The following is a 63,819-nucleotide window of genomic DNA, read 5'->3' as shown; positions in this document are numbered from 1 at the left end:
CTGGCATGCTTCATTGATATCATCCTATAAGAAAACCCGAATATCACTTCACTATGGATCAATAATAGAGACAGTTATATACTAAGCATCAATGCAAAACATGCCATAAGGCAGACTTACTCAAGTCTATGTGACATACAGTGGTAAAGCTGCTACAAAATACAGAAACAAAATTGGATAAAAATTCCAATGGGCCTCATTCTTCAGGAAATAGAAGTAAGAAAAAACCAATACCCAGAAACAAAATTCATCTCCGTTCAAAATAACATGCAGTGAAGATACACAATGCATTCATTACTTGCAGCAAAAAGTAAAAAAAATTCAGTGATTGTGAATGTTACCAGTCTATCAAATTCCGCAACATTTTGATTCAGTAAAGCATCGCCATTTTTTATATACATAATCGATAATCTACAAGAGGTAACAAATTCCAAGCACTGCTGAGTTACAATCATCACCTGAGTTACAATCCTGATGGAAGAAGACTCTACTTCAGCATACCGATCACAAGCAGTCAGTGAGGAACCATACAGCTCTCTCCTCAGCTCCTCTGATATTTTGGAGCACTTTTGCAACGCCTTCCCTACCACATCGTCGTCTTCTTCTTCCTCCACCTCCTCCTCTTCACTCGTATCTAACTCAAACAGCTCAGTAAAAGCCGGTTTACCCTCCGTTCCCCCAACCACCTCCTCATTCTCTTCCTCGTCATCATCCACTATAAACCTCCGCGTCGTGCGACTAGGCCTCATCTCTTCCACCTCATCCTCAATTTCGTCTTCTAAATTGTGATTACTTCCATTTCCTTGCAAAGAATTAGTGAATTTCCCTGGTGTGATTTCGACACAGTCAACTTCTTCTTCTTCTTCTTCTTCTTCTTCTTCTTCTTCTTCTTCTTCTTCTTCTTCTTCGTAATTAGTAGTGTGGGGTTTCTTTGAGTTGAAAGAGAATGACTCAATTGCTGGTGGTGGTGGTGGCGGGTTAGGGTTCTGCTTGAATACTCGTGAAGGCTTGAAGTCCTGATGTTCCTCCCACTCCTCGTCGGAGATTTCATCGAACACTCGCTTCATTATTTACTTGATTGAAGCAAAAAACCCTTAGAGAGAAACAACGAAGACTAGTTTGATTTTAAGGGACTGAAGAGGGAAAGGACGACCGATGGAGAAGAAGGCGCCATTTAGAACTCCAATGGACGTCGATCGAGAGAGAAAAAGGCGCTACGATGAAAATATGTGTCTTACTCCCAATATTTTCAAAAGTACAATTTAAGTCCCTGATATTTTAGAACACTCTTACAACAGCTCCTCCAGTTACAGCTTAGGCTAATGATTTTGAGTTTGCTTTTGCTTAGAATTTGGTAAAGTTTAATTTGTTGTGATTTTTTTGGCATCAATGATATTAATTTATGAATGCATAGATTTTTAGCTATAATAAAAATACCAATTAAGACGGTGATCTGATGGTTAGCCATTTACTTTTCGGTAGAGGAAGTTGGAAGTTTGATTCTTACATAATTATTATTATGAGTAAGATTGTATTATGAATATCGAAGAAAGAATTATAGAATTATTTAAAGAGAAAAGAGGAAAAAAAAAACCTTACAATATGTTTGTTTGGGCTTGTTATCCCAATTTTGAGCTATGTTATACATTGACCATATGTTACGGGAAATTGGAATGGGACCCGGGCCGGGCTTTTCCCACTCGATTTCATTTGTTTGATTGTTTTGAGTTCAATTTTGCTATATAGAGCTCGTATAGGCGACATAAATACTGTTTGATTTGATTGCCATGCATTAGTTAGGTTTCATGCTCTTTATTTTTTATGCGTTTATGAGGATTCAATCTCGTTTTGTATATGAAGATCGCATGGTTTGACACAGGCAGCATTTCTCTGCTGCTTTGTTTTATTTTTCTTTTTTGATAATGGCACGATTACAAAGATTATAAGTATAAATGATTATATCAATCCAAGACAAATGGTTTAAAAAAATATATACTTCCTCCGTCCCAAAATAGATGCAAATTTTTACATATAATATGAAAATTTGTATGGAATCTAAGAATAATACATAGAGATCACAGAAAAAAAAAATCGAGGTCGGGAAGCATGTTTTTTTTTCTGAATTCCAGAATTTCGAAAATTCCGAAAAAATCGTAGGGTGGTCGGAACGATCCGAAACTAGGTTCTGAAATTCCAATGGCCCTCTATTCCGGTTGGGCGCGCCCGTCGCCTTGTTCGTGGTGCTTATGGACCCTCTTGCGTCGCACCGTCGACGCTCTCTTCGCGACCCCAAGTCAGGCGGGACTACCCGCTGAGTTTAAGCATATCAATAAGCGGAGGAAAAGAAACTTACCAGGATTCCCCTAGTAACGGCGAGCGAATCGAGAATAGTCCAGTTTGAAAATCGGCCGTCGAAGACAGCCGAATTGTAGTCTGGAGAAACGTCCTCAACTGCGGACCGAGCCCAAGTCCCCTGGAAGGGGGCGCCAGAGAGGGTGAGAGCCCCCTCGTGCCCGGACCCTGTCGCACCACGAGGCGCTATCGGCGAGTCGGGTTGTTTGAGAATGCAGCCCAAATTGGGCGGTAAATTCCGTCCAAGACTAAATATTACATGTAAAAATTTGTATCTATTTTAGAACGGAAGTTGTATATTCTTTCCTTGCCCTTTTTGTCTTTTTGAAGTTTTCCCTTTTGCTGCTTTGTTATTACTAGTAGTGTACCATGTTATCAAAATGTATTGACAATAATAATCTCAATTGTGAGTATAACACCCTTAAAGTAAAGCAAATTAATTAGTCCTTAATCGTTATAATATGTCTTGTCATTTTATACAAGATATACTTTTTATTTTTATTTTGTAATAATACATTAATGTAAGACATGTCGAGTTTCTGATACAAGTATATATTCAATTCAACTACATATATAGGAGCAAAATACTTTTCATTTGTACAAACAGCCGCTGAAAGTGGGTGACCAATAATCCGATCCATTGTTCTCTCGATAAGCTCGAGGAGTAGATGAAATTGAAACTAAACAAAGTCCTCTGCTTCTTAGATCAAAACTTATGTGATCTCCCCTATTATCTTTTCTCTCCAAGCTTCCCCATGCTGATCATGATCAATTTTAATTCATTTCTTAAATCATTATTTTCGAGGAAACTAATTTGATTCATAATTAATACGTCCTCTGTCCAAAATAGATGCTAATATAAACATAATTTTTTTTTTCAAATTAGATGAACATTTTGACAAGTTTAAGAAACATTAATTATGTTTACCAATTATATCCTCACCAACTTCACCATCTTCACGGTCATGTCTCCATGCACCCTCACCAACTTCACCATCTTCACCATCATGTCCTCATACACTCTTCTCATGCATTTGGTTATTAGTTGCAATTTTAAGGATTTTTTAGACTATACAATCATAATTATGTTGAAAATTGAGCTTAGAAACATGTTTTTTTTATTTGTGTGAAATCTCCTAAATTAGCATCTAATTTGGGACGAAAAGAATAGTTACTTATTAATTTCTGAAGCAAGATCGGCACAGAAACCTGCTGCAAGCCTAGCAGCACATGTTGAATGCTGATTTGCGTAATTGCCAGCAGTGGAGTAATTGCCACCAAGAGACAAAAATGCAGTAATATACTTAATATGAAGTCGGCATCCCTCTACTACGTGACACTCGCATGGCAATGTAAAAGAAAAGGAAAATAGAGAGATGACATACAATTTTCCTAATATCACCAAGTTTCTTGATGTGAACCTAACAAGTACATCCGGAACAAATAAATCATTACAAATGGCTTAAAATTTTTGTACAAAATCAATTAATTTTTCTCTTTTGATAGAGTATAAGGTGCCAACACGACATTTTACAATTGAAAGTCTAATATGCCAAATATTCTCTGTTGTGTATTCTTGCTCAAAGTTATAATGATAACCACAAAGTTTGTGGACAGAGTGTGCATTTAAACATGATGCAATCCAGTACGCATCGAAGATAATGAGTATTGAATGGCTCCTTACCTTGAAAAGTTCTTCTTTTGATATTTCCATGGCGGGGATTGGGTAGCATCATCCAGGATATATGTCTGAGGAGATCGGTCATTTTCATTTACTTATCAATTTACTGATAAAGCAGTGAAGATAAAGTTCCAATGAATTCGAATCCATGAATGAAAGAAAAGTTGCCAGCTGTAAAAAGGCTAGTAGTAATAGCTACAAGTCGATGTAGTCTTTATGAGTGCGATACGACTCCATTTGAACATGTACTAGCATAAAAATCCACAAAACATATAAACAAGAGTAAAGGACTTTCCAACATGCTATGTTGACATCTCAAAAAGAGTGGATGCCGACATCACAAAAGAATGGATCAGCAGACCATACTTCTGAGTGTAGTTCATCAAATCCCATGGCAGTTCATCAAACAATGAATGTGAATTGCGCAAATAGTAATATGATGAAGGATGATTTTTTTATCATTTCATCTACGATTTAAATACATTTAACCAAATTGATAAAAAGAAATTAAGCATATTTTATTATTATTGTCGTATATGATATCAGAGTCATGCACGTTCTCGATGTGTGGATGTTTGTAAACTGAATCATACATACCTGACAAAGTTATCATGATTAAATCCAAATGAACTGATTATTAGTTAAAATCTCTAGTGAAGAGTTTTATTTGAATTGAAGGAAGAAAAACTGAAAATAACCTTCGTTGTGGGGGAGGTGGGACTGAGATGGAGCTGGATCACTAGTTTCGTTGATCTTCAAGTTCATTTTTAGGCAATTGATTTCAATTTAAACATATAGCTAGCAAATCCTTAGGTCAACTGAATCAGTGTCTGTAAATGAATGAATAGAGAAATCAAACCATATAATCAACTAATTTTTAAAATCTACATTAGTTAGATACTCTCGATCGATGGATAAACTAAGAGTAAGAGAAACTAGATGATCCCGCTTGAGGGAGAGACGGCTCACAATGCCGCCATGTCAAGAATTTATTTGCTGCTGATTTCACCTTTCGAATTCTCTACAAAATACAATGTACAAAGAAACAACAAAAAAAATGCAAATGCAAGACAAATTCATGGACTGAAAATAACCCGGTTGAAAAAGAAAAATTAAGCTCGATTCAAATTCGAAATTCAGTTGCGTATCTTTCAATCTTTTATCTCAGTGTCTAACGGAAAAAGATTAATCGAAAATGATTTTTTTGGGCGCCAAATGTTTTTTCCTCTTTCTGGAAAGTTGTGCCAAAATGTTAGTATAGTTGTTGGTGGGCTGGGCTACATTGTAACGAACTAGAACGAATTTGAAGTCCATAAACCCTACAAAAATTTGGTGACCATAATGGTCCCTAATATTTCAAATGTGAAGTGAGGTAACTCCCGAACTGTTCAATTTCTCCACTGTTAATAAGTTTCATGGTCACAGTTGGCTTTCAATCTTCATCACCCACGTTTTCAATAGCTCATCTCCTTGAACAAGTATCCCAAAATACTACACATTTCCTGCAAATATTGCAAAAGCAACCAAGGGAAAATGGGGTGGTGAGCCGCGGCATAGAGGGTGATGACGAAGTGGACGATGATAAAGTGGAAGATGGTGAGTGGCGGGTTTATTTGGTTATGAGGGAAAATAGCTTAATTATATGTAATGATTATTATGTGTATAAATGAAGTTAATAAAGTATATGATAAAATGAGAATCTTGAGAGTTTATGCTAACTCACAACTACAACAAGAATTAATCAATTAAAGAAGAGATTTTTGCTCACAAAGGAAACATTTCATATTAATCATCAAAGTCTGATTATTTTATTACGTAACATAGCTACATATAATCCATCAAAAAAAACATAGCGATACATAGATAGAGGATAGGCCTCTGATAAAACAAATAATAAAAGTTCAAGGACTAAAATAGAACAAGTTATAAACTGTGGGAAGTAAATGAAAACTATAAACAGAGGAAACTTCCAGCGTTTTTAATATTCAGTCCTCGCACTTGACAATTAAATGGCTGACGCCTGACGACCTAGCCGTGAACAAGTAGCAGCATTCTTACGTTTTGGTCCTCCAGATTCTGTTCCATCTTTATTGACGTCCACGTCTTATTTTTTATGCGTTAATGAGGATTTGATCTCGTTATGTATATGAAGATCGCACAGGCAGCATTGTTCTGCTGCTTTGTTTTTCTCTTTTTTGATAATTACACGATTATGAAGATTATAAGTATCGATGATTATATCAATCCAAAACAAACGGTGTCAATAATATTTTTTTCAACCTCAAATTTTTTTTTCCTTTCCTTGCCTTTTTTTTTTTTTTTTGAAGTTTTTCGTTGCCTTTTGGCTTTTGCTGCTTTGTTATTAGTAGTGTACCATCTTATCAAAATGTATTGACAATAATAATCTCAATTGATAACACTCTTAAAGTTAAAAGCAAACTAATTAGTCCTTAATCGTTATAATATGTCTCGTCATTTTATACAAGATATGTTTTTTTTTTTCTTTTTTGGTAATGATACATTATTGTAAGACGTATCGAGTTTCTAATATGAGTATATATTCTAATGAAAGACATTCAATTCAGCTACATATATAGGAGCAAAGTACTTTTCATCTGTACAAACAGCCGCTGAAAGTAGGTGACCAATAATCCGATCCATTATTCTCTCGATAATCTTGAGGAGTAGATGAAATTGGAACTAAACAAAGCCCTCTGCTTCTTAGATCAAGTCTTATGTGATCTCCCCTATTATCCTTTCTCTCCAAGCTTCCCCATGGATCCTGATCATCAATTTTAATTTCTTAAATTTTATTTTTGAGGAAACTAATTTGATTCATAGTGACTTATTTATAAGATAAAAATTATTGACAAGATTGATGAATGAGCTTTCTTCGTACCTTGTGAGAGTTGGTCTTCAAATAAGGGTTACTCAACAACTGTTCGTAAATCAAAATGAAAGGAATTAGTAGTAATAAATAAGGTTTTTTTTTCTAACATGAAATTAGATTAACAATAATTTGAAAATGATTAATCACAACCTACAATTAGATTCTCAGGAATCATAACATTTGTCGCTTATATGTCGAGTACTTAATATTTTATCGATTTTTCTTATAATGTACACTTATTTTTTGGTGGAATATATAGAGCTTTTTCAACCACCACATTTGTCTTCTTCCATTTCCCATTTGCAAAAAAAGTGAAGTCATATATATATTGATAAGTCAAATTTCCATCACTACTGTAGTCATTATCATTTTCTTTCGATTTCTGTATCATTCTATCATTGAACATAATATATTTTATTTTCTTAAGATACTTGAGTACAAAAAAAAAGTCAAATAATTTATTAATGTAATCATTTTATCTATTCCATATATTCTTGTTCTTAATCCTTCTCTCTAAGTGTAAATTCATATAATTACCTGGACTTGTTCTTGTAGAAACTTTATGTACCGAATTGCTTCATAAAGAACAGAGGCTGTATCAGTCTGCAAAATTTTAAAGGAAAAAAAAATTCGATGTTATAGAATGAGTCTTGAATATATTCAACGAAAAGTATTTTGTGTGTTTTATACCTTTCCAAATGGCGACACAATTTGCTGGAGAGTTGTGATCCTATCTGTAAGCTTGACTTTTGGTGCCTGCATATTTCATTAAATATACTTAATGTGATTCTAATTTTTTATTTAATTAATAATCTAAGGAAAGGCGTATTAATTAGCTTTTCAATCTTAAGTTTTTCTTAACTACCTTCACAGATGATGCAGTAGAGTTCTCCTGCTTAGCTTTCTTTGTGGCGGTTGTCTCTGATGCTTCTTCAGATCGTTTCTTCTTTCCTTCATTCGAACTTCCTTGTCCTCTCCCATTGATTCTCGTCTGCAAAAATCAAAATAATAATTGATCAATAATTTTCTAGATGTTTTGTTTTTTTACATTCATTCATATGGACATCTAATCTTCATTAGATACATATCTATTTAATGAATCTAAAAAAATAAATTATTACCGATCGATATTTAAATAATCAACTCTCTTAACTAAAATTTGAGCTTAATTCTGCTTACAGATGAAGCTTGCTTCTTGCAATCCGATAAACTCAAAGGCTTGAGGCAAGGCTTTGAGACATTGATATCAAGTAACGGCTTAGTAAATCGACTAGTAAAATTCAAAACATCGTTAAATTTCCTTGTGCATGGAGAATATGGCATGCCATGCAAAAGCTTGGTGTTGTCTCCAACCATAGGACTATTAAGTCCAACTTGATACTCATCCAAAGCATCAAATGACCTTTGAATCAAGTTCCTAGACCTTTCAATTTCCTGATGATGATCAGATTCCATTTTCAGATCATGAAACAATCCAGCTGAATTTCGACCCATTAGCGGATCTAAAATTTGTTTCTGTTGCATTTGACAAAGAGTAGAAGCACCAGGCTGTGACAAGTACTGATCATGGCGACCTACGGAGCAATCCAAGGATATATTGAATGGTTTAGGATCAAATAATTGATTGATTTCTTGATCGGGTGGCGCGATCGACCAATTATTTACTAACTTACTTAATCTATCGATTCCGTTAGGGATTAATAAGTTTTGTTGATGATGATGATCATGATCTGTGTTGAATCCGTTGAGATTATGTTTCTCAAAGTTGTTGAATGATGATGTAAATTCCCAATTGCTATTGTCCATTTTCTTCAAGTAGTCACAAGCAGGTTGATCAAAGATGCCACTCTTAGATGACAAAGCATCTAGTAAATTATTATGTCCACTATCATGACTGTTATTGAGCTCTACACTATTTCCGACGGTACTCCTGCGAACGCGTTAATTGATTAGAAAATAAAAATAAATCAAATTAAACACTTGTTATCTGTATTCCTAAATAAAAAAAAAAAACTATGGAAAAACTACTCTTTGCCATTCGGTGATTCTTATATCTTTAATTTGTTCCTATGGTAGAAACGTAAACTTAGGTAAAAAATTCTCATGAATTGATCGAAATCTATATTTAAGCCAAGGGATTTAAATATTGAATTTGATTGATGAATAAATCTTTTAACACTGGCACGCGTTTGTGCTTTTTCTTTTTGTGAAATTAAATATTCCAAGTCCACCACCTACTTACCTAAATCATACTGAAGATATATGCTTAGATATGAGCAACATACTCAAAAATAATTATATTACTTACAACAAAACTTGTCGCCAGAGATGACTATCCGAGGCATGCTCCCCGATCAACTCATTGGATGCAGCAGCCGTTTCATGAATAAGCTGACGACCTGATGACTCCTCCCATTGTGAGTCCGGAATGATTAGAGGCATTAGTAAACGACGCCGTAGAGATCGAAACATCCTCCTCGCAAGACGAGTTATTCGAATTAGGGTTTTGCTTGTGGTGGTGGTGCCAAGAAGAGAAATTATTCGAACTTGCATGATGAAGATCCCACCAGTTTATCGGTGTAGAAGTAGCCACAGAGCTCTGATCAGTACATTCCTCAGCCATTTTCATTGTAAATCGAAAACCCTAATGAAGAAATTAAACAATTTCTTTCTTTCTCTTATTACTATGAGTAATTTTCTTTCCTTTCTTGGTTAAGGTGAGGATGATGGGGAATTTATGGAGGAAATTGTAGGATGAGTAGGATGTGACGTTTATATTTGTTTATGAGACAATAAATTATGCAAACCTGAGTGGAAAAACTTTTCCACTAGGCACTAAGCTTAGATGGGAAATTAAATATTGTCTATTGTAAGGAAAGTGTTTCGCTTAGAGTTAAGCAATCGACGTTGCTGGGTTATTAGTCGTCATTTTTTAGGTGCATAATCACAGATATATATATATCCCAAGCATCATTAATTAGTCGTCATTATTATTCAGTTCTGGCTAGGAGTAGTGCTGTTGTTGTTGGAGAAGTACTGTTTGTATAATTCTCCCTCTCTCTACAATAAGACATACATATATCATGATAGAGTTAGCTAGGTTTGAATTTTTTTGTCTTTTATTGATTTATAGACTGAAACATTTATACAGATTACAAGACATGAAATTGACAAGAGATCCTACACTTAATTGTCTCTCAATCAAGTTGATACACACAATCAGAATATGGTACAGAAGCTGGTAATATGCTGCTAATACAAACGGGCCCCACTTGATGTGTTTGGGTCGAGCTGTACACAAGGGCCCATTACACTCATCTGGCAGCTACTCCATCACACTCCCTCAAGTGGGAGGTCGCCGGCGAACTCCAAGCTTGAACTTTAGAGCGAGAAATTGGCGTCGGAGCAGTGGTTTGGTGAGTGTGTCAGCTGTCTGATCGACAGAGGAGACGTGAGCAACCCGAAGAACACCCGATTGAACCTGATCTCGGACAAAGTGATAGTCAAGAGCGACATGCTTCATGCGAGAATGAAAGATAGGATTTGAAATCAGCTGGGTAGCCCCAACATTATCACAGTAAATGACAGGACAACGAGGAAGATGAACGCCCAATTCGGAGAGAAGACTCGCTACCCAGTTCAATTCAGCAACTGTATTTGCTACAGCTTTGTACTCGGCTTCAGTCGACGAACGGGCCACACTACGTTGCTTCTTAGAACTCCAAGAAATCGGATTGCGGCCAAGAAAAAGGATGAAGGCGCCGGTGGAATGGAAGTCGTCGCAGTCACCTCCCCAATCGGCGTCAGAATAAGCCTCAAGTGGCAAGAGAAGTTGTTGATCAGTAAAGGCATGAAGACTGGTGGAGGAGTCACGATACAATTGGATGCCTTCATCAATTGTGCCGGCTAGATAGCGTAGAAGATGCTTCACAGCAGCCCAGTGCTCGTCGGTCGGTTTGTGAGTAAGCTGAGAGAGTTTATTCACTGCAAAGGCAATGTCTGGCCTCGTCAAGAGTAAGTACTGCAAACTCCCCAACACTTGTCGATAAACAGTAGCATCAGGTGTAGTAGAACTTGAATTAATGCTTAGAGTAGGGTGACTAGCCATGGGAGTAGAGAAGGGTTTTGAGTGTAGCATGTTAGTGTCCTGGAGAATGTCAGTAATGTACTTGCGTTGCGAGAGAAAGAGTCCAACATTAGTGTGAATGACCTCAATGCCAAGAAAAAAGGAGAGACGTCCTAAGTCCTTTATTGAGAATTTGCGTGCTAGGGCCTGTACATAGGAATCGACCACCCTAGTGTTGTTTCTTGTAATTATAATGTTGTTTCCTGTAATTATAATGTCGTCGACATAAACAATTAGTATTGTTATCACATTGGTAGAGGTCTGAATGAATAGAGATGTGTCTGAGTATGAGTTCTTGAAGCTAGTGTCCAGTAAGAACTACCGGAGAGCTTGGTACCACGCTCTCGGCGCCTGCTTAAGCCCATAGATAGCCTTCTTTAGATGACACACTTGATCAGGTTTATCAGGATCCTCGAACCCATGAGGCTGTGTCGTATACACATTATCCGTGAGTGGCCCCTGGAGAAATGCATTATTTACATCAAGCTGTTTAAGATCCCAACCACGAGTGATTGAGAGACTAAGAATGATGCGAATAGTAGTAGATTTAACCACGGGGCTGAAGGTTTCGGAAAAATCAACACCAGGGCGTTGATGGAAATCCTTAGCCACAAGTCATGCTTTGTAACGACTAATTGTACCATCTGAATGTTGTTTTATTCGAAAAATCAACTTACAGCCTACTAAGTTCTGATGTGGTGCAGGGGGAACAAGATTCCAGGTGCCATTACTTACGAGAGCATCAAATTCATCGGACATCTGATTTTCTTTTTGATAGGTAACTCAAAGAAGTTTTTGACAATAGCTTTGAACCTAATGAATACATCCTTGACATCTGATTTTCTTTTTAAAATGTAGAGCTATGTGTATTTGGTAAAGTGATCAATGAAAATGACGTAGTATTTAAAGCCATCATGTGAATGAATTGGTGACGTCCACACATCGGAAAAGATGATTTGTAAAGGCTTGGTAGAACGTAAAGTAGAAACGGAAAACGGCAGTTTGTGACTTTTATTAATTGAACAAGCACTACAATATAAGCTAGAGTGAACAGAGTTGAGAGGAGAGTTATCTTTATTGTTGGACAATATGGCTTGCAGGATAGGTTTTGCCAGATGACCTAAACGTGCGTGCCAGTCTATAAAAGATAAATCATTATAAATATAAATGTATGACACCACTCAATCGTAAGTATCTATAAATATAGACCTAATTAATTTCAAATAATATTAATAGCATCCCAAATAATAACATAAAGTAGAATAAAAACGAGGCGGCGACATTAGTTTAATTACATGTCAATTTGCTCAGGAAGGTCGTTCAAGTGATCAGGTCAGTTTTGGCGTTAAAATAATGATGAGGCGGCGTCATTTCGTCTTAAGATACCTTAATAACGTCGATGCATGTTCTTTCATGCTCATTATGTTTGGGATGGTTACTTGGACTTTATGGATGCAGAACGGAATGCCATGATTTTGAGCTTGCCGAGCTTAAGGGATATTCTCTTTCTTGTCATTCACCGTGCCACAGCCAGGTTAAAGCTTCCGATGGGAAACTTTGTTATTTGGGTTTGAATTGGAGCTTCAGATCTCATCGTATGGAATTCGTAACTGGGGTTTGGAGATTGAAATCTCATCGTATGGAATTCGTAACTGAGCAACAAATGCAAGAGAGTCATCCTGACTGTTTAGTTATTTTTATTCTTGTATGAGCCTCTAGCTTTTATTTTAATTATCATTGTACAGCCTATGGATGTCTGTATCTATAGTTGTATGAGCTTATACGCTTGTGACTGGATTCTAGCTTTGTAATCATTAGTTGACTGAGTGTGGACGATGCTCTCCTCCTCATCAACTATATGATTCTTTACAGTATAGAGGGCCAAAAGTTCAATCCGAGAATCAAGGACAGTTGACACATTTGACCTCGACCACATTAATAAAACTAATAAGCCTTCGTAATAACAATAACGATGGATGTTTGTTCTACTACCATAGTGATAGATCTAATTAGTTGGCATATTTCTGGCTCATAACACGCAGCAGAAAATGCGTTTTGACGCCATTTTTTCGCTAGTGATTGTTTCATTGATTCGTTTTGAGATTGTTATGTTATGGTAGTGGCTTCATACCGTTTTAAAATCCAAGGTATTTACAAAACTAGTCACGAGTTTAATGGATCTGGAAGGGAAAAATATTTCTAGTCTTGTGCAAATATAAAGTTTCTTAAAACATGATTAGGACGAATTTTACATATTATCCCTTTTACTAAATTGTTAACCTTTGACACATGTTAAACAAGTCGGTCCTATTTGAACTTTAGGTCTGCTTTTCAATACAAATTAGGTCGGCACTTGCCAATTTGGCAACTTACGGTGCGCGAAGAGAACATAAATTCCTAATGAGAGGAACGATCATAATTAATTTGACATGTGGAATTTGTGGTACTGTTTTATTTTTAATTTTTTTCGAAAGGGCAAATTAGTGGTACTTTTAGTTGGAGTTGACCATGCTATTATCTTCAACGCACGCGTGCGTGCAAGTCTTTGTCTCTTCTTTCTAGAACAAGCAGCCATAGTAAGCCAATACTAAACTTCTAAGACTGTTTTAATTGATATTGAGAATTTTATGAGTATCTCAATTTCAATTCAAACATTGGTTTGATTCATCTAGAATATTCTTTTGAGGGAGTCTTTCACCTAAATCGATCAGTATCCATATCAAATTCCTTAACTTTAATTTATTTCCTTGTAATTTTCTCATCAATGAAAAATATTACTTAAAAAAAAGTACATGCACAGTTTCGCAAGGGTAATCAATTGAGTCATGAGGTAATTGGGCTATAATAGGTTTGACAATCTAAGGGTTTTTTTTTCCTAACACAAACTAAATAACTAACTATTGAAAATCCATTTCCCGCCTAAAGTCGAATCCATATTCCAACGGTGGAGAAAGTATCTAACCATCGGATCACGTCTCTGGTCGGCCACAATCAAGTTGTTAAAACCGGCTACACACAACAATTACTAATATATGTCCATGCCGTATCATATAGTGAAAATAGGAGATTGAAACCATATATACTTTCATTCATTCATTTATTTATTATACATTTATTTAAGAAGGACAAAAAGGGGCCAAAGAGCGATGAATCATCAGTTAATTCCCGTCGCCAAAGAATATGGAAATAGTATCCTCCTATATGTTAAAGGATGCACGCCTACAAATCACCATTTCGACCTTTCTTTTCTACCTTAAAACGCATAAAACATTAAGAATTCCTTGAAAATTAATTCCAGCCTCTTAATATATAAATCGACTCTTCTTCTTTTTTTAAAGCTATTGGTTCTTGTCATTTATGTAGATATAAATAGATAAAATATTTTAATTATGGGGAAAAAAGTTGGCAGTGACCCATGGTCTAGTTGGTGGGTGTTAATTAAAGGCGGCCACTGTCTCCATCACTCCCTAATTCATAGTTCCACTTTCGAATTTTTATTTTCCAATTAATTTCCTTTCACCTTTAGTTTGCTCTTTCCTCCCCTACTTTGGGTACCAACTGCTTTAATTGCATCATATTTTGTAGCTAATGAGTGATTTGTACTTTGGAAATCCTAATTAGTCTCTCTTTTAAAAAGTTTTTTTTTAATGTTAAATATGAATTGGTTTCGCTCTCTTTGGAAATCCTTATTGACAAAAACTCATCTCTTGCAAGTTATCCCACGACCAACATTCATATAAAATTTGACATGTCATGATCGTTATTTTATTTTTAAAAAATATAATTAAAGATACATTTAGTTTTATATTCTTTTTTATATTGTTTGTCAAGAGTTTACCGATCTATAAGATGTAAAATAATATAAAAAATATATTATAATAAAATTATTATTAACCATATCATAAAATAAAATTACACGTAAACACAACCTTAACTCCAAATTTTTTTTAGAAAAACAATTACCGCCGTCGGTTGTAGAGCGTTAGCCAATCTTTCTCATCCTAAATACTATTAGGAGGCTGCCTCATAGTATTCATTTTGATTTGTTATGTGTATGCAAGGATGTTAGTTCGCTGAGATCATAGCATGGATGCTAGGAGCTCCTTGATTCACTGTCAAGTTTGAACTGTTGTGTGTGCAGTACGTTTTAATATCGAGATGTGTGTTGAAGAAAATTATCTCATATTGTCTGTCTTCTTATTATGATTGTTCTATCTTCATTCAACGCTCATGTAAGCCGTTGAGAAGGTGTTTGTTATCTTGCTTGCGTCTGGAGATGATAGTGTATTATTATTATGCTTTTGAATCGTCGATTCGTTTGTGGATAGGATTCTTTCCCCCCAGGAAATTACATATGTATTTTTTAAAAAAATTAGGTAAACATTTTGTTGAGAAAGGAGGGATACGTGAACATTTGTAGTTGGACCGGAAACGGCGTTTCCGGTCCAAAAATTAATTATGCGTAATTAAGTTTTAGTAAAATCGGGTTTGGGATTCCCGGTCAAAGTTAAGACCGGGAATGCCAATACCGGTCAAAGGACTATAACCAGGATCTTCAAATCCGGTCAAAGACAAAAACCGGGACTCTCAATTCCGGTCAACGACTAAAACCGGGACTCTCAATGCCAAACCCAGTCAAAGCTTCGGAAAATGTAAAATATGAAACCTTACTATAGTCGTTTCAATTCGTTTTTAAACGTAGAAACACTTATTACAACCAATAGAACAACATGTTAAGAGTAATTGGTTTAATTCGAACGTTTTCAAAATTTTAACCGAAACTTTGAATCAAAAATTAAGACAAACGAAAGCGAGATAGAAAAATTAAATTATACCGTCGTGTTTGTGTTGAAGAGACGAATCTTTTGATACCGGAACCAAGGCCGGAGATGGCCGGAATCGCCGGAACCAGTTGACGACAGAGAGAGAGAATCGGGGAGAGAGAGTCTCGCCGGAGAAGAAGAAGAAGAAAAGAAAAGAAATGTTTAATTAATTAAAAAATGTTAAATTACTATTCTGTCCCTATAACCGGTATCCTCAAATCCGGTTTTAAACAAAACCGGTATTCCCGTTTCCGGTTTTAACTAATTAATCATCTCCCTAATCACAATTAGTTGGACCGGAAACGCCGTTTCCGGTCCGACTATTGCATGTTCATGTCCGGCCGAAAAAGTACACAAAAGTAACGGACCCCCTTTCCCCCCATATAGTTCTCCATAATTTCGTGGTTGTAATATTTTAAGCGACATTTCTTGTTATTTGTTCAAAATTTTGTGTAATTCGTTTCGATAATCAAATTTGTAGATGATATTATCTACAATACTCATAATTTTTATATGTAGTCTCTAGGAGAATAAGGTTTTCATCTAAAAATTGTCACTAGTTGATACAATTTGATTCGGCTACAAAAATAATTTAACTAAGAATAATACAGTTAAAATTCTATAAATTAATAATGTCAGGATCAGAGAAATTTATTAATTTAGAGAGTTATTAATTTATCGAAAAATTAATAATTATTAATTTAAAGAGTTTTTAACTGATTCAACGTAATTTATATTTCCGTATAAACTAAGTAATTATACTATACATACCAAACAAAAAGGTAAATTAGTCTATGCCTCTTAGAATTACGTTACAGCGAACATTGAGACTCATATTGAATCATATTTCAATAGAGTGTAATATTTTTTTTTCAGTTTCTATAAATTATTAATTTATGATTTTCTTTTGATCGAAAATTATAAAGGGATCTCCCGAAAAATTATTATCTTATTATTTTATCAAATTTTTCAATTTTTTATATTGGCCCAAATCGAGACCGAACAAATTTATTATTTTAAAGAGTTTATTAATTTACCGAATATTAATTTAAAGAGTTTCCACTGTACTTATAAAAAAAATTAGGTTGGAGCGATGATAATCTGATTGGTTCGACGGTTTTATTATTTAAACATGATTTGGTCTATCATTAAGCACATAGTTTAAATCAATCACGACACACTAGTAATACAACTTTAAATGGCCCTTCTTTTGGTATTTAATTAACAAAAAATAATGTAAAAGGTAGCAAACCCTTTATTATTAGGGAGATAAACCATAAATAGCAACAGAAAAATTAAGACGTGTAAGATCATTCCTCATCCAAAAATAAGTCAACATGAATTGCTAATTTGATAGTGTAGATTGCTGGATTTATTTAAACAAGCAAACCCCACTAATTAACTTTTATTAAAGAAACATTTTCCTTTTAATCCATTTTCATATCTAAAATTTAAAATGAAGGTAGCGTGCAATTAAAAAATCATATATTTATCTTCCTATATATTAAGAGGCTCGTGCAATATTGCCTTTAACACGTGTCAAATAACCCTAGTGTATGATGGAGCTTTCGATTAGGGAAAGTCGAGAAGCAATATGGAAATCGGACGATAAATATAGCTAAGTGCCACTTTATTGGGTGGCTTTTTTTCCTGGCAGAAATGTTGTTCTTCTCCAATTCAAGTTCCACCTAATTTTTGTTTTCTGCTTCCATTCTGAATTTTGTACAATATTTGTACTTTCTTGCTAAACAAAACAAAAAAAATTGAATGTCAAATTTTGATGAATATGTGAAATGAACAACTTCCTAAATACATATAAAATCTAGCAAGCAAGTTGCACCTTCAAAATGATTCGTCAATTTAAAACTTTTGAAATATATTTAGGAGATCATCTTAAGAATAAAATGACTGATTAGAGTAAGTTTCATGAAATACCCTAAATCCTAATGAATTAAGAGTCCATTTAATAGTAGTATTGGACTGAACTGGAGTGAGCTGGATTAGACTAGATTTGATAAAATTTTATCCAGTCATGTTGATATACAAGAGATCGGACAGAATTGGATAACATATAAATTACTACAATACCCATATATTTATATTTAAAGTCTCTATGGCCCTTACTATTTAAAACCCAGCAAAAAAAAACTTATCCAACAATAGATAACGGAATCATCCTTAATATTTTTTCAAATGTTCATTTTCAAGCCCAGCCCATGAATAGAATTATTATTTAATTAAGAAGACTAATTTTTACTTTTAACTTGTGAACACTAATTTCAAGGCAAAAGTAATCGTTTGGTTCCTGTTTCAAACGTTTTTGAACTGTTTTGTCCCTTCAAACATAGAGTGCACTCTTTGGTCCTTCCGTTTACGTTTTTTAAACTCTTTGGTCATTTTGCGCTAACGGACGTTAAAAATTGCTTAGTTGGCTACACTAATCAATCGAAGTTTGACACGTGTATAATACATGTCTACAAAATCTACGTCAGACCGAAAATCGACCACAAGAAACCAAGCCGATTTAAAAACCAAACCAAACAAATTAAATCATCATCTCTTTCTTCTACCTCCTCACATCGTTCACTTCTCTATATTCAATACAGAGATCTTCATTCAACAAAGTGATAAGCTCTGTTGAATTCAACAAGAGAGGCGATACAAAGTAAACGGTTACTATCAGGGAATATGCATGCTTAATTGGTTAATTAAGTTAACCAATGCTACCCTTAAGAATTTAAAATCCAGGAAATACCAAAACTGAAATGCTACCTCCGGGCCTCTCCGCCGCAAAATCGAGATATGTCGAGGCGAGCAAACGCGAATCCAATCAAAAGGGAGCCAGCCGAGAGAAGCCATCGTCGCCGAAAGCTCCACCGACCGAAACTAGGGTATGATTTTTAACCCTTAAAAAATCTGTTGAAATTCATTAGAAATTACATTAATAGACTCCCATGATCTCTATTCTAACATATATTAAAAGTAGACTAAGATTTAAAGAAATAGAAATCGACCCAAAACTTTGACCGATCGGTAGGACCTCCAAAACCCATTGTTTCAAATCGAAAATCATATAGAAATGATGAAAAAGATGTCTAGAATAACATATATGAAAACGAAGACCGGATCTGAAGGTTTTTAAAATTCAAACCGAAATTTTGACCGGATTTCTAGGCAAAATGAAACAAAATATGGAAAAATTAACCTTGAAATCGTGATCCTTGCATCAAAACAAGTCGAACGGTGTAAAGATCTCCGAAATCCGACGACAGACCACCGACGGTCGCCGCAGCGAACGGGGACCGGACCGTCATGGAGGTCGCCGAATTCTGGGATTTTTTCAGCATAGTTGAGAGAGTTATGAGGTTAGAGAGACGAAGAAATTGTAGACAGATGAGGAAGTAATTGGTTAAATGATGATTTAATTGGTTTGGTTCGATTTTTAAATCGGTTTGGTTTTTTGTGGTCGGTTTAATTCGGCTCGATTTTCGGTCTGACGTGGAATTTGTAGACACGTATTATACACGTGTCAAGCTTCGATTGGTTAGTGTTGTCAACTAAGCAATTTTTAACGTCCGTTAACGCAAAAGGACCAAAGAATTTAAAAAAACATAAACGGAAACCAAAAAGTATATTTTATGTTTGAAGGGACGAAACAATTTAAAAACGTTTGAAATATGGACCAAACGGTTACTTTTGCCCTAATTTCGATAACGGTGCTCGTTGAGAGTCTTCTTCCTCCGATCTCCGGTCGGTTCATTATCAATACCACCGGCACCATCTCAAGCTACTTCTTTTCTTCCTTACAATATTACAACCAATCACCTCATCGGAACCACCAACTAAACCGGACGAGGACTTGAATGATTCCGTCGGTTCGAGAACCGAGTCGGATGTAATGAATCCGTCCTCTGAGCCTGATTCAGATAAAGGCAAGAACTTGTAGTCGAAGTTTAATTTTATCAAATTTGATTTACCTTGTAGTAGAATGAGCAGAGTTGAAAGGAGTCTTGAAGGTTTCGTTCGTAGGTATAGCAAACGTTGCCGGAGACTTTGCAATTAATCTTTGAATATTGGATCTGAGATGTTGATTGGTAGGAGAGGGAATGGAGTGGCAGATCTGGTGGGGCATCGAGGTGGTGTCGAACGGAATAGAGGAGGAGAGGTGGCGGTGTGAGGCGACGGCGAATAGATCGGAACTCGAAACGAAGGCGACAGCGTATGGGGGAAAAAGGAGGCGGTTGCAACGTCGACTGTGGTTGCGACGTCGATGGCAGTCGGAGCGATCAGAGTGGACGGGAGCGGAGATGGAGAACGTGATTTCAAGGAAGAGGGGAAAATGTTACGTGAAATTGGGTGAGATAAATGTGTAATTACTTTTAAAGTGGAAGGATATGCTAGTCATTTCCGATTTTCGTGGATATCAATCCATCCAAATTCCATATTGAAATGTAAAGCAAATTCATCTTCTATTATTTCTATCAAATAATGGACTGTTTCAACTAGTCCAATCCAATCCTTTGACCTTATCAAACGGATCCTAAGAAATCAATTATGCAGAAGATTAGATATTAGGAATTTATTTTTTCCTGTTTAGATCATCGTACATGAGCAGAGTCCGACGGAAAATCAATAAAATCATTTTCAAAGAAATCTCTACTTCACATATATAATCGAAACGTATAAAACCCTTGTATGTTGTGTTTTGTGTTTTTTTTTTCATGCTACTGTTTTGTTATGTCTTATACTCTTATATAAACATTGTTATATTGAAAATGAATTTCGCGTTATAGTTCCTACTTTTACACTTGCTAGGTTTGTGAAGTAGTTTTGAAGCTCACCCAGAAATTATTTGTTGATCCAAAAAGGCTCCCTTTATTATATGTGGCTCTTAAGCAACAATGTGAGCCCTAAAAGATAATTAATTTTTATATTAACGCTTTTAAACCAACAAATTTTGATGTAGATTTTTTATTAATTAACAAATATGTGAAGGGTAGTCAAGGGCATCCAATTGTTATCAGTTATCACCAATAATAATTGATATAAAGACATATATGATGTTATTAATATTACTACTAATTATTATTTACAGTTACCAAAAGCAATTTTGCTCTTTGGATTTTTTTTTTTTTTTAAATAGCTCGTGGTGGTAATCGATATGTTTGGTCGGCCCCTCGATTAGTTTTGTTTTTTTGACGGCCAAAATATTAGATGAATTAGTTTAATTCGTACTCCACTTGACTTTTGAGCAAAAGTTATACTACTTTGCTTTGCACCTAATAAGAAAATTTTAATAAAAGTTTGGTCGAAAACTACTAGATGTGTGTTTTTGTTATTCAAGGATGTATACGAAAATTGTTTATCTATCTATAATATCATATTCCGATGAATAAACTTATATCCAAATCCGAACACCCATAACTTACTGTAACCCAGCGTTTAACTCTTAAATATTTAACATACATATTAGACATAAAAAAAAAATCTATAATTCAAGAATTTAACATATGGGATATAGTCGATCAACACATTGTCTAATATTGCATTACTCCAAAAATATCATATTTCTGTATCAAGATAAATGATATTTTTTCACAAAAATATATGTCTTCATGCGTGAATCTCACAATACAAAACATCATCCATTTTGATACGGAAGGAGTACATATTTGCTCCAAAATTTAAATGCTCTGCTGATCTACCGCAGAAAAACTCGAATGCAATTTCAAAGTAGAAAACTCGATAATAAAATTCAATTTTGTAGATGTCCAATAGAAGGGCAAAAGTGGTGTAGCCCACTAGCCCCAACTTTATTAGGCCTATAGTCATTTACTACTTGGGCTTAATATTTATCAGGCCAGCCCAGTTGTTTTTTAAGTAAGCCTTTTGTAATAATAACATGAATCTATATAGATAGGAATTGATTAATTTCCCACGTTAATTAGTATCTTTCCTTAAAACTTTATTTATTTATTCATTTATCATCGTAAGTCCATCCAACCGGCTTCTTGTCTTTTGGGTTTCCGCTGAACACAGAAGAACTATAGTCTAGTGTGTACAACACTTCAATCTTCGTTACAAGCTCCTCTTCTTAAACGTGCTTCGATCTCTCTATCTATCTCTAATAATCAACTCCTTTTGGGGATTCGATCAAGTGAAGTTTAAGTTTTGGTTTGGTTTGGGAAGCCATTGATTGATTGATTTATAATAATGGATGGAGTTTTATCTGCTAATGAGCAGCAGCTAATGGTCTCTTCCTTCCTTGAGATCGCCGCCGGCCAAACCGCCGACACTGCGCGCCAGTTCTTGGAGGTCTGAGGGTTTTTTATTTTTATTATTATTATTATTATTATTATTATTATTAAAGGGTTGTTTGAATTTTAATGAAAATTTTGATCGACTGTTATTCGAGGTCGATTTAGAGCTAAAGTTTGGATTTTTTCATACTGGGTAGTGAGAAATTTATGTGATTTCTTTATAATGATTATTAATCGATGCTTGGTTTGTGCATGAATGAACGAATTCTAAGTTTTTTGGTGAGTGATGCTGCTTTGGATTGATTGTGGCTTTTTTGTTGTATTTAAGAAATGCATCGATACACTGTTTGTGTTTGTATCGGAAACTTATGATAAATGTTTTCATAAACAGGCTACAAGTTGGAAGCTTGAAGAGGCGATTCAGCTGTTTTTTGTGGGTGATGGCATTGGTGCGATTACATCAGCTCCACGCTCGTTTCCAGATGGTGATGGCAATGCCTTGGCCGATCATAATCAACGGTTAGTCCAATATTTGCCTCCAAGTTTATTCTTTTTCAAAAGCTTGTGGTTTTCGAGATTTGACTTTTTTGAACAACTGGTCCTGTTTGATGTCTCAGGGATTTGACTAATGTTATTGATGAAAATGCTCAAATTGCACAAGATGCTGGTGATGGTGTGCGCGCTCCTTTACCTGTTGTGAGGGAGACACTTTACGATGATGCATTGATGGCTAGGTATTGTGTTTAGTCTTTATTTCTGCTTCCAGAATGAAACACAATAGTGCTATTCGATTATAATGAAATACGGTGGTTGATAAATTTATGATTCTCCTTTCTTAGGCTAGATCGTTCATTTTCAATCCTTTTCTCCTTTCGCTTCTTCCTCATCAATTGGGGGCGCTTGCTTTTGAATACATAGTTTCTCTATATAATTTTGAAAGCTGCACCAATCTAAGATTTAATGAATGCTTATATGTTAAATGGATTCATTACTTTGCTTTAGTTTTCTTCTGCCAACATTTTTCCTGTGGTCTTTAAATAATTAAGCTTATTTCTGTACTGGCCACTGGGTCCGTCGTTTATATGTTTGCATTCTCTGTTATGTTGGTAAAAACAAAAATGCTATACATGGTTTAATATCAACTGAAAGATTGTTCTGTAATACATATTTCTTCCATTCATCATCAGATTGGCAAGAATTGGTTATCCACTGCATGAGCCTAGTCCAGTGGTTGCTTTCCGTAATTTTGATGAGGAAGTGAGTCGCCCTGGGGCTGGTGTTTGGGGATCAGACCAGAGTGGTGGTGGTCCATCTACAACGGAGCATTCTCGGGATAATCTTGCTTCTCTTTACCGCCCGCCTTTCCATTTGATGTTCCAAGGGCCATTTGAAAAGGTAACTTTGTAATTTTATTTTTCTGCTGTCGTATGGTGTGATTATCACAAGTTAGAGAATGGCACAAGAAAGAATTAGTTAAAAGGTTTCTATGTATATTGTAACAGGCTAAAGACGCTGCTTCTGTCAAGGACAAATGGCTCCTGGTGAATTTGCAATCCACCAAGGAATTCAGCTCCCATATGGTGTTCTATTAAACTCTTCTTTGATTCTTAATCATGGCTAATGTTCGACCATATCTCGCTCCGTAGCTTATAATCTGATTTCTTTCTACAGCTTAATCGGGACACTTGGAGAAATGAGGCTGTCAGTGAACTGGTCGGTACTAATTTTATATTCTGGCAGGTTAGTAACATGATATCAGAAGGTTATCTTTCTTTGTGCTGAATTGTTTCTGTGAAATGTTCTTCTGGTTATCTTTTCAAGCCTATACTACTGGGAAATTGCCGCCCTTCTTTTAATAGGAAATAAGATTTCCTTTTCTCCTGTCAAAAAGAAAAATAATTTTTTTCTCTCCAATTATCTTTTTTACTATAATCACGGTTATTGGATTTTTATGTAACATGGTGTTGAAATTTCTTCATCTTTCTGATCTTGCTTTGTGGGGTGTAGGTGTATGATGACACAACCGAGGGCCAGAAAGTCTGCACCTATTACAAGTTAGATTCTATACCAGTTGTTCTGGTCATCGATCCAATTACAGGGCAAAAAATGCGGGCATGGACAGGAATGATTCAGCCAGAGTGCTTGCTGGAGGTACGCCATTCTTGTCAATGTGCTCGAAAGTAAGCTCTGTAAATGCTTCCTTATAAGTCTTTGTCTTTTGATTGTAGGATCTTCTACCATTCTTGGATGGTGGCCCAAAGGATCATCATGTAACTCTATCTCACAAACGCAGCCGTAAAGAAACCTCTATGCCCCCTCCTGCTCAGAAAATCAAAGGTGATTGTTGGTTCTCTTAAAACTGATATTTTTGGTCAGTTTTGTAGCATTAAATTATGATGATTTGCAGTTTTTGGACTTTAAGCTTGAACACTTGGACTTTTATGTATGTCACTTAGTATCCGCAGATAAAACTGATGAAGAAGAGGAAATGATTCGAGCATTGGCGGCTTCTATGCGAAGCCTGAAAGATTCAACCGATAAAGAAGAAGATGCAAAAGACAGCAAGGAAAAGGAGGAAGAAGAAGAAATGGGCCCCACTACTAAGAACCCGATTGTGTATCAACCTCTTCCTGAAGAGCCTAAGGGTGATAGGAGCCTCCTCTGCCGGGTCGGAGTTCGTCTTCCTGATGGACGCAGGGTCCAAAGAAATTTCCTACGAACTGATCCAATACAGGTATAAAATTCAGACTTTTGAAAAGAAACGTACATGTTTGTATTTTTTACTTAAGTACAAGGACCATACCATATTATCCTTTTGTTCATTAAAGACCCTAAACTTTTTTAATTTTCTGCAGCTGCTGTGGTCATTTTGCGCTTCTCAGCTAGAGGAAGCAGAGAAAAAGCCATTCCGATTGGCAGAGACGATCCCAGGAGCTACCAAATCCCTAGATTACAATAGTAATGTTACCTTCGGTGAGTCGGGATTGGCCAATTCCATGATCTCGGTTACTTGGGAGTAAAGTACTGAAGAGTGGGTAACTTATTTCGTCTGTTTTTTCGGTTTTCCAACAGCAGCCACCCAGCTTTACAGTATAGGAGCAGTGAGGGCGTTTGACCTCGCTGCTTTTTGAGGTTTCTAAAACTAGTGTTGGTGATGTTATTTTTAGTAAATCTATGAGCTCGCTCGCCTCTAGATGTTTTGTTCATGATTAAGATTTGGTGAATGAATGAATGACAAGTTATTAATCTGATTATATTGATTTTTCTTAATTTTCACTCTTACATGGTGGTGGTGGCAATGTTGCCTTGAACTTAGTAGGATATGCACAGTGAGACTGTGAGAGAAATCAAAACTCAAATAGCAGCTAAGGTAGAACTCCTGAAAGCGAGATACTATTATATAATACATAAATTATTAATTTTTTAATTTATTCAAACGTAGTTTCTTTTTTTGACGTCATAAATGTAATTTGCTTTTTATATATATCAGTGGCTAAACTGGAATTATTTTATACATATTTCAATGTATAAATTCGCTAACTAATAACAATTGTCAGAAAAGAAAAAAGTTCGGTAAATACCACAACGTAAATGAATATTGATTACGTTTTGAATTATTTAAGAGAAATGATACGAATTTCGCATAGATTATCGACGATTAAATAATTGGAAAGAAATGATACGAATTTCGCATAGATTATCGACGATTAAATAATTGGAAAAAAATATGAAGAAGATGAAGTCAAAGATGATAGTGTTAAGCTAAAGATGGTTTCTCATAAAGCTATCCTCAAAACAACAATCATCTCAAAATTTTCTTTTATAATATGAGTGTAGGCAACGAAATTTTGACAATATTTGGTCAATTTTCGTCATCAAAATTTGACCGAAATTAGAAGTTCGATACAGGCCAAAACGGCCTCGAGATTTTTTATCGAAGTTGTAGGCTCGTGTCTCAGCTTTTCACCGCTTCAAACGGCGGCCATTTGGACATCTACAGTTCAAGATATTATTGTTTTAGTAAATCTGGTCGCAGAAAAAAATAAGCTACGAATTTTGACTATAACACAATCTTATCAAAGATGTAAAATAAGAATCAATCTCTTATAAATTGATTCCTATTCAAATAGTAGTTTTATTCTTGTCCATCAAGTATATTTTTACTATAATAGAGTGTCATAGGTTCAAATCTAAAGGCCAGAAAATTAGAGTTCAAAGATGTAACAAGCTTAAACCGTCAATCATGTCGTGAAGCCAATTGCACCGTCTCGTCACAAATCAAACAAACAAAGAGGCCACAAATCAAACAAACAAAGAGGCAATGCAAGGAAGGGTTATACCGGTAAAAAAGACAAAATCGAGCTAGCGTTAATCAAGGGACGTCGATTAGAGGTTGTAACCTACATTAAATTAAATTTCTTCGAAATTAATGAAAGTCAGTTGATTTCGATTAATTATTTGTGACCCGAATTATATGTAAATCCTATCATGTTTGTTTTATTCTTCGTGTTTACAATGAAAAACTACACCAAAATTATTAAGAGCAGTAAGAAAAATAAAGATGAAATCTAATAATATATTGATTTCAAGAAGAAACAACTTACTTTGAAATCATATTTTCCATTTTTTGTTTAATTTAGCTATGTTTTATGTATAAAATATTTTTATTTATGTGAATTATTAATTTATATGTTAAATGAGATATTTATGAATCTAATTCTTTTTTTATTTTATAAATTTTACGAATTATTAATTTACTATCTGCATCACGACTCAATACTGAAAAAGATTATTAGATACGTGAAGTTATTAATTTATCGAATATTATTTAGTTCAGGACCGATAATATATCTTTTAGAAACATGTTTGGCATGTGTAGAGGAACAAGAAATTGAATTCCACTTGAAACAAATTTGTTGCATTTGCGACTTCTACTGAAATGTATATATCTCAAACGAATTTGTCCAAAAAAAATCAAGATATTGTGAGGTTGCAAATATTATATTATAGTAGTGACAAATTCTTCATCTTCTTCCTCTCTTCTTCTTCTCCCAATCTGTCATACACATTCAACATGTGAAGCCATGAAACAATACTATTATGATATGTGAAGCCATGAAACAATACTAATTAAGAATAAAGAGAATATTATGATATGTGAAGCATGAAGAAAACAAAAGGATATATAGGAACACAAAATGAAAGCACTAACAACGTTAAGAAATGAGGCATGTGACCCCAAACGTTACAATTGAATCAATATGTTGTGATACCATCTTGATTGAAGGTCCACATATTTATCCAAAAATTCAAACTTATTGATTGATATATAAATCAATTCACAAAACATATAAACAACCATTTATTGATTGATATTTGATGGCATATTACATATTTTATCTCTCCAATCATTTGGCAGTATGATGTTTTTACTAAAAGCACCAAGACTGTTCCTATAATTGTCGGCAAATTTATTCGATTTATTAAGCAGAAGATGGTGGCAAACCATAATAAATTGGTACTTATCTTCGGTTGTCTAGTAGAGCGGAAGGTCGGCGTTGTAATGAGAAGAAGAACCCACTACAAAATCGGACAGGTCTTCAGGACCAGGAAGTGCTTGTGTGCTCGCCAATTGTAAAATAGCCGACATCATATTGCGAAGAGCATTTAAGTCTGTCGTATAGCTGCCAGGTTTTGAACTATTTGGAAGCATCCTATATAATATGGGGACTTTGTTTTCAGCAATGCAAATTCCGTATTCTAAATTGCCATGCCCCGGAAATATTTTCAACATTGGGCTTTTGTGGACGCTTGCATCGACGTTGACATGGTATGCCTCTTTAGGACCGTGTCCAACTTGTCTTAAGCCTTTTAGGTATTTTTGGGTCGGGTCCAGTAACTGTTGCTGGGCTCTGAGAGGATTGAGATTGAGTTACGTGCTGTGACAATGATCTTAGGTACTTCATTTTTTCTATCTCTATGATATTTTCTATCTTAGATACTTTTAAGGTCATGTAGAAGAGTTGATTTAGGTACATGGTCGTTCTCAACATTCATGTTCTACTGGCGACGCTTGCTTTTGTTTAAGAAATACTTATATCAAGTTTGTTTCTATTCATGATCTTGATTATTTAGAGCCTTACTATATTCATGTTCAAATGGGGACATTTGTATTTGTTTAAGGAAGACTTATTTCGAGTTTTTGTCAATTCATGATATTGGTTTCTTGGATTCTTACTAAATTCGTGTTCAATAGGGGACACTTTCTTTGTTTAAGGAAGACTTATATCGAGTTTCTATCTGTTAATGATCTTGGTTATTTTTTGTCGAAAAAAAGTATAATTAATGAAAAGAGTATAGTTAATGCACGAGATGTAGGATTGCCAACCAGTAATTAAGATGTTGCAGTCTTATTAAATTCGTGTTTAATTGGGGATGATTGTTTTTCTTTAAGGAAGAATTTAGGGGTGTTTGTTTTGCACTTAATTTAAGTCTTAATCTGTTTGGTTTATATTTTTTTCAATTAAGAACATTTATTTTTTGTATATAAACATCACTTATTACCACTCAATAGACGGATCAAATATTTAAATAAAATCTTAATACCATCCAGATGTTCGAGACACGCATGGAGCGTTGTTGGCTACGTGCTCAAGCTGTCAACTTTTCTTTTTTGGACAAAACTTATCTGTTGGACCTTATATGCTTGTTATATGTTTGTCATTTCAATAATAACTAGGTTTTTAGGATCCCGTATATTTCATGGGCTATTTTCATAGTCCAAATTTGCATCAATATTGTATAGGTGTTGTGTTTATATACAGTTCCAATTTTATATTGAGTATTATTATATTAATATAGATACATGTGTAAATTAAAATCCAGTCAGCAATCAAATTTTCCCAATTTTCGTTCTTCTTCTGTCCGAAAAAATGATTCATCGAAATAATGAATCACCATTAATATCGACACATCTCAGATCGCGTAATATTTTTATTCTTACTCATTAATTTCAAATTATATTAAACAAAATTAATATTTCAAATATTTCAAATAAATTATAATATTATTCAAATGTAAATTTATTATTATTATTCGTATCATTAAATAATCATCTACTTTTCCAAATAAATCATGCATATTCATATATATATATATATATATTCAGCTTCTTTTTTTGCCGTTTCCTTTTTTCTTCTACTTTTTACTTTTACTCAACTATCACTATTAACTTAATATTCTTCTTTTTACTCTTTTATATTAAGCTCTATTTAACAAAATTAACATAAAAGTATTAAATTAATTACAATATTTTCTTTAAATTTAAAATTAATTTTTATCATTAATTTTTATATCATTAACTAATCAATTACTTTTCCAAATAAATTATACATATTCACATATATTCCTCTCTTTTTTTCCTGACATTTCCTATTTCATTTTTGTTTTCCATTTCAAATTATTTTTATTGAACATCACTCTTACCTTAATATTTTTCTTTCTTTTTACTCTTCTATTTTGAATTTTATAAAACAAAATTAATATTTGTAATATGAAAATTAATTATAATATTTTATTAAATATAAAATTAATTTTTATTTTTAATATCATTAAATAATCCACTACTTTTCTTAAAAAATACACATATTCATATATTTTCTGAGAGCGAGCATTGGCACAACCGGTTAAAGTTGCTCCTTTGTGGCCTGGAAGTCACGGATTCGAGTCACGGAAACAGCCTCTTTACAAATGCAAAGAGAAGGCTGCGTACTACGACATCCTCCCCCATACCCTGCAAAGCGAAGAGCTTTAGCGCATCTCTTTTTTATATTCATATATTTTTTGATGTAAGACCGTTTTCATGATTTTAGAAACTTTTTTTTTCTTTTTAACTATGAACTTGGTTACTTGTAAAGTAAAGACTGTTAATTTCATTCGTCTGTTTAGGGGTTTTTGGTTTCCAACAGTCAGCATATATGGAAGTGCATGTGGATTTTGGTTTACCGTTTTTTTTATACTTGTAGTAATATTTTTTTTAATGACATTTATGTCTTTCGTCTTCCATACAAAGAACAATTTCAACAAAATCTCCGCAGTACCACCAAAATCTGCCATTTAAGTTAACCATAACAAATTAATCCAGCACAAGAATGAAAAATTTTTAGGTGTATCTTAAGTAATAATACGTCATCCTAACACACTACAATGTTGATATCGTATTATTTATGTATTTTACTTACCGTATTATGAATCTTTATCAAATGAAAGTCTACCCAAGCAATGCTCTAATTTTGTGGGCCAATGGATCTCAATCTGGATCGTTAATAACCAATAAGACAAGAAAGAGATATTAATTGACATATTTTGATGACTTCGATTGTGACGATTCAATTTGAAATTAAACGAGAAATTGCTTCTCCAATTGTTATTTGTTTCGATTTTCTTTTTCCCCTTGAGTTTATTAAAAGGGTAAATTTCCATTTTATAAAACTTTAAATATTTGAATGAATAAAATATGGATTGAAGTAGAGGATAGATGAGATATTGGCACGTGATATTAGCTGATTCTATACTTATTATAACCACACACCTTCCCTTTTCTTCTTGTTGTAATTTCATGGCATGCACAAAATGATTTATGATTCATTCACGCACCTAACCTAAGGAATAGGATTTATTGATGTCAAGTTTATTTGTTCGAAATTTCCTATGTTAATCTTCGATGATAATTAGTACTATCTCCATCCTAATATCATATTTTTTATTTATTTAAAAAAAAATAAAAAATTTGACGATTAATTAAGAAGTAATAAATATTTGAAATATACTACTAAAAAATTGGTACATATATATATTAAGCTAAAATTCAATAGATGTGTAAAAATGTTATCATTTGTTCTTATTCTGGAGAAAAATTAATTAATGTAGATATTCGATTACTTAGGGTCTAAATATTAATTTAATGTGTCAATGAAGTATGATGTAATTATTATTATTATTTTTACTTTCAAAAAAAGTATGATGTAATTTTTCTTATAAAAACGTATTTATCCTTCTTGATACTTAATTACCCCGTGGCAGGGATTTATCTAATAAAATTATATATATAGATAAACAAATTAAGTTAATTTCTAAAATTACAATATATATATATATATTCATTGCGAATTATGATGCACTACTACTACCTAGCATTTATCAGTCATTAAATCCTTGAATTTAATATCCCACGCTGAACAAAACAACAAAATCTACTGACTATAATACATTTGGCTCTCTTCCATTACTATCCTCTCTTACCATTCTATTCTAGACTACCACATGCGTTAACAACCATGTCCAACCCGCCAACAAGCACCACACCGCCACCTCCGGCAGCCTTACCCTCTCCATACCACCACCTCCAACCACCATACAATCTCCCCTCCACCACCCCAACCGCCACTCCTATGAACCGTGAATACCGAAAAGGCAACTGGACAATCCAAGAAACCCTAACACTCATCACCGCCAAGAAAATCGACGACGAACGCCGAAGCCGCGGCAGTTCCTCCTCCTCCGCCTCCTCCTCAAGGTCTCCGTCGTCAAAACCAGTTGAACTGAAATGGAAATGGGTAGAGAACTATTGTTGGTCCCATGGTTGCTTCCGTAGCCAAAACCAATGCAACGATAAATGGGATAACCTGCTTCGCGACTACAAGAAGGTCCGTGAGTACCAGTCAAGATCCAACGGCTCTGATCAATCCCAATTTCCTTCTTATTTCTCTTTGGAGAGAACACAACGTAAAGAAAGGAACTTGCCTTCTAATATGGCACAAGAGATTTACCACGCACTCTATGAAGTTGTTCAAAGGAGATTTACCAAAGAGCCCTCATCGAGTCGACCGGTAATGTCAATTGCTCCGTTACCTACTCAGACGGTTATCCCTCCACCTCCGATACCTCCTCCGGCCGACGTTTCAGGTATTATATCACGTTTTTCTCTGTAGTCATGTTTGATTTAGTACTTTTACCACGTGACAAATATTGAGAACTTAATTTGTTTGTTTGAATGTTTTTCTCATCCCCTAAATTCGTTTCTACCGGAGATATAGTAGAAATACTACTAAATAGAATGCATAGTTATATATGTAGATAGTTTCTACGTCTAGTTAATTAAATCGAACGCATTAATCTAATTTCTCGTAGAATTTTGTAGCAATTACCATGATCGCCCGTCTTATTTACAATTTTTAGTGTTATATTTAAGATGGAAACTTGTATAGTAGAAAGTATCTAATCTAAACTATAATGTATCTCAATTATGTAGTGTCTTTTTTTTTTTTCGAATAACAAATATGTAGTGTCTTACTTGAATTAACCGAACCCGGCCCGACTAATAGCCGATGCGGCCAATAGTTATGGATTCGAATTTTATTTTATTTTTAGGTTTTTTGGGAAAGAATTTTATTTTTAGTTGACCCTACCATCTACTAGTAATGACATGATATCATAACTAGATTTTATTTTTATTTTTTTCGTTTTTGTTTTCTAGTGTGTTAGAATTAGAACCTATGCATGAAATTATTTTCTAGTCAAAGTTGCAGGTTTGAATTATGAAGTCTCTCTGATCTATCTCTCTCTCTGAGCAGACATTTAAGATTTTAAAATTGAATAGATTGGAATCATCGCGGAAGACATATGGTACATGTATATGTAAATTAATGAAATATTTATATATAGATTTTTTTTTAATATTATTTATATATAGATTTAATGCACCTTTCCTTTAAGTACTTGCACTTCCACCGTAGGATCTTAATCAATAGCAACCTTTCTCTTTAACTTATTGACTTTCCATATATAGAAGATTTAGAGTAATTGCAGTAAAAGTACTCATCAGAGTACTGTATTAATTTCTGACCTTATAAGGATTATGAGCTCACGAGTTTGAGTTCTAGACGGTCAAAATTCATCAGAATACTGTATTAATTTCTCTTGTTATTCGAAAAAAATGTGTTCTTATTTTCTTGAAGTAAAAATAAGACATATGATAATTTTTAATATATATAATTTTTATGATTAATGATATTTTTGACTCTTAATTTTTTTTTTTAACTAAGAGTTCACCATTCCATCTTAAGATGTAAAATAATAAAAAAATATTTTATTTAATAATATTATATTATATTAAAATTATTATTAAATATATAAACAAAAACTACAAAACCAAATAAATTCTTAACAACAAAAACAATCATCGATACATATCATTTTACTATTAGTTATTGGTTATAGAGTTTTTCTCTTTTTTAGATTATATATATTCTGTAATATTTGTCCGTCATTTTCTTTTATGATAAAAATCATTTTTTCTTAAATTTTTATTTTATACATTCTCGCCTAGTAGTTTTCATAGACTATCGACCATTGAGCTTATTGGACAACTCATAGAATGGACCGAACCAGTAGCTAGTAGTACTGTCAAGCAGCCTTTGACCAATTAGTAGTTGTACTCCAATATATGCATATATGTGCAATCTTGTAAATGTGTTGATAGATTCTACATACGCCTCGAAATATATATATTTCGATATTTTTCAATATTAAATTTATCATAGTTGATATGTATCTAATCGATATTTATTTATTTAAATTAATATAAAATTTAAAAATATTATGTATTTTGATATTTGTCTATTTAAATTAATATAAAATTTAAAAATATTATGTATTTTGAGATGGAAAGGATATATATTAATAAATAATATTTGTCAAATGATTTTTATTTTCCTTAAAGTTGAACGGGTGATTTTATTTTTTGATTTTCCTTAAAGTTGAACGGGTGATTTTATTAAATTTCTTCCTTGTATAGATTTCTTATATTATCTTATAATTAAGATTAATCACTTGGAATTCTGGTTATATATTATCTTATATAGATGAATCAGATTCATCAGGGACAGAATCAAGCGAGAAGCTTCAAGAGACTAGCGATATTCAAACGAAGAGCAAAAAGTTAAGAAAGATTGGTTCAAGCATGGTGAAAGGTGCTTCAGTCTTAGCTCAAACCCTAAATTCTGGTGAAGAGAAGAAGGAAAAGCGTCACCAAGAAATTATGCAACTCGAGAATCGTAGGCTGGAGATCGAAGAAGCTCGTAATGAAGTTAACCAGCTAGGAATTTCCAATCTTGTTGGCGCCATGACCAACCTCTCCGGTGCTATTCAATCTTTCATGACCAGTTATTATGACCAAACATAATTAATATACTTTATGTTTATTACTAACTGTGCATGCGTATATTGATTTATTCAAGTAAATTGATTATTTATCTATTTGTCAGCCATTCTTTCTTTTAGCACCAAGAAAAAAACCAGCCATTTTAATTTAAAGATATGATCATAATCGTTAATTAAGAAATGAATGTAGCCGCTCTTTCGATTTCTCTTCTTATTTTTGTTCAATTCCATTCCTAAAAACTTGAATGATTCCTAAATCTGATTCTCTTGCACATAACCTATCTAGAGAATGATCCTAATACGTATTCACGGATGAATATGTGTACAAGCGAAGGGAAGCGTAGTCGGGGCTAAGTTTAAGTTTGTCTTTTTTTTTTTTATCTTTACATAAATACCAGTGAAAATATACAAATATATTTAGCAGCATGGGCTAAGAAAATACTATATACACCTCACCGGCTATATATTTTATGGGTAGATCCATCGCTTCATATGTTTTTCCAGCAACTGATCATAAGATACATGTGGATCAAATCATGGAATTTACAGACACTTTGAACCTTTTTCGTTAATTTTGTGGCATTCAAGCTAGAGTAGTACGTATATATTTTATGCACATTATATATTTAGATGACATTATATTATTATATTAGTAGTAATTAGGACGATCATTAACTAATAAGTTTTTCTATTCGGACTAATGCTATTTCTATCTAATTTTGTATACATAATCCGATGTGGCGGTTTAGGTGGGAGATTACATGGTGTGTGACATGTCATCAAAAACTTAAATAACAGTCCAGTCACCAATATAATTAAATGAAAGAAAGAAAAAAACTGTAAAATATGAAAATAATCCCAAACGTCGTTGAGATAGTCTTTCTCCTTATCTAGGTTTCTTCTCCTCCCATATCCAGAAAAAAAAACTGTAAAATATGAAAAGAATCCTTCGCTCCTTTTTTTCTCCGGCGGCACGCTTTCAACGGCGTCGTCGAGGAGCTTGAGAAATTGACCACTCGAGTAGCTCACGTTCTTCCCGTCTCGGACGACGGAGTAACTGAGTAAGCACCGTCGAGATCATTCATGTTCTTCATAATTGAAATCTGGAAAAAATTAAAATTTTTTGCATCTGGGGCTTGTGATATCATGCTATTTATATGGAGACAGATCGAAAGTAGAAACTTTTGAAACAAAGATTTATTTTTTCCCTTAATCCTCAATGATTCATACGAACCCGGTATGCGAAATAGATCTGGGTTTGTTGTTATATGCCCTGGAAGGTTTTGCTTTCAAAGATACCCACAATTTTGAGCAAACACATCGGAAAAACGGTTCATTTTCGACGATCGCCAATGGTGGTTCTGTCTTTCAAGGAGATCTCTTTAAAAAACTCATGTTGGAAACGATGACAGTCATTGACGATGAGTTAACGAAGGACATAAGCTTGGATTGGGTTTAATTGGTTCGGATCGGGTTTAGTTGGTTCCGGTCGTTTGGCATTCTTTTCATATTTTATTGTCTTTTTCTTTATTTTTAATTTTTTGCAAATGATGGCTGAATTATAATTTAAGTTTTGGTGACATGTCACATATCACGTCATCTCCACCTAAACAGCCACGCTGGTTTTTTTATACAAAATTATATAGACATAGCATTACTCTTCTATTCGAGTATATTCAAAAGTACTGTTCTATCAGTGTGAGCCATTATTTTCACCTGTGGCCGTGATCTGTTACCAATCATTATCTTAGCTAGAAAATGTAAAACTTTTCCACGTGAAATTTTCGCTTTCAGATATTAATAAAATGAGATATTCAAAAAAAAGATATTAATACAAATAGTTGACACTTTTACTTTTTAAATTCATTCAAAAGTTTATGTATCTAAACAGTAATCATGACTAGATACATCAATTCTTGAATGAATCTAAAAAGCCAAAACCTCATCTATTTAAATACGGAGAGAGTACTAGCTAGTATATACTTGTTTTAAGTGGTTAATTAATTAAACATATTCCCCGTCTACTAGTGCATTCCTTTTTAACTTTTCTTATATATTTAAAAAAATACGTATTTAGTTAATATTAATTAATATATATACTTCACCTTTGTCCTCATGTATGGATCTCATGATATACAAGAAATGTACGTAGCTCATAACAATATCAATTTTTGAGGTAGCTAATTAATTTGGTTCACAACAAGAAGATCAAATTTTAAAGGCTGGGATAAATTCGACATACACAATATAAAGGGTTTGTTGAATTTTAAAAAAGGTCGAGTACCACGGCACGGACTACTGAAGAAAAACGCTAGCTGACACACAAAAAACAAATTAATGATGGGGTCCTTTTCAACAGTTCAAAAAAGTGGAGGGGCCAATTGAAAAGTCTAGGTCAATACTTTACTTCCACCGTAGTCGAATCTTTTTTGACCAGAAATCCTAACCCCACCATTTGACAGTTGATAAAAGCCAAAATGTGCATATATATACCATGAGTTAAGTTATATACCATGAGTTAAGTTAATAACACATATCGTCAAATTAAGGGTTTAGAATTAAGTCTTGATTACTTACATTATATCATCACTATTGTTAGATATTTATAAATCCCTAATGAATGAATATTGTAAAAATTTAATTATATTTCTGGTACAAATTATATATGTCTGTCTGTCTGGTTTTTTTGTTTTGAGTGAGTGTTAGTGAAGTGCATATGAGTGCAATTGGCAGAATGACAGTTTGGCAGCAGAATGACAGTTTGGCACGTCCACTCGGTCTCCATTCACCACCGACACCCATCGCTACGTCTTTTTCTCCCCCACATTTTCCATTACTTCATTTCTCGACTTCCCTTAATTTGACGATATAATATAGTTTCGCCTTCCTTTGCTTGACGTTTGAAGTACCAAAAAATCGAGTCTCTCATGATATTAGATTGTATTACCACTAAAACTATATATATATCAAACCATCTTATTGATTTTTAACTAATAATCCAAAATCCTTATTCGGTGGACGGAAAGTTTATAATTATAGCAATTTAATTTTATTCGTATTATTTGTAAGATAAGATTTTACTGCTTAAAATTAACGTTGTCAAATTAGAATGAAAATACGGATGGATCTAAGATTCGAATGTTGGGTGGCGGCTTCAAAATTTTAACGACCCTTTTATTCAAAATAATTTAGCGTTAAAATTTTTTACAAGCTAATCTAGAAAAAATAATATCTTTTCCATTGCTAAATACCGAAAATCTTGCCAAATGAGGTTTAACTATATAACTAGATTCTTTTATAGTTATTCTTAATTTGGCGCAAATATCATCCCATAACCAAGTTATGAAATAATAATTAAAAAAATAAAGTTATGTCAATAGTAGGATTCAAACCCAAATAAAAATAATAACCATTGAATGCCTTTACAAACTATGCTATGCATATTTATTTGCCATTGTAAGTATATACCTTAACTACAAAAGTTTTAATTAAAATGCAAAAGGGAATTTTTTTTCCGTCGGTGGCGGAGTTGGGGCGGCGTAAGTCCGTCCCTAAATTTACAAAAAATAATCTTATTAATTCAAATATTTTAGGCAAAAGTAACCGTTTGGTCCATGTTTCAAACGTTTTTGAACTGTTTTGTCTCTTCAAATATAAAGTTCACTCTTTGGTTCTAATGTTTACGTTTTTTTTTAACTTTTTGGTCCCTCAATCCTAACGGACGTTAATTTTGGCCGAGTTGGCACTTACAGCCAATCCTAGCATGACACGTGTTGGTTACGTGTGAAAAAAAGCCATCTAGAATTTGTTATTCCGATTTAAGATATCATTATTCGTTATCTATCATATCATAAAACGGACCGAAAACCGAACTGAAATCGAACCAAACTTGAAAAAATCAATTTATCTTCTTCTTCCTATCGTCTCCTTTGTTTTCCTTCTCTATCATATCGTCGACGATGACAATGACGACTCTCACTTCTCACTCTGCTTCCCACCACCGCAATAGACGACCATCTACGCCGCTACTTTCTCGATTTCAAGAGCTAAATGGAGTTGTGATAAATTAATTTAGGGTTTCGACTGGTCACTACTCACTAGCGTTGTTTTGTTGTGATAATTTTGGGGCTTTTTGTTCCAAGTCGAATTACTTCTAATTAATGGTATGGGTAGTGTCGGTTTGATGCGTTGAAGATAGTAAAAGCACTAATTTTAATCAAATCAAGCTATTGAAATTATCAATTTAACGATAAAGTAGCCGAGGCCGATGTTGGTGAGGTAGTTTGTGAGTGGCGGCGGCTGGAGAGCGGAAGCATCAATGGTTGGTGGCAGAGGAAGGAGGGAGATGGTGGTGTTGGACATCATATATTGGAAGGTTTGCTGAATATAATGAGGCCGAAGGTTTGGTGTTGGACATCATATCTTTCAGCATTTTCTTCTTCTTCAACGGCGGATCATGCATAAACATAGAAAAATTGGACTTTTAAATAATTGTTTTTTTATGGATAGTTGAATTTAAAAGATAAAAATTAAAATTGAGAAGTGGATTGTGATCGTGGAGAGGATTGAAGGCCAAATTAAAAGGATCTTATTTTGATAAAAAATAATAAATATATGTTTTGATGAAGAAGAAGAAAAGAGAAGAAAGAAAACAAAGGAGATGATAAGAAGAAGATAAATTTATTTTTTCAAGTTCGGTTCGATTTCGATTTTCGATCCGATTCATGATATGATAGATAATGAATAAGGATATCTTAAATCGGAATAATAAAGTCTAGGTGTCCTTTTTTTTATATACATAATCGACACGTGTCATGCTAAGATTGGCTGTAAGTGCCAACTCGGCCAAAATTAACGTTTTTTAGGATCGAGAGACCAAAAAATTTAAAAATAAATAAATATTAGGACCAAAAAATAAACTTTATATTTGAAAAGACGAAACAGTTCAGAAACATTTGAAACATGGACCAAACGATTATTTTTTTGTTAACTGAATATTTATCTATTTATATCTATATATTAATGTTCAATACAGAACATAAACTGCACATATAATTGAAACGTGGACAGGACACATTTCTTATTCGACATTCCTCATTCCTACTGATCTTGAACACGCTATCTGGGCAATATACAAATTGACATATATACTCAAACTTAATTTTTCACTTCATCTCAAAATATATAATATTTCACTATATACATGCTCAATAAAAATAAAATTTACTATGTTCATATAAATAAATCTAAAAATTTACTATGTTCATATAAATAAATCTAAAAATTAAAACATCATGTATTTAAAGATAATATCAATTTTAAATGAAAAAAAAATACTACTACTAAATATAGCATTAAAAAACAAATGCTAAATATCCTCTTCATAAAACTAAGAACTGTATAATACGTTATACCATGGACGTTCTGGCAAATAGAAAGAAAAGAGTGCGTTGCTCATGTAAATTGAGCTTTATTATTGTACAATAACACCCTGGGCCGAGTCAAAGCCCATAGTTTAATGTCAAAGCCCATTCTAGCTACATTTTAATGATCAGATGGAATCATTGTGAAGTCAAGCCCAAGCCCATTAAAGCTACAGTCTCTTTGTGTTTGTTTCTCTTCCGCCTGGGAAAAAAGAAAAGAAAACAGAGATCGAGTGTGTATTGTATAGGGTTTTGATACAACAAAGGTTTTTCCTGGAAATTTAATTCAATGGGAGAAAATGAAGAGAAAGTGGAAGCGAATGATAATGATGAAATGAAGCCATGGGAGCAACACTCGAGTGTAATACTAATGCCTCGCTATGATTACAATGCTCCTCAAAATCTTCTTCAACGCTCACACTCTGGATTCCTCATCACTTGTACTATCAGTCAGTCAATCTCTATTATACACGGTTTAATTTGAATTGTGTAAATCAATTTTGCTGATTAGTATTCATGATTTCATTGATCATCATCAGAGCGCGAAAAGAGTGCAACGAAAGAAGCTATGGCTATACTTGACAAGGTATTCTTCTTTACATTACTTATTAATTTGATCTGAGTGTGTAATAATGTTTCTAATAAGCTTAAAGTGCCTCAAAGTTTGATTTTGAAGGAAAAAAAAATGAGGCAAATTGAAAATGTGTTTTGCTGCTAATGTTTTCACATAAGGTTCCTGTTTGTGAGTTATTTGTGCTATGTGGGATTTATTCCAAACACTTATGATTGAGAGTATTTGGTTTCTTCTAGTATGCTGATGCCTTCAAGAGTGGAATATCCAATCCGGATCCAGGCACTAAGAAAAGGAAGATATGCGGTGATGATACAGATGACAACTCTGCTAATGCTTCAGAAAAGTTAATAACGAGTGAAGATGATGGTAATAAATTTTTTCTTTGACAAAATTGAGTAAAATTCAAGGAAATATTGATTCTATATGTTGGCATGCTAAACAGATATGTGGTATTTCTTACTGCTAGATGGAAATAGAAAAGATGATGGCTCATCCTCTGAACTGAGCGAGAAAAACTATGTTCTTTCTCTTGTTAAGCTTACAAGGAGTGGTTTACTTCTGCTTACTTTCGCAAAAGAAAATACAGTCGAGGCTGCTGATATTGTGTGTGATATTTTTAAATCTCTGGAATCTGGGAGTCTAAAATCACCAGAGTGAGTCATTTTGTGTCGATATCGTTAATATCACTAATGTCTGCTTCCTCTCATGATGTTACTTTAAATTTGGACTGAATTTCGTTGCAGGTGGTGTCATCGTATTTTTCCGATCCAGGCAACTTGTAGGTTGAATGAGCAAGAACTCCGACAAGTTGTGTCAAAGCTTGTTCGTCAGTTTGTGAATGCTCCTCAAGACAAACTTTCACAACCTATAACGGTACAATTTCCTATCAACATAAGAAATTTTTCAATATGATCGTCATTGGTCAATCTATTTATCTATTTGTGCAAACTTGTAGTTTGCAGTTGGCTATAATAGGAGAGGAATTGAATCGACAGAGATGAAGAATCCAAAAGATGGTGACCAATTCCCTTTGCTAGATCGTGACAAATGCTTTGGCGTTGTAGCTATTGCTGTCAAAGACATTGTGACAAATGCAGTAGTGGACCTCAAATCGCCCCAGGTGTGGAAAATAAACAGCCCCTGCATTTTAGCAAAAATCCCAAATCGATCCTTTTATTTCAAAATTTAAACTTAAAACCCCTAAAATTTTATTCTTACAGATGTCCGTCCTTGTGGAGTTGTTACCGCTTTCCGGAGTACCAAAAGGGTCTTTAGTGGTGGCTGTTTCTGTTCTTCCATTCAACTTGGTTAGTACAAAGCCACGACTATGCATTAAGCCTTTGGTTTGTGAAGTCAATACGAAGAAACCAAAGTGTTAACGGAGACCAGAATGAATCATAAATTTCTGACACGACAATGAACATCTTTAAGTCCATATGCTTCATCCTGTCTTTCTGGTCCAATCCTATTTATCAATGATGGCTTCGGAGATATTTATTGATTCAGGGAATGGGTTGGGCGGTATTTGTCAGACCAATGTATTTATGTATTATGTATACTATGTCTCGTGTAAAAGATAGGTTACGTTTATGCATTTCTTGTTGGAGTAATTTTAACTCGAATAGTTTCAGCTAAACTAACTCGAACTAGTTCATTTTCAGTCTTAATGTAAGCTACTAATATGTATCTATCATGCACGATGCCCTACCACATAGGCACATACAAATAATAGACATGGGGATATTGGAAAATCTCATTGTTGATTTGTAGGTACGATTGGTTTCAGGTAGTAATGGGCAAACAGCTCGGTTTTGCTCATTTAATGAGATTTCATTTATAAACGAGTCGAGTGGAGCTATGTTACAAGCGCTGTCAGTTTAATAGTATTGATATAAAACACCAAAATATCCTAAAACTCGCGATTTGTTTGGTTTGGCTCGGATCGGTTTGTTAATAGTTCGCTGCTCGTTAACTAAAAATCTTGTTCAAGTTCGATTTGTTTATTAACTAGTCAAACTGTCTGTTAGCTTTGAGGTCGTATGCTCAATACTAGTTTCATGTGATTTTGAGAAGCAACGACTTCGACACTGTTCATCTTGTCTTAATTTTGTGGTTACTGGTGAACTGCAAATGATTTTCTGGGATGACATTGTTTTACTCTGGACGAGTTTAGTCGAATTAGATTCTCCTCACGTTTTCGAGCTAAGTCTACAAGAGTAGAATATTCTCGAGACTATCGAGCCCAGTCTGGTACTCTAAATACAAATGACATCTCATAAATATGTAATATATGAAGTGTAGTCAAAAGCTAGTTGATCCTAGACAAAAATGGTAATAGTAGATATTAACGCAGGAAAAAAAAATCAATTCAAATAAATAACTGCTACAGAAGAAATAAAGAAAAAAAAATTTACAGACAAGGAGTGCCACCACAGAGAGCAATGGACAAATCCAAGTTAACATTGCATTTTCCTGAGGAAGAAGAAGAGCCCGAACATTTTCTAGTTCTACATCCACCACCATTGTACAACGACGAGATGGCTTCACTGGTTTCGCTATTAGTACTCTTCTGTGATGAAGGATGATGTAACGATAATGACAACGATAACTCGAAATCCCCACCATCTTCTCCGTCGTCACCGTTAACATCAAATCCTCTAGTTTTTGCTGGTTTACTGATGAATGCTCGATCCTCGCACTGAAATTGAAGCAACACGTAATTTTAATATATATTATAAAATTCAAATTAATTAAGATATGATTTTAAGGCAATGTACTCAAGTAAAAGAGAGGTCCCCAATTGAAAACAGAATTATAATGGACCACAAATACAGTACAAGCTTCTACAAATCAGAGACAAACATCAATTATTTTTCTACACATAAATAAATGACTACCAGAAGTAATTTTTGTCAACAGCATGAAAGTAATAGCTCTAAAAAGTAAATATAATTGAGGGAGTTTGGCCCAGCCTTTTAAAACTTTTCTACTCCAAAGTCTAAAAGTTTGACTATACACTATAATTGTATTCAAGATAAGTTGAGGATCACACATTAAGGACTTGTTGGACATTAAAAAAGCTTTAAGACAATTTTCTATGGCTTTGTAATAAAGCTTCTTGGGAAAAAAGCTCATTTAAGTTGATCAAATAGACTTATGTCCAACTTCTAGTACTGAGAATTGACTCTTAGAATTAAAATTTGAATGGATAGTCCTATACCGGTCCTAATAAACTAGATATGGATTGGAATTACATGATGAATATATATTGGTGTGGGGTAAAACACAAAAGAGGGAAAAGCAAAAAATAATATACTGGTCCTAAGGACTCATTACTTGGAAACTAGTAACAAGAAAAGCTTATATTGTAAGTAATCTATACTAAAACATAAGATGAAAACTTGGAAAAAAAGAAAAATTAAACCAAGTAAAACACTCAACCCTATTTAAAAAGGCTGCAGACACAAATATAAATATAAATTATGAATAAATTTAGGGTTTTGTACCTTAAGGAAGTCAGATTCTTCCACAGCATAATATTTGAAAGGGTTGGAAAGATGATTCTGTGGCAGAGAGAATTCTGAATGGGAATGTGACTGCTCACAACTTAAAGCACCAACATTGCACTCCTTTATTCCTTTCCTAGGAGTATTATCCAACACATAATCATCAAAGGGGTACGAATTTGAGATTGTCTCGTGTGATATTATTTCTTCATTGCTGCATTTCACATTCTGATCATCATAAATTGAACTCTTTCTCTCGATTCTAGCTCTGTGTGTGAATTGAAATATCAATACAAAGTATGTTAGCAAAAAGAACTTTATGAAAAATAAAAGCAAAAGATGAGCTTTAGATACAAACCAAAATATCTGCTTAGTTTGACCATTCAGCTAGATATATCAAAAAAGCTAACCTTTTTGGATGGACTAGTGGAAAGTGAAGGAAATGGTGATGAGAATCCACTTTTTCATGATTGGGTTTTGATCTAAGCTTGGAAGATTTATGAATTACTTGGTCATTATCATCAAGGTACTCAAAAATTTGTCTTTTATTTGAGCTTCTATCTGTTAAACACAAATGTACATACAAACATTAAACAAATAACAACAAAGAGAATAAAATTAAAGGGTATAGATATTCTGTAATGCTTTAAATTTTGAACTGAATAATAATGGATTGGAAAGGGAATGTTTTAGTGGGAATTATAAGAAATTGCAATATCAGAAGATTTGATAGAGATGCATATTAGGATCTGTCCTCTTCCATTTTGGTATCAACTAATCTAGTATCATTTAGAGAGATAAATGTAGAGAGAGAAAGAGAGTACATAATAAATGAAACAAAAGTATCTTGCTTTTTCCAAACAAATGTTAAGTTCTAAATCAACAGGTATTTTGATTTATGAAGTTTGATTTAGAACTGATCAGGGAAAGAGTAATAAAAACTATTCCTTTATTAAACACATTCGTAGACCCATCTGAGACATTGAAAGATAACACGGAAAGGGTAATAAACTTGAAACCAAAGAGAAAAAAATCAATGAAAGAGAAACTTTTTGTTAATTAATTAATGTTTTATAATTATACCTCTTCCCAGGTCACTCCTCATGCTTCTATACATCTGTCATGAATCAACAAATCAAATTTTAAAAAAATGTAAAGCTTGAAATCAAATCAAATAATCTAAAAGTAGAAAGCTTTAAGAGATTACAAACCTGAAGATGGCTCTTGACATGAGAAATTGTAAGTCCTTTAATATCCATCATCTGAAGAACAAGTTTGGGTGTAGCTTCTGCAAAAACAAAAAGGGGATGAAATCTGTTCGAGACATTTCATCATACACTTGGCAAACGTTTGAGGAAAAAAAAGGTGTAAATATTAGTATAACTTACTGTCATGGCCACCAAGGCTCTCAATAGCATGAACAAAGCATCGATGAAGCTCAGGAGTCCATCTTAAACGAGGAACTTTTGATCTTACATACTGCCTCACAGCTCCACTCCTTCCACAACTACCCATATTCTTTTCTTTCTTCAATAAATAATCTTTCTTCTTTCAATCCAAAATAGAATTTTTAGTTTTGGAAAAAAGGGTTGTTCAAAGTTTCTTCCTTTACTTGAGAAATCGGTGAAAGGAAACTTCTCAGGTGCTTCAAAAAACCTTAACAAAGAGAGTATTTTTAATTCTAGAAATATTTCGGACTTGTCATCATAGGTATATATATATATAACTATAAGAGTTTGAAAAGAAATTCCTTTGAAGAGAGAGAAGATCACGAGAAAAGGAAGGGACGAGGCAGATGAAGCTGTAAATTCCTTATATGAAGGACTGGACGGACTGATAATACCTGTCTGTCTCTCTGCTAAAATTGTTTCCTTCTTTCTCTCTTTAAACTAAAAAAAAAGAGATTTTTTTCTCTCTAGCTAGAAATTGTTCCTTTCCTTCGACAAAAATCATTACCCCTATACTAGTATAAACCTCCGAAAACCCAACTGCTTTCCTTTGACCTCTATTTCTATTTCTCTCTCTAGACAAAAAGGTCCTTTGTTTGATTTCTCTCTCTCTCTAGAATAGAATAGAAAGAAAGCTTTTTGTTTCTTGTAGTGTTGGTATAGTAGAACAGCTAGCTAGGCCAACGTCGTCATGATGACAAAAATTCCATGAATTGGAGTATTTATTTAATTTAATGGGAGTAGAGTATTCAATTTTGACATTATTATTTTTTATTTATCATATCCCATGCACAGTTTTTGCCTTGTAGGGGACACCCACGCCTGCATTTTGACTGTACTAAATTCACAGACAACACACACTCTAGGCTAGGGGCAACTCCTTTACTTTAACACTTTTAGTCCTTCGACTTTTTAAATCGTCAATTTTACCCTTGTAACCTATATTCCTAACTCAAAATTCAATCCATATAGTACTATTTTGGAGAGTAATATTCCCTTCCATGTTAATTGTTCAAAAAACAGTTTTCACATAAAGTAAAAAAAATGATTGAATATATATTTTAGACTAAATTATTTTCAAGTAAGAATAAAATCTAAAATAATGTAGAAAGTTAAATCTAATTAACCAATAAGAATAAAATCTAAAATAATGTACAAAGTTAAATCTAATTAACTATAGAGTATAAGGATAATATAGTATACGGTTTTCATATTTTATAAAATGGATACTTAATTTAAAATGGAGGGAGTAACACTTTCGATATGATTGTCACGTTCATTATATTTGACAATTAGGATACAATTAGGATACAATTGGGTAGAATTTTGAGCCTAATTGCTATCCAGAAAGAAAAAAAGTCTAGTTCAATTTTGATTAGCAATTATCCACTTGCAAGCTCCTATATATTATGTGTTCCACGGCATGTATATATAACTTGTGAGAAGTGAATAGTTCATTAATAAGTGTAGAAATGATATGAGATAACTTAAAAAATTTCAAGTCGCCGAATTGTTGTTAGACTTGTTGGAGAAACTTGATTAGTCACAATTAATTAAAGATTTGATATGTTTGTAAGTGAAGGTTGGAAGAAAAATAAAGATGAGATATGACTTAAGAAAGAAGAATAACAAGCTATCAAAGTCTGTCTTGCTCGAAAAGGATATGAAATAAAGATGAGATACGATTTGAGATAGATTTGTTGGGTCTTCCCTAACTCTCTCTATATTTGATGAAATTCATCAATTTCAGGGATTATTTAGTTTCAAATTGATGCTATGAAGTTGCTATTGAAGTCAATTTTATCATATAACTATTAGAGAATAAAGTTGCAGTCCGAATTGCTCAAACCTGAAAAACATGAGTTGTGATTTGGGAGAAAATTTTACAGGATATTTTTCTTGTTCATTTTAATTCAAGTTGATCACATTGAGTCTTAAGAAGTTGTAATGGAGGTGTATGCAAGATTTTAGCCATAGAGAATGAGATTTGCTATTGAAAAAGGCAATATCAGTTAACTTTCAAACGAGTCAACTAGTGATTTTTAGTTTCAATTTAAATTGAAGAAAAGTGTTAATGTAGTTTCATTTAGAATAGTATGGTGGATGTTTCTGCAATGGTTTTGAGGAATTTGTGACTTGATCTGCAATTTTTAAGAAGAAAAAGTGTTTCTGCTGTAGTTTTTCACCAGCTACTATTTATCTGAAAGTTAAAAACGGATGAGAAGTAGAGAGCGAGCAAAGGAAAACAATTAGAAATATTTTTCATTTAGTTTGTCTTATAGTAGAAATGTCACTATTTGCTTTTATTTTTTCTTTAATTTTCTTGCATTGGCCATGACCAAATGAATTATGGCAATAATAAGATTTGTTGAGAGCAATATATAAATTCCTTTTGTATTCAGAAATCTTTGAGCCGAAATACAATGAAAATCAAAAGCTCCATTTTTTTTTTTGATTTTTTTTTAATATCAGTAGCACTGTTTTAGGAAAAATCAAAATCTGTCATCGCTTAAATTAGTTTTAGGATAAAAACACTTGAAATTCTTTTATTAAAATAGTTTATTGTATTTAAATGAAATCAAAATATGATTATGACAATCATTAAATCCGTTACAAATTCTTTTAAATTATATTCTTAATTTTATTGATTTTATACTGATTGTTGCTGATATTTTCTGTTTTTTCTCTATTTTCGAATATCAAGTTTATACTTTGTCCTGATTAGGAGTATAGTACTGTAAATAAGACTGTATTAGAGTTTTTTGTTTGGTGTCCCAAATGGATGACTAAAAGATTAGTTCAAAGAATAATGACCTTTTCTGCAGTATTCCATTATCTTTATTATTTTATTTCTCGAATGATTTGTGTGCATGTAAGAGGTGGTAGATGGAATAGAAATGCATTATTCTCTTTTATTCCTGAGTTTTTCACGTGCTCTATATACATATACATATATATATATATATATAGAGTATATATGAATATTTCATTCACTCCAACTTGTTCTATTAAGCCAATTTGGGCAGGTGGGATTTTTCGAGATTTCTTTTAGTTGAGTATATCATACAACCTCCATTTCACAATATTGCTGTTTCGTTTAAAAGACGTAGTATAATTAATCACAGATTGAGGGTATTTTTGTGAATATTTTTTCTCCCTAATATAACATCACGTATCGTTTAATAAATATTTTTGTTGATAAAAATATTATTTCTATATTTAATTAAGGATTTTTTTATAATGTGCAAAATTATACACAATAAAAATTAAATAAATTATTTAAGAAAAGAAAAAAAATTAATTGTCTTAAAATAAATCTAAATTTAACTATAATATAACCACACTAGTTAACTCCTCCAACAAAACTCCTACTCTCTCAGAATAAAATTTTAAAAAAATATTTTCCCTCTGTTTTCTTTAATTTATGTATATAAAGATTATATGCATGTATTCAATTTTTAGGGACAATGACCTCCATAAGTTTGAAATCCTCTCTTTTATCACACGAAACAATTTTGGATTTTAGAACAAACACATACACTAAATATTATTCAGAGACGTATGCTGAAAATACATATAAATATGGAGTTTTAGAGGGAAGAATTTTGAGAAGGGAAATAAATATGGAGGTGGAGACATTGTTTATGTTGGAAAAGATTAATAGAGGAAAAATAAATACATTTTACTCCTTCCGTCCCTAATTATCTATCATATTTTTTATATAAAATATATAAGAAATGTGATATTTAATTAGAGACGGAAATATTAGATTTTTGGAGTGGTTAACTAGTGTGGTTAGATTAGTGTTGAATTTAAATTTGTATTTAAAACAATTGATTTTATTTCCTTTCTAAAATAATTTATTTAATTCTTATTGTGTGTAATTTTACACACTAAAATAACCTCTTAATTAATTACATAATATTATGTTAATCAAAACATTATCCATTACGAAATGGGAGAGTAGGAGATAGGAACATCGTACTTTAAAAAAAAAATATTCGAGAATCAAATCTTGGATCTCTAAAGTCATAAGACGGGGTGGTGTTTTTATAATTGGATTCTGTCTGACGATCAATAATATTTTTTAAAATGTCTATCGACGATAATTCTAGCATAAAACTTTATTAGTTTTGAATAACAATTCAAATTCTCAAGTAATTAGTAATTTCAATTCCGTAGACATTTGGGTGTTTGAATTTTTCATTAAGATATCTTCATTATCCTAAATGTAAACTCCTTTTTCAGTAATTAAAACCATTCCATATCTTGATTGAAATTACACATTTTCTGTAATTCCAATAAAGTTTTAAGACCGAATTCATTTGAATATTGAGACCGAATTCATGTTCAATAATTAATTTAAATGAACATAATTAAAAATCTTATTTATTTATTTATTTATTTTTGGAAGTTAAGAATCTTATTGATTAGATGCATCAAAATTGTTGCCTAATGCGAGAAAGAACCCAAAATAAGTACTAGGAAAAAGAGACTGCCAGCTCAGATATGAATTGGTCAAAACCATTTTTAATTTGTATTTTGAAAGCAGTACGTTATATCATATCAAATCATTCTTTCAATGTCATAATTTTGATTAGTTGAAGAGAAAGAAGAAGTCAACTATATATATGGAGGCGAAATAAAGCCTGGCTTTGAAACAATGCATTGCAACATATACACGACAAATGAAGTTGACATGAAGGAATCCAATCGATCCATTTATAAAACTCAAATTCTATACCTCTAGCTTTCACAAAACGGCGTAGAGATAAAATTAGAATGAATCATAAATATTAATGGATTGAATTTATAATAAGAAAGTAAAAGACAATCGGGACGTGCCCCAATGATTAAGATATTATTTTATGTATGAGATCATGATTTATAAGTTTGATTTCAAAAGTAACGAACTTTAGAATGAATTATTGTATTATGAAAAATCAGTGACCATTAAAATTTCTAACGTATAATATTCATTCTTGCAGTTTTGTACCGTACATTTAAGAGAAACATCCAACTCACTCATTTGAAGACAAACTCTAAAACGAATGCACAAGATAATTATTACTTTCTTTGTAACAATCGACTTGCGCAAATTCTAAAATCAATGAGCTAGATAATTGTTATCCTCTTTGTATCTTGATGCTGAGTGTGGCTAGCTTAATGAAATCTCCGGGTTATCTTAGAAAAATTTAAAAAAAAAAAGGTAATCAAAGCACCATATATAGGAAACTGACTAATTCGAAACTATTTCTACGGAATCGAGTTTTAGACGGCCGAGTCTATTTTAGTTTCACAACCGGTTAGAATGGCTTTGATCTGCATGAGCGAGTTCGATTTGCATTTGGACTTAAAATGATAATAATCGAATCAATGCTAATTCGCCTTAATCATACTCCCTCTATATAATAGTATATTGTGTTTGTATTTTAGATGCATGTAAACATCTATCAAATAATCATTTCTGGTTTATATATATATAGATATATTAAAAAATATAAAATAATATGTATTTTTTATGATAAAAAAGGGTTTTATTGACTTAATCGATCTCAACAAAAAAATGTCCACTCCCATTCATTTTTAGAAAAATAACATGTATTATAATACGAGTACCGTAGTATTTAATGCAGAGAAATCAATATTGTAATATTTATTATATTCAAAAGAAAAATATTTATTTGATTTCAAAGATATTCTAGTGCCTAGCTAGCTCTAGTGGAAGAAATGAATCTCACCAAGTAAATGTTCGTTAGGCATATGTCTTATTACTCGTAGAATAGAATTAAAGCCGGTGCCGACCATTGAAAAGATGCCCTAGCTAATCCCTTAATACACGCTGTTTCATTGGACCCCCAGTGCATACTAATGACAACATAAATACTACCACTTACTGGTCAAGGTGATGATTTACTTAAATAATCATATAATTAAATCAGGAACTTATAAATAATTTAGCTAGCTAAAATAGTTTAAAACTAACGTTAGAACTAATGCACGGTTGATATTAGCTACCTAATATATTTACGTTCGAAACTGATCAAATTGAGGACAAACCGAGAGGAAAAGGATAAATACATTCAACAATTTTTTCTTCTTTTTTTGACAATTGTTAAATTAACCTATATATATATTATCTTTGATCCCGATGAATTCATGTTAATTTTCTTTTGAAATTTATGGTTGAAGGAAAAAACAATTAACCATATATGTATACCATAGTATATATATATACGTACACGTATTCATAACGTATATGTATAAAAGTAGCCAATCTGAGTGGGAGCATCGAAGGACAAAATGCATTTAAGTAAAATAGCAGCTACTACTGGTCGCAGCAGCCTGCTGATGATAGAATATAAAATAAAATACTACTCTATTCTATCCCAGTCTATATTAGTAGAATCCAAGCCATACGTACATTAAGAAAATAAATACACAAAATTAATTTTTCTTTTTTGTCTGCAAAAGGAATTATCATCACACTGTACAATAGGGGAAGGACACTGTTCACTTCCCTCGAACAGTATAATTTTAGTATTTTCTCTCTCGGGATTATTAATGAAATAAATTTTAAGTTTTAATTTTAATTAAATTCAAATAATCAAATATATATAATCAATTCACGCGTCATTGATGTGTCTTGTTGTGAAACTTGCAGTCAGAGCCATCTGCTTCTGAATTCATCATAATCTGGCCTTTATTCAGCTTTTCAATTTATATATATATTACTCTCATTTATCACTTTATTTCAAGTTTAATCCCTCTATTTTACTACTGTTTGTATGGAGAGTAGTTCTTCTCTCCCTCTCGAGTCTCGGCGAACAAACAAGTTTACAAGAGTATATCTAACAATGTAGACGACGACGTATAAGGGATTATCATAATCGATTTTTTTTGAAGGTAACTTTCGATTTCGTTGCATTTCCGAATTGGCTACAAATAGAAGGGATGAGGGTAATTAACCTTGCGCTCACTCGTTAGTGAATTAAAAACTATATAGTATATTTGATTTGATATGGATCATTGTCTATACATATTTTAAAAATGATGGATGATGGATCGTTGTCTAACATCTATGTGGAAAAGGAAAAATTAAACAAACTGACATGGTAGTATGGTGTGGAAGGCGACGATGCTATATATATAAACAGTGAGAGGGGGTCTTGTTATATTTAATGGAATACTATTTACAATAAAAATAGTAATCTAAGAAAAAAAATTAGATGAAGAATTTAAATGTACGCTAGAACTTTGTAATATTAGTACATAGCAAATTAAAGAAACTGCAGAAGAGACAAAAAGTAAATAAAAGAAGATCCATCCACCATCATAGGCCATAGCTCGAATTAAGAGGTCGTCCTGTGAGACTGTGTAGGGTATACAACCCTAGAACAAATTAAATTACTTAAAAAAGATTTTACCTTCCTTAGTACTATTATATTCAATAATAATTTTTTAATTGATTTTATTTAATATAAACAAATGTTTCTTAATATTATTGTAGTATACTAATTTTAATTGTAAATTATTTTAAACATGATCGATTACTATTATTAGGTGGTAGTGTACTACGTATTTAAGATGTGGCAAAGTACGTACGTAGAAATGTGGATTAATGTTAGCCATTCGAAATATGGTCAGAGAATGATGGAAATTCCTGCACCTTTAAAGAGAAAGAATGATTTCAAAAGTTTAATCTATCCTAACACTGATTGGACCAAACTATACTCCAAACCTTCCATTTATTGCATTTCATTGCATTTGCTTGCTTCCACCCAGTGCCTAGAAAATTAAATTAAATTCAAAAATAAAATAAAATCCTGCAACTTTGTAATTGTTCGTCTCCTTTTATAAGAAAAAAAAAAAAACTACTCCTACTACACGATAATATTCTCTTTTCCTCGGTTTCTCTCATTCGTCATGTTTGAAGTAGATTTAATAGCAACAACAATACAAGTTAATATGTAATACTCCTATTTATCATTTTTATTTTCGCCATATTGACAATATTTAACTGAAAAGAAATAAAAATAATATATTCATAAAATAGTATGTCAAATCTTTCCAATGCATGAAGAAATAACATACTCATAAAATGAATAAATTAATTAAAGTTAGAGAGAAAAATTTTGAAGAAAAAAAAAAGAGTGAAAAAATTATCTCTAAAATAAATAAAAAATAAGTTAAAGCTGGATATATTATTTAATATATCCACTTGAAAATAATTTTCTCATAAAATTCCATTTAATACATATTTAATAGATAAATCATTTCATAAACGCATTGAATTTAAAAAATTTAAATGAAATAACAAAATTACACTCATATGTTATCTGGTAATTAAATTCGATGAGTATTATTACTGATCCGGGATATACTCATAAGAAAAGGTTGGGAGTAAAATTTTTTTATTTGAAGATTCAACTTGTGATTTGATATTTAGCCAAAAATTCATTTTAATTGATTTTATGATAAGTCCTATCAATCGGTGATCGGCGGCTATATATGAGAAAGCAAAACAGCAATGACGTAGACTACGTGTCGTGTATCTTTGTGCCTCTCTGTTGACTTTTTTTTTTTTTGAAGAATTAACATCACTAATCACTATGTACGTATTATTTTAAGGAAAAAAAATAAACCGGCGGATATTGGAATACGGCGGGAGTAATGTATTTCTCCACCACTTACATATATACACACATATCTTGATCTTCCTAATATTTATATGACCCAATTCCAAGGCCAAGTTTGACATTCGTTTATCAAATTCTTCTTCTCTCTGAATCAAGATTAATTTTGTTGGCCATGAATATAATTGTTGACCTAAACACTTATATTAAAAAGAGAAAAAACATAATTTCAAAAAAAAAAAGTGACATATTTGGCATCCAATGTACACACATGCATGAAAAAACTTTATGTATTAATTAAAAAGGAAAAGCAAACCGATTTAGGAGGAAGAAAAAAACAGGTCAAATAGAATATTACTATATATTATATTTCATTATCCCACGATGATATAGGGAAGGAATAAAAACGATACGGGAAAGTAGTAGAAGTTAAAAAAAAAGTGCTATGGTTTTCCGATTTCCACTATGTATCTTGACTTTTTCATACCTTGATTAGGTCAAAAAGTTTGAATAATTGTGTTATCACTTTATGATTCATTAATTTATAAGCTTTTTGTTGGTCATGCATGCAAGTCAAGTATATTTTTTTAATATAATGTAGTAATAAATTAATCAAATAGAAAAATTAAGATATTAATATTTAAATTCTTGGCGGCATTTTGAAGCCAACCTCAATGTCGTCCACAGGTCGCATCTATCATGTAAGCGAGATTCGAGATAGTGTCGCCCATAGTTGGGAGATCGAATTTGATAACGATACTAAATATTGGTATGCTAGGAGCAAAAGAAAGTTGTGAACGATGAAAGGCCGATATTTTCGATCTTTATTTGCTTGTAAACTTTCATTTACTCATGGTATATTATGAACTTAATTATATTTTTGTGATGATCCATGATTGATATAGTAGGGCCCTTATTCATCGACTTTTTTTAGCCTAGAAGATTGGAATTAGGGTGTTGTTGAAATTGCACTTTCTGAAGAAGAAGATTGTGTTGTGATACCTTTTTATCATGTAATTAACATCATTTAAATGTAGTATCACAGGCCAGTTCATTCCCGATATATGGTGGTGTATTCAATCAATCATTATAAGGTCAAGTTACTAAATACCCCATCGTCGATCCTAAATCTTTTTCTCTACATCGCTTTCTTTTGTTCTGTTCCTCCCTCAATGAGACGAAACCCTAACCTGATCGATAGCAACTCGCCTTGTTCATTATTTGCAGCATTGCCCAGATACCCCCATCGTCAATCCTAAAGCATCGCCTTTGTGATCTCGGAGCACTGCCACCCCAAAATAGTCCTGGGGTGTCAAGCCTTCAATGCCTCTCGCATCAACATTTACGCAATAGGCGTCAATCATAGGACGTGTCCAACTGCTCCCCTTAGGTATAGCAAGTTATATGTTGTTTCATCCTACTTATGAGAAATCAATATTTGCCTAATTTCTATAGAAAATTGGATCAAACATTCTCATTTGCACTTGGTGACGTTTTTGTTTTGTATTTATAATAATATATATATATATATAAAGACGAAAGTAAACAATTTACACTGCAATGCAACTGAGCAGCTACATAACCTTCATCATATGATCAGATGTTGAAATTAATCTAGTCTTGACGGATGAGTACATGATTTTCTCCGTGGCTTATCGCAATAAAGTTTACTTTTTTAGTAATGGTTGTCAGGAATATGATTTTAAAATGATGCTTAATTATCTGCTAGCCATTCTTTTAATTTTTTATGGCAAACCAAACCCATTAATATATTTGAGCAGCTACTTTTATTTATTTCGATAACGAAGGTGTATATATATTCATTATATTCTTAATTAATTGTCATATTTTTATGTCGAATACATAAAAAGTATGATGATTACGGATATAAGTATATAAATATAATTCTAATAAGAACAAATAAGATGAGATTTTCTTTTTTTTTTTCCTTAAAAAAAATGAGTGGGGATAAAGAAGAAGAAATCCCGTGAAAATGAAAAGACGAAAGCATTTTCATGAAATGAAGCTGCAAATTCCTGTTGGATAACTCATTATTCTTCTTTTGTCTGCCTCCAGAGTCTCTCTCTCTCATTATAAAAAAAAAAGGTTTGACTATATATAGGATTAGCTGTAGCACTCACACTCTCTTACTATGTACATCCTTTCTCATATGCCAATTTCAGTCCTCATAGTATTTGTTGCAAGACAACTCAGACCTTACAATATACCAGATATAATTTTATTTTATTTATAATTCTTCCTCCATCCTATTTTATTTGTCTAAATATATCATTTCATACAAATCAAGATAGTAGATAAATATATATTTTTTGATTAATTTAACTCTAATCATTAATCTAATAATTTCTAAATCCTATTCACCATATATATAGAATAAGAGATATAATGATAAAATTTCACATTGATTTTATAAATAGACAAACATATTGAAATTTTACCATTCTATTCATTATCTTTATATATGGTGACTTGAGATTTAGAAATTATTCCATCCATCCCATTTTATTTGTCTAAAAATAACTTTTCAAAAATTTCAATATATTTATCCATTTACAAAATCAATATGAATTTTTATCATTTTACCCTTATCTTTATAATGAATTTTTACAAAATAAAATGAAGGGAGCATAAAATTAATGATTATGGATAATTAGTAAAAAAATATATATTTATCTATTATCTTAATTTGTGTAAAATAATATTTTTGGACAAACAAAATTGGACGGAAGGAGTACGAGCTATAATCATCTGTACCGTCTCCGATTCTTTTATTTGCTTAAAAAAGAAACGTATTAAAAAAATCATAATTAAGTTGGCAGAGGGCAATAAATGGAAATTTTGGTTTATATTTTGGATTTATTCGTAAATTTGAAAAACCATTAGCTTTCCTTTCCTTTCGCTCAGGAATTTCCATCATTCCTCTGGAAAAGGTTCATAGCACTTTTATTTCTTTCTGCAGATTCGTATTGGATCCTTGTCTTATTATTCTTCTACTTTTTGTAATGTAGCATGCTCGTACATATATATTTGATCCACTTTTCCGATCAGCTCGAATTAAAATATTTTGATCATGATTCGACTTAGATCCGTATATATAATTATTTATAGTATGGGTATACGTAATTAAAAGTTTAATTTAGATTGTCATAATTAAAAAAAATTATCATAAAAAAAATTATCAAAAAAGAATTAAAAAGAAAATTACAATTTTTTATCACATTAAATATTTCTTTTATTGACTGGTTTAATTATTTAAAAAAAAAAACGAGAGATGGGGTTGTGCAAAAGTACTGTAGTACTCGATAAAATAAATGTTTTGACTGTAGGGTTTTGGTCAACTCTTTGATTGATTTGATCTATACTATTTAAAAAGAAATTAAATCTCATACACCAATCAACTGAACTGAAGTGCAGAATGCAGAACCATACAGAAGGATCGGTGTGTAAAGTAGAATTTACTGAACGAACAAGACCTCATTTTGGACTCATTTTATTTTGAATTTGGTAAAATATGAGTTCAGTGTATCTAAAACAAAAATGAGTCAATTTAACGTTTCTAGTATAGAACGTTTAATTTAATCCTTCGTGACCATATTTTTCTTTTAAAAAGATAACTCGTATTTTCATTCATAAATTATGAAATAATACACGATTACAAATAAAAAAAATGTCAAGTATATAAAATATCTAACCACTAAATTAATATTAATATATAAAGTATAAAATTTCTAAAATTTCTTCGTGACTATTTCTGTAATTTTTTTTGAATTAACTTATTCGTGTAATTTTTGTAGCTATATGCAAATATTTTAAATGTAGCTGCTAAAGTGTAATTAATAATTTGCGAGTTAAAAGCAATATGAAAAGATGACTAAAATCATAGGGCACAAATTAAAACATTTTTTTTATAGATTAAAGATATGTATAAAGTATGACCTCCTCAATGATTGATTAAGAACTGGCCAAAATTAGGTATTAAAAGTTTGAATTATTGTCATTTTAGCCATGCAAATCATGCAACAGAGAAAAACACCCAGTTGCCATTCTTCCTTTAGGGATTTTTCAATTGAAGTCAAGGTAGCCAACATTATAAAATTGCACGAGAGAAAAATGGTACCACTATTTAGATTTTGGCGCCAATAGTGAAAAATGGGTGGTGCGAATAATTGAGTTTTTATACCTAGCTATATTATTATATAATATACTCTTTTTTTATGAATATTATATAATATACTTTTTTTTTTTTATGGTAATTATATATATATATATATATAATATACTTTGTGAGCTACTGATCTATATATAAAATATTAGTATTGGATTTGCATGAACATTCTCTCAAATATCTGGGGATTATGTGAATAATTATCATCTTATATTTAAACCTAATTAATTAACCACCCATGCAAGATATTGAATAGAAAATTCACACATATATTGTGTCGGCAGATTAATCTAAAGGCTCGGTAACTAAAAAATTACTTTATTATAGAAATCACGTTAAGTTCAAAGGGTTAGGTGCGTAATTTTTGTACATAAAACTTTTACTTATCTGTGACTAATATGTATGCTAACCACTTATTGGTTGTAACACCTCAATACGTTAAACATTTGATATACGTAGATTAATATGTTACAAAATTAATCAAGTCCGCAGTTCTTACGTGACCGATGATTTTTTTATTTTTAGAATATCTTCATAATATTTTATTGTTATAGTATTTGATAACTGTAATCTTTATTTGTAATTTGAAGTTGATTTTTCTTGAAAAAAATTACGCTTACGTCAGGTGGACAATATTTTATAGTATTATCATCTCTATATATAATGTATAGAATATGCATTAATGTCGTATTCTTGTTCATTCTCACATATTGCTAAAGCTAAACTTTAAGGAAGAAGTTAATCCCATAGTCAACATACTTATTATTTTTTATGTAAATTCTTCTTTTACAAGTTACTTAATTAATTACTTTTTTGGAAGAATTATGTTACCAACTCTAAGTTAATTATAGTAGCGATTAACTAAAGCTCGTGCGGAATTTGTCTGTACGTGAGTGAGAAATGCTTCACTAGGTTAAGTTTAATCGGGTACCCGTCGGGTTTTATCTGGGTACTCGGTTAAATTTTTTTTAAAACAAAGTTTAAACTCTACTATCTTTATATATAAATAATTGATATTTTCACTTTTTAAATTCATTCAAAAATTGATATATCTAGACATTAAAACGTCATCTATTTAAATACGGACAGAGTACTAATTTATGTAAATATTCAATAAAAATATTCAATATATTTAAAAAATTCATATAATGAAATTATATTACTAAAATATTCATTTATAATTTTTATTTTATTTTTAAAAATTAATTTTCTTTTAATAAACCCGTCATGAGTAGGATATGGGTAATGAAAACATCTACGCGGCGGATACCCGAAACAAATGGGTATCCATTTAGCTAACGGATAACGGTTCAAGTATCCCAAAAATACCCAATACCCGACTCGATTTCATCCCTATGCTTGACTACTCAAAATAGCATTCCAAATAACTCTTGCATAAACCAAATCAGTTGAATTATTAGGTATACGTATTATTCCGGGAAGTACTCGTTTGATTTTTCGTAGTTCCCTTAGGAATAAAAAATGAACTGATAAACTATATGATTAAGATCAAAATCGAGTCCAATATTTTATTAAATGAATTTCGTAATTTAATCAAATAATGCTCTTTTAATAAAAAAAAAAAAAATAATGCTCTTGAAATAAGATTTTTTGTACAATTTAATCAGCCCGACAAGAGAGTTAATTTGGGCTCAGCCCATCTTATCTGTGTACCGAAAGAAACCGATTCAACTACACAACCAAAACCTTTTTGGACAAATTGTTGGATTTAAAGTTTTCAAGATGAACCACCGAATTAGCTCTCCAGTTTCAAAACCGAATAGAGTCAAAATCGAACCGAACCGATAACCACAGTTCCGGTTTCAAAACTGAGCTGAAACCAAACCGGAACATAATCCGGAACCGCCACTTTGAAAACTTCAAGGTTCCGATTAGATTCCATAAATTTAAGAACCGTGAGCCGTCCATTCTGAACCCGGACCTAGCCATTTGTCAGGACATATTATATTCTCCGTCATGTGTCTTCTTTGTTTACCACTAACTACTGCGGTGGCAAATAAGTGATATAAACTAATATTATGCATAATAAAACCTCTTGAAATCATGAAAGGTAAATACATGTAGGAAAATAAGTGAAATTCATTGAGAAGTTATTTTATTACATCAACACAGACGCAGTACTGTAACCGTCAGAAACAAAAGATGTCTTACATATGATTCAGTCTTATGACATGACAAATTGCATCAAATAATTTGAGATCAAAAGGTGCAAAACACATAAATCATCCACATACACCAGATTTATGCTTCCTGTAAGAAAGAAAAACTTGTCATCAGCAAAACCGTAAAGAGAGGAGAGACTGCTAGCTTTATATATCATAATCCCCGACCAAAACTCAATTTGAATAGTCAACTTTTCATTTTCTCTTTTATTTTGAATTATATCTCCAGATTCAACTTAGAAACTCATTTGCACTTGCCAACTACAACATTGAAAATCATGAAAATAGGACACGCGGCGTTTACTCATTGCAAAAAAAAATTGGAATAAGTCTTTAGTGCATCATTAGCATCCATCAATCTCTTTCTTCATGCCTCAAGTCCTCCCACGGGCATAAACACTCCTTCAAAAGAGTTATCAATTACAGAAAACCTAGTCATGAACAGATTTATCTTTCCTAGATTCCAATCACTAGCACAAAAGAGGAAAATTCAAATCCTGACAAACTCTACCAAAAAGGACAACAAACGATGGAATGTCTTTGATTAGCTCCTGGCTTTAATTTGAGACATTTTACCCCATATTTGAACTGCGTGCTAAGAACTAATGAGTAATGACACTTGGCCGGCTGCTAGACTAAACAGGTTACTTGGTAGGTGATAGGATAATGAACCAAAAAAAATATAAGCTAAGGCAGAAGGTAATCCTTTCATTCAGCTGGGAACAATAAAAGAAACAGTACAAAGCAAGTAATGATGAGAAGAAGAAGCAATCTTCAAGTGATCTTAGCTACATAAAAAGTAGAAGATCCGTTGTTAAGTTAAGAATACTTGCTTTGAGGATTGAGGTTAAATTACAACTTTGGAGATTTGGCTATCACATAAACTCGAAAGTTAGATGTGGCTTTCTTCGCCATTTTCCTTTTGCATACTGAAAGTGATTCCTTAAAAATCTAACATTTTTCATTTGAGGGGAACTAGAACAAACAATGCAAACAATTCCTATGCTAGCAAAACACAGAGAGAAACAATTTTATGAATTCAATCCTCTAATTCTCAAAACTAACAGGGAAAACAATAACTAGCGGTGATAAAATCCCCCAATTAAGAAGACCCAACATCAAATTAACTCTAAAATCACACTAAAAAGTTTTTTATCCAAACAACAGAGGAGATAACTAACCTTGTCAAACATTAGCGGTGGTTGGGGCAAGACCGATGGTGGCGGCGCCTCCTTGTTTCTGGGTCTGCTTCAACTTAGCCTCCTGTTCGCGGATCTTCTGCATCTGAAGCATACGCTCCATGACAAGCTCGTACTCGCACTTCTCATAAACGTGACGCTCGTTCTCGCATTTCCATGGGAGATAGAATTCAGATTGACGACACTTGTTCAACGGGATCAGCAAATGAGCGCACTGGTCGCGATAAGGAATTGGGACTTTGTTTTCTACCATCTCCTGCTGTGTCGCAATCATCTTCTTCGACGATCCTGGCACTTCCATACTTTCGATTTAGCTGATTGATTGAATGGTAATTGGCGAATTGGGGATTTTATTTGGGTCTCTCTGATCAGAATGTGAGATCTTTCAGCTCTCTAACAAGGTTTGATGTCAATTGCACTACAATTGTAAATAATTTTTACCGCTCAGTAAATCAGGTAACTTTTCAAGATTAAAAATTAGTTAGATCGGTCGGTTCAACTGACCCAGTCATTTGATTTACCAATCAATTCGGGTGATTTTCAGATTTTACAATTCGATTTTAATGGAATCCTTATACGGGTTGGGCCCGAAAATTAAGAAACAGGCCCAAATATGAAAGAGACCAAATAGAAACAAAAGTCGTGAAACTTGTCCAGGAAGAAAAGGATTCCTATATCTGCCAATTAGTCACGATACAAGACGAAAGGTTTAATTGAGAAGTAGCCAATAGGAAATTATTATTTCAAGAAGACTGATCAAGTTAAAGCTTTTAAAACATGGGGACGACGTGGTCGTCTGCTGCGTCTTCTTACGTCGGTCTTCCTTCGGACACAATCTGGGAGATTCTGTTGCGAGCTTCGCTGCGATCATTAGGAAAGTGTAGGATCCTATCAAAAGAAATCAACAGTCGGATATACGAATCCTCTTTTCTGAATCTTCACAGTCAAAGAACAAAAACAGTACGTGGATTCATTGCACAGGATTATGATATAAACAACTCCACGTTTGTCTCTACGAGTGATATTGGTGAAAATTCAATATCATCTTCTAAGCCACCAATTATATCTTTTGATTTCTTACCTGAAAATCTTGGACATACCAAAGTAATAGAAGCATCGACGAAGCAGGGTATATTGCTCTGCGTGGGAACTAATTTAGCCGACAGGGTATACTCTGTCTGCAAACCTTGTACCCGGCAATACCAAATTATATCAAGACATACATCATTAACAGATTTTAATTGGCCGCCAGCTGATTATTTTTGGCTTACCATTCCATTTATTGGCTCGACAGTTTACAGATCGAAAGCTCATTTGCATTTCAAAATCGTTACAATAAGAAATACGTTGTCACCATTGGCAATGGAGATTCAGGTGTTTGATTCCGACTCATGGCTTTGGAAGCCGCGAAAAATGATAAAGGGGCTTCTGATTGTATCTTGTTATGAACGTCAGAAGCTTCCGGTGTCAGCTTGTGGTGCACGTAACTGGTTCACAAACAAAGATAATATTTTGGCATATAATGTGGAATAAGAGAATTGGAGATTCATTGAATTCCCAAATCCTGGAATGTCTTCTTACAGTCAAGGACCGAGTCTCGTAGACTATGAAGGCAAGCTGGGATTCACTAGTGCAAGGAGAGATGATCCCCGTATCGTCGACTTTTGGTTTTACCAGCAAAATCTATGGACAAAGAGAGCCTCCATTACTTGTAAATATTCTAATGACTCCAGCTTTAGAATTATAGCATCTTTAGAATTATAGCATTTTGTAATAGTGATTTTGCGATGCTGAAATATTTCAGCAGGTCAAGTACAGTATTCTACAACATTAACATTAAGGAAGGGATTGGGAATTTAAATTTCATTCCTCGGCAGAATTTTCCCTTTGAATCAGATTTTGAGCATGTCAATTGGAGGAAGAAGGAGGAGAAGAAAGGGATAGTAAGTTTAGTGGTCGACGAGATTCTTAGTTTTTTCAAACATGAAGAGTAGTTGTAATATTGTATTTAGATATAATAGGACCAAGTTAGTTTAGTTTTCTCTTTATTATTATCTTTTTTATATATAATTTCAATATCAATTAAGTAAATTTCATCAATTTTGTAAGTTTGTTTCTTCTGTTATGTGAATTTTTTGGAAAGCACGACGGAACTTGTTGAAGGAAATATTGTCAGTGGAAAAAGCATAAAACCAAAGATAAAATTGTTTTTAATGTCACTTTAATTTGATAGATCAGCGATGGATCAGAGAAATCGATCATCGGGGCAATAACTGATAGAGGGGTTGAAACCGAGCTTCACAGCAAAGAAGT

The 63,819-nt window shown here is 32.8% G+C and overlaps 7 protein-coding genes across 7 annotated transcripts; 4 read left to right on the top strand and 3 right to left on the bottom strand.

The window, feature by feature from the left end:
* Positions 1-6,644: 6,644 nt before the first annotated feature.
* LOC139884127 (transcription factor bHLH111-like) lies at positions 6,645-9,546 on the bottom strand. Its single transcript, XM_071868200.1, has 7 exons — positions 9,323-9,546; positions 8,103-8,853; positions 7,789-7,914; positions 7,614-7,679; positions 7,461-7,526; positions 6,933-6,971; positions 6,645-6,815 (listed from the first exon to the last, which is right to left on the bottom strand). Exons 1-7 carry the CDS (start codon positions 9,544-9,546, stop codon positions 6,645-6,647), a joined length of 1,443 nt encoding a protein of 480 aa, XP_071724301.1.
* A 12,539-nt stretch (positions 9,547-22,085) lies between these two features.
* Positions 22,086-25,152, top strand: LOC139884128 (plant UBX domain-containing protein 7-like). The gene is made up of 10 exons (XM_071868201.1): positions 22,086-22,187; positions 22,524-22,651; positions 22,750-22,866; positions 23,320-23,527; positions 23,635-23,712; positions 23,804-23,872; positions 24,140-24,283; positions 24,361-24,469; positions 24,589-24,866; positions 24,988-25,152. Exons 1-10 carry the CDS (start codon positions 22,086-22,088, stop codon positions 25,150-25,152), a joined length of 1,398 nt encoding a protein of 465 aa, XP_071724302.1.
* Positions 25,153-31,467: 6,315 nt separating this feature from the next.
* Positions 31,468-34,373, top strand: LOC139884126 (uncharacterized). Its single transcript, XM_071868198.1, has 2 exons — positions 31,468-32,095; positions 34,054-34,373. The coding sequence occupies exons 1-2, from the start codon at positions 31,468-31,470 to the stop codon at positions 34,371-34,373; spliced, it is 948 nt and encodes a 315-aa protein (XP_071724299.1).
* Positions 34,374-40,063: 5,690 nt separating this feature from the next.
* Positions 40,064-42,229, top strand: LOC139884125 (uncharacterized). Its single transcript, XM_071868197.1, has 8 exons — positions 40,064-40,223; positions 40,314-40,360; positions 40,585-40,714; positions 40,815-41,001; positions 41,092-41,221; positions 41,304-41,468; positions 41,569-41,691; positions 42,119-42,229. The coding sequence occupies exons 1-8, from the start codon at positions 40,064-40,066 to the stop codon at positions 42,227-42,229; spliced, it is 1,053 nt and encodes a 350-aa protein (XP_071724298.1).
* A 529-nt stretch (positions 42,230-42,758) lies between these two features.
* On the bottom strand, positions 42,759-45,369 carry LOC139884124 (myb family transcription factor MOF1-like). Its single transcript, XM_071868196.1, has 6 exons — positions 45,243-45,369; positions 45,066-45,142; positions 44,938-44,971; positions 44,265-44,415; positions 43,855-44,122; positions 42,759-43,046 (listed from the first exon to the last, which is right to left on the bottom strand). The coding sequence occupies exons 1-6, from the start codon at positions 45,367-45,369 to the stop codon at positions 42,759-42,761; spliced, it is 945 nt and encodes a 314-aa protein (XP_071724297.1).
* A 15,790-nt stretch (positions 45,370-61,159) lies between these two features.
* Positions 61,160-61,807, bottom strand: LOC139884123 (NADH dehydrogenase [ubiquinone] 1 beta subcomplex subunit 7-like). The gene is made up of 3 exons (XM_071868195.1): positions 61,499-61,807; positions 61,373-61,447; positions 61,160-61,258 (listed from the first exon to the last, which is right to left on the bottom strand). The coding sequence occupies exons 1-3, from the start codon at positions 61,805-61,807 to the stop codon at positions 61,160-61,162; spliced, it is 483 nt and encodes a 160-aa protein (XP_071724296.1).
* Positions 61,808-62,283: 476 nt separating this feature from the next.
* Positions 62,284-63,039, top strand: LOC139884122 (uncharacterized). The gene has a single exon (XM_071868194.1). The coding sequence runs from the start codon at positions 62,284-62,286 to the stop codon at positions 63,037-63,039; it is 756 nt and encodes a 251-aa protein (XP_071724295.1).
* The last annotated feature ends 780 nt before the right edge of the window (positions 63,040-63,819 follow it).

Source organism: Rutidosis leptorrhynchoides, unplaced genomic scaffold, assembly GCF_046630445.1.
Source record: "Rutidosis leptorrhynchoides isolate AG116_Rl617_1_P2 unplaced genomic scaffold, CSIRO_AGI_Rlap_v1 contig505, whole genome shotgun sequence".
Lineage (NCBI taxonomy): Eukaryota > Viridiplantae > Streptophyta > Magnoliopsida > Asterales > Asteraceae > Rutidosis > Rutidosis leptorrhynchoides.
The sequence above is the reverse complement of the archived record's forward strand: the minus strand, read 5'-3'. Positions and strand labels throughout refer to the sequence as shown.

Bases quoted from the DNA above. Each gene is read 5' to 3' on its own strand.
- LOC139884127 (XM_071868200.1), bottom strand. From the start codon at position 9,546: ATGGCTGAGGAATGTACTGATCAGAGCTCTGTGGCTACTTCTACACCG. The intron at 8,854-9,322 runs GTCGTCAGCTTA...ACGCGTTCGCAG, and splicing joins ACAATGGGAGGAGTCATCAG to GAGTACCGTCGGAAATAGTG. The intron at 7,915-8,102 runs GTAAGCAGAATT...TGATTTTTGCAG, and splicing joins GCAAGAAGCAAGCTTCATCT to ACGAGAATCAATGGGAGAGG.
- LOC139884128 (XM_071868201.1), top strand. From the start codon at position 22,086: ATGGATGGAGTTTTATCTGCTAATGAGCAGCAGCTAATGGTCTCTTCC. The intron at 23,713-23,803 runs GTGTTCTATTAA...TTCTTTCTACAG, and splicing joins AGGAATTCAGCTCCCATATG to CTTAATCGGGACACTTGGAG. The intron at 23,873-24,139 runs GTTAGTAACATG...TGTGGGGTGTAG, and splicing joins CTAATTTTATATTCTGGCAG to GTGTATGATGACACAACCGA.
- LOC139884126 (XM_071868198.1), top strand. From the start codon at position 31,468: ATGTCCAACCCGCCAACAAGCACCACACCGCCACCTCCGGCAGCCTTA. The intron at 32,096-34,053 runs GTATTATATCAC...TATCTTATATAG, and splicing joins TCCTCCGGCCGACGTTTCAG to ATGAATCAGATTCATCAGGG.
- LOC139884125 (XM_071868197.1), top strand. From the start codon at position 40,064: ATGGGAGAAAATGAAGAGAAAGTGGAAGCGAATGATAATGATGAAATG. The intron at 40,224-40,313 runs GTCAGTCAATCT...GATCATCATCAG, and splicing joins CCTCATCACTTGTACTATCA to AGCGCGAAAAGAGTGCAACG. The intron at 41,469-41,568 runs GTGTGGAAAATA...TTATTCTTACAG, and splicing joins TGGACCTCAAATCGCCCCAG to ATGTCCGTCCTTGTGGAGTT.
- LOC139884124 (XM_071868196.1), bottom strand. From the start codon at position 45,369: ATGGGTAGTTGTGGAAGGAGTGGAGCTGTGAGGCAGTATGTAAGATCA. The intron at 44,416-44,937 runs GTATAATTATAA...TGTGTTTAACAG, and splicing joins GAGGAGTGACCTGGGAAGAG to ATAGAAGCTCAAATAAAAGA. The intron at 44,123-44,264 runs GTTAGCTTTTTT...ATTCACACACAG, and splicing joins CCACTAGTCCATCCAAAAAG to AGCTAGAATCGAGAGAAAGA.
- LOC139884123 (XM_071868195.1), bottom strand. From the start codon at position 61,807: ATGGAAGTGCCAGGATCGTCGAAGAAGATGATTGCGACACAGCAGGAG. The intron at 61,448-61,498 runs GTTTGACAAGGT...AAAACTTTTTAG, and splicing joins TTGCCCCAACCACCGCTAAT to TGTGATTTTAGAGTTAATTT. The intron at 61,259-61,372 runs GTTAGTTTTGAG...GAAAAATGTTAG, and splicing joins CGCTAGTTATTGTTTTCCCT to ATTTTTAAGGAATCACTTTC.
- LOC139884122 (XM_071868194.1), top strand. From the start codon at position 62,284: ATGGGGACGACGTGGTCGTCTGCTGCGTCTTCTTACGTCGGTCTTCCT.